General features: G+C 46.4%; 1 protein-coding gene and 1 long non-coding RNA gene across 3 annotated transcripts; one reads left to right on the forward strand and one right to left on the reverse strand.

The window, feature by feature from the left end:
• The first annotated feature begins 16,516 nt into the window (after nt 1-16,516).
• On the forward strand, nt 16,517-19,682 carry Map10 (microtubule associated protein 10). The gene has a single exon (XM_078023060.1). It carries the CDS (start codon nt 16,568-16,570, stop codon nt 19,097-19,099), a length of 2,532 nt encoding a protein of 843 aa, XP_077879186.1. The 5' UTR covers nt 16,517-16,567; the 3' UTR covers nt 19,100-19,682.
• Nucleotides 19,683-24,062: 4,380 nt separating this feature from the next.
• Nucleotides 24,063-34,171, reverse strand: LOC120887286 (uncharacterized). Of its 2 annotated transcripts, none has more exons than XR_013426615.1 (4): nt 33,487-34,171; nt 30,518-33,316; nt 24,932-25,306; nt 24,063-24,431 (listed from the first exon to the last, which is right to left on the reverse strand). It is a non-coding gene; the product is annotated as an uncharacterized LOC120887286 (long non-coding RNA). The 2 variants fall into 2 exon arrangements; XR_005730456.2 differs by lacking the exon at nt 24,063-24,431 and having other exon boundaries at nt 25,228-25,306; nt 30,518-31,762; nt 33,277-33,316; nt 33,487-34,170.
• Between the last annotated feature and the right edge of the window lie 23,253 nt (nt 34,172-57,424).

The following is a 57,424-nucleotide window of genomic DNA, read 5'->3' on the forward strand; positions in this document are numbered from 1 at the left end:
CCTGGAGCCAGTATACCAAGGCCAGTCTCTCCTCCTGTTGCAGAACCAGAGACTCCCACCCTTGCCACTTCAGAGGATGCAGCAGTCCCAAAGGGCCAAGCTGAGGGTGTTACCATGTAGCATGCTAGCTAACCAGTCACCAGTTAATAGTTCAAAGCCAGTCTTAGCAACATCGAGTCGCAAGGCAACTCAATGAGACCCTGTCTCTAAATAAAATAGAACTGGGGATGTGGCTTAGTGGTCTAGTGCCCCTGAGTTTAATCCCTGGTACCCTCCCCCTGCAAAACAACAACAACAACAACAACAACAACAAACAAACAAACAAACAAACAAACAAAAACAACGTGTTTAACCTGGTATGTTGCTGCACACCACTAATTCCAGTGACTCCAGAAGCTGAGGCAGAGGATTGCAAGTTCAAGACTAACCTCAGTAACTTAGTGAGTCCCTGTCTCAAAGTTAAGATAAAAAGGGCTGGGGATGTGTCTCCATAGTAGAGCACCCTGGTTTCAATTCCTGGTACCAAAAGAAAATGAGAAGGAGGAGGAAGAGAGGAGGATGAGGAAGAGAGAAGGAGGAGAAGGAAGAGAGGAGGAGGAGGAGGAGGAAAAAAGGAGGAGGAGGAGGAAGAGAGGAGGAGAAGAGGAGGAGGAGGAGGAGGAGGAGGAGAAAAGGAGGAGGAGGAACAGAGGAGAAGAGGAGGAGGAGGAGGAGGAGAGGAGGAGAGGAAGAAGGAAAAGAAAGGCTCACATCTGAATTTCTTTACCAGTCTCTGCTCTGATGTACCTTTAAGTAGCCCACTAGTCCTCTGACCGACATTTTCCATGGACTGTCCAGTGCTGAGGGTGGTGCCAAGATGCTCTACGGGTCTCCCCTGGTGGTGAACACATTTTCCTGATTCAGGGGAAAAGAATAAAGGGGGATCTTGTACATAAGAGGCAGCCTGAGGGGACAGTCTAGATGCTGCTATGTCTCTTGGGCTCGTAGGTCATAGGTGTTGGGAACCTCAGTGTCCCATATTGTACTTGGAAATAGCCCTGGCCTGGAGATTCTGAGACCTGTGTCCTAAGTCTTATTGGTATGTTTTCTTTTGCTTTTAAGCTCATGATCTATTACAAAAAGGGATTTTGTTCCATATACAGTTAAATAAGATCTTGAAAAATCCTATTTATAATGTTCAACCAACATTTTGAAGCAAAGAAAAATTTCTTAGTAGACTTCATTCTACTCCAATGTGTTTTTAGTGTAGAAAATCATCTTCAGATTTAGGATTCCTATTACCCAGACGTGCAAGGATTCGCTGAACCTGATACCGCAGGAGTCATGGATTACAGGGCACTGTGCCCACCTGACACTGACCTCAGGCTTATTGCTTGATGAATGCAGTGAGAGTGATGTGTGTTGCTCCTGTAAACTCCAGGAAGTGCAGGGAGATGTGTCCAGAGGCCTTCCAATGGCCTCTCCCATGACTGGGGATAGGGGCATTGGGGCTTTGAGTGTCATGAGGACGTCTGACGAGAGGCCCTGCGCTCGGGCCCTGATTTCTCACTCTTCCTTGTTAGGCCAAAGATGTATATCTGGAGGGTCTAATGGGAAATTCAGTCTCCTAAAGCTTCTGCAACCTTCCAGAAAGGCAGTTAACGGCTTGTTAGAAATGCTCATGCAGTTCCTTTGCTGTTGTCTTGCCTCTTTGTGCCATCCTTGAACAGCACAGTAAAAATCTGTGCTGCCCCTTCTGAAAGCCAACTGCCAAATAAGTAAGAAGAAAACCTGAACTGAGCAACAACCATCAGGACCTGCTCTCATCAACACTTTTTTAATTCAATTCCTGCAACGTCTTTGTGAGATAAAGACACCACATTGGTTATGTTTTGAGTTCTATTCATCTTTATTTAGATAGATAAACCTGGGTGTAGACACAGGTAGATGGGTGACAGAGACTCCGAAACCACAGTCTTCTGTGAGGTACAGCAGGAAGGCACCCAGGGATCAGGCTGCACCTAGGCGCATCCCTGAGGGCTCTGGAGTCAACAGCAGCAGTGTAGGGTGAGTTTCCCAGGGCCAGGACAGTGATAAGAAGGTCACAGGATGAGGTCCCCATGTTTCTCCTGACTCCTCTCACAAGGCTGCTCACATGGGCTGGGCTAGAGCCAGAAGTCCCATCTCCTCTTGCCCAGGCAAGCGCTTTGCCCCCAGTACCCATAAGTAGCAAGGGCACCAAGGAAGTACAAAGAAACATTCTGAAAGGTAGAAAATGATGTCATCAGCCATCCACAGTTGCTGGGCAGTGGTGTGGCCTGTTGTCTGGCAGGAATCCACCAATCCACTGTCTAAGGGTGCACCATGACTCAAAAGGGTGGAGAACTTGGAAGGAGGAAGGAGGAGAACCATGGACCAGATAGACAGCAACTGGGGACACGCATCTTATCTCAGGAAGAAGCAGTAGAGTGAAGGGAAAAGAGCTTATCAAATTTGGGAAACAGAGATAAAGAGGAGGTAGTGGCTTCCTGCTCATTGTCTAGACTGTCTTCCCAAGCCACACAATAAAGTTAGCCTACCCATGGGTGCTTTGGTGATCTCTTATAAAGAGATGTGACTACTGGATATGTATATAACTACTCAGTGTCTTTCTTAGTTAGTTTCAATCTTGGTCACATCATTCTACTTCTGATTCAAACATATCTTATTAGAACAGACATATCCAGTTAAAGTCATATTTCATTCTGACATGGGTCAGATCTGGTCTAAATAGAGGACAGTGAGTCAGATGAGGTTAGTGAGCTTGCCATGGGTGGAGATGTGTAACTAGGCAGGAGGTTTCCCCTCCAACAGGGAGATGGCATTTTCCATATTTCTCTTGATGACTTTGTGAGGTTAACATGAGCAATTGGAAGGGAAATTGGAATGAGCACACTGAGGGTTTGTTTATTATTTATGAGATGGAAATGAATCTCCTGTGTCGCCACATGTGTGCAGGCCCACGTAAGCTCTTCCCATCTTGTACAGACAAAATTCCTGTAACAGGCGCTTTACACATTCCCAAAGTACCTTAAACTTTGTGAAAGCTAAGTTTCCTCTCCTGGAGTATAAGGTATTCTCCTAACCGGAGACTTCCCCCCATCACAGTTGCATAGCTCTGCAAGGAACCTGCAGGCTCCCAATGTGGGGAACAGCCTTGTAGGCTCTGTGGTGCTGGTCTACGCTGCTGGACACTCAGTGGGAGGCTCTGCTCTGGAAGGGCTTCTGCCTGGGCTCCCTGCCCCTTCCTGGTGCCAATGTGAGCTCTGTCTCATATGCGGATGTGCCCTGCAGGTGCAGACTCTCTTCTCCACCCTCACATCAACAGGAAGGGAAAGTCTGTGCGTTTGTCCAGGCCGACTTCCAAGCCAACAGTCACCCTGTTATTGGAAACTATGAAGAGTGCCTCGTGGGGGTCATTGCAAGACTAAAATGAGAAAACACACACACAAGCTCTAGCCCAGCACATGAATGGAAGTTACTGTTACTCAAAAATTTGGCATGAATACATTTGTAGATAAACTTTTGTGCACACTTACGTTTTTGTTCAGATGTGTCTTGTCCATAGCCAAGTTGTGCCATTGGGGTAGGTTGCAGACAGGCAAGAGAAAATGCCCAGAGACAACGGAAGACCTGTGATTTATTGAGGAAAGCTCACAAGAGATCAGTGACTGTCCAAGACTTCAATAGCAGCAGGTAGACCTCTGTTCCTCATAGTGCTCTGCTAATGGTGGCCAGCTGGAGGAGTGACCCATATCCTTCCACACCCATCCCTCTGACAGAGGGGTTTCACATGTCAGGTGCAGAAGCAGGGACATCAGAAGCTTGCTTAGGGTCTTGTCTGATCAACACCCCAGGGAGCAACTGTCCTGGTACAAGTGCAGGGAAGCAGTTTTCTACATGCTGGTTCCCAGCATGCAGGGGGAACCTTGTCCTTCAAGACAGCACATGTGGCCCTTCAGGCCCAGGCCACTCTAAGGTTGTTCCCTAGGTTTTGGGAACAGGAGGAGCACTCAGTGCAGGTGTTTTTGCCCCCCTTTGCTTTAGTGACAAAAGAACAAGATGAAATCTTAAGAGTTAAATAGTCTAATCAAAAATACATTGATAAAATTGCTGCTGGGGAATGTTAGCCATGCTGTGAAAACCCTTTTTCCTAGGACACAGAAGATAGCATTAGCTCCTTTTCTTTATCAGTTTTGGATGGTTTAGACTTTATTTTAATTGGCCATTTATAGAGAAAATACGGCATCTCATTTTAACTTTTATTTCCTTAGCCATTAGTGAGATTGAAGTGGTTCATGTTGTATAAATGATGCTTCCCAGTGCTTCTTTTGAACATTAGTTTTTCTTTTTGCCCATTTTCCTATTAGATGTGAGGGAATAATTTATAAAATTTTGAGAAATCTCTACATTGTCAATTCCTAGTAATTTATGGCTTCACCGAAAGTCTTGATTCCATCTGGAGTTTATTGGGTGTTCAGTGGAGTCAATTCTATTTTTTTCTGTGGAGTCTGCAGTGCAAGGGCCTGGCCCCTCAGGGAAAATAGCAGATGCATTAACTTGAGCTATCAGGGCTTTCAATTCAAGCTTTAAAGTTTTGCAAGCACAGGAAGTCACAGAATTAAATCAGGAACCAGAACTGATCAAATACACAAAAGAGTGAATATATTCCCTCAAGCCCAGACTTCACTGGAACCACAGGGTGATCATTGTTATCACCGGAAACTACTTTTTCAATTACTCCAGCCTACAAAGGTCAGACTGAGGAAGGGAGTACAAGGTTCTAGGTCCTAAAGTGAGGAAATGCTTATTAAATAAACAATATTTCTTTTGCTCTTAATTTTGGTATTGACCGTTTCATCTAAAAATTATTCAATTTCTAAGCTACAAAGTCATGAGCTAAATTAGACTGCACTAGGGGAAACTCAATTGGGGTGAACCACAAAGTGATTTCAGTTTTGCAATACATTATAGACTTATGACCAGGGAACCCCAGGAAGTCAAAGAACTCTCCTGCTAATTGCAGAGGTAGAATATGTTTTATGAGTGAAATGTACCTAAATGTGCATTTGTGTTTATATATGTGCATGTATCATCAGGGACTTTAATGTGACACCTTCAATCTCAAGGGAAAAACAGGGTCGAGGACTTTTCTCTAAATATTTTGGATTTCACAATCTTAATAAAATATATATGTACATATGATTTTGAATCATAAACATGTCCTATTTATCAAAGTTTAATGGATTTTGCAGGTCACAGAACACTACATTTACTAAAATTTTAAAACAATTCAATAAAAATCAATATAACTAGAAATTTCTATCTCCCCTTCCTTACCCCAGTGGACTACCTCAAACACTTGCATACCCCCATTTTGAAGTACCCAAACTAGACAGCTTGGCTAACAGGCCCATGGTACATGAGGAGCAGAGGACTAGAAGGTAGTTTTCTAACTCGGGGGGGATTCGATGTTCCCTCAGTGTCCTGCTCCCTCCAGTGTCCACTCAAGTTAGAGCTGGGCCAGTCAACTGGGTTGATAGTTTCCACGCTTGTGAACTCTACACTTTGAAATACCTCACAATCACATACAATCAAACCTTAGATTTAAGGCTAACATTAAAGTCACATTTCTGCTAGCCCAGAATTCCCAAATTGGCATTAAGATTATATCTGAGGGCTGGGGTTGTGGCTCAGTGGTAGGAGTTTACCTCACAGGTGTGAGGCACTGGGTTTGATTCTCAGCACTGCAAAAAATGAATAAAGGTATTGTGTCCATCTATAACAACAAAAAGATCATATCTATGGGAAAGGGCCAGACTATTAGTTTCCTGTGAATCTTGGGTAACCCTGGCTTAGACCTGCGTGGGTTTCCTGTGTTATGCCAGATTTGTGGGACCCCAGTAGACCTCCAGGAGCCGAATCCGATGCAATCACACAAGAGTCTTTATTGCAAGTTCGAGCCTGAACTCACAACCATTCCCGACGCAGCGGTCCCAGGGAGTGAGTCCTGGTCCTTTGTTCAGTGAGATTTTATAGGTTTTTTGGGGATACTCTATGCGTCACAGCATCACACAGCAAATCATTCCATACTGAGGGAAAATCAAACAAAAACTCTTAATATTGATTAGCACATTCACTGGCGGGAACAAGTTGGGTAGGGGTGACTGGTTAGTACAATAGGGGGATTCATTTGAACTGATTGGTTTAGGCCATGAGGAGTGTACATGCTAAACTACATGGTTTCTCAACATGTTATCAATCACCATAAACTACTGGGGGGGTCATCTGGTATTCCAGGTATTTTTCCTGTCTCATACTGATTGGAGGTTGCTAGGGGGTTGATATGGGTCCTCATCTAGCTTGAGTCCGGGACACCTGGCATTGTAGACCTCTCTTGTTATTTACAGACAAACAACTCAGCACGGTGGGTATGTGCTTAGGAGTGCTCTGTGGGTTTTTCTAAGGACAAGGGTCACGCCCCCTTCCTTGGACAGGCTTTGCTCTGAGGTAGAGGCTGGTTTCTCAAAAATGGAGTCACATTAGTTTCTCACCTGGAGAATACCTCCCACCATAAGGCAGGGGCTCATCTATAAGAATCCTGAAATATAGCACAAAGATATGTGTTTAGGCAAATGACTTTGTCCTCTTGCTCTTGAAATGAGAGAGAGAAAAAGAGAGAGACCCTAAATGCAAATCTCCTTATGCTTGCAAATAACTTTACAATCCAATAAACTGAATTTCTGAAAAATATTTAGCTTGATGTGACCAGAATTCTCTGTAAGTAAATGATCTAAACCTGGAGATTCTGTACTCTTAAAGGAGCTGAGACAAAGGGAGATGCCACAGGTCTAAGTTCATGAACACCACTGTCTAGCTCTTGGTGAACAGGATCTGGCTTCAAGCCAGCTGCGTGGAGCTTGGTCTTGTGGCTTAAGCCTTTCTCACGCAGGAGGACTTGCACTTTGTGCCCTTGGTGTGTGCGTGTTGACGACCACACAGGTCCACCCACTGAGCTCTCCTCTGCAGTGTGCACATTCCAATCACCTTAAGGGGCATCTTAACCTCAAGGGCTGCTGTTTGGTCTCAGGGGGTGGCACACTTGGATCTAGACTGACATGGTGCTGCACATGGCTGCTCTACATAGTGTAGGCTGAACTAGTCAGGACTCCACGCCTGCCATATAGCCCAACCAACTAGCGGCCTTGCAGAGGTTCATGTCCTGTAAGTGTCCAATGTGGCCTACTGGGGAGAACCTTTGAAGGCCTCACCTTCCCAAACTCCAGTCACCCAACTGAGAAGCTTGCCTTTGCCAGCAGCAGGGCTTTGGGTTGCACAGGGCATCCACCAGACACGGACTCCACCCCTTCCTTCACGTGTTTGCAGGGGCCACAAGTGGAAGCGAGTGGAAGCAGCTGCTAGAGAACATGCCTCTGGGAGCCTCGGGCCTAGCCGCCTGCCCACCTCCATCTGTAGCCCTCCCACACAGCACAGTTCCAGAGAGGCAGGAAGTCACGCCTAAGGCCGCTGGATGTGCAGATGTGGCTTTCCTCACTAGCTGAAACCAAGTATGAATCTGTGGCTCTGTGACTTGAAAGTGCCGGAGAAGAGCCAGTGGAGACCCTCCTGGCGCTGTTTCATAGCTACACAGAAGCACCTTCATAAGTAAGAGCTTCTACTTTCAGTAGCCTCACTCGCCACGACACACGATGGGGGAGGCAATGTACTCACAGGGGGAAGGTTTGTCCTGGCTCACAGTGACAGGAGGGGCAGTCCATGACTGCTTGGCTCGTCACTGTCCAGCTGTGCTGAGGCAGCGTGTCATGGTGGGATGCACAGTGCAGCCACCCCTCTCACCCCAGAATGAGGAAGAAGAGGAAGACAAAGAGGAGGGCCTGGGACCCCCTTATCTTCTTCACACCAGTGACCCAAAGACCATCCATTAGAGCCTACATCCTGAAGGTCCCACCACCTCCCCAACACCAGGTCCAAGCTGCAGCACCTCAAAAGGGATGCCACTGGATCCAGCCAGGTCATATGCCACCTGCCTGGCTTGAGGGAATGGGTATTATGAAGGCCACACCTAGACTGGGTGAGGATGCCTTTGCAGGGTGGGGCCATCCATCTGGCTGCTCCTCATCCCCCAGGAGCTAGGGAAGGAGCAGGTCAGCAAGAGAAGAATCAACAGGCCTACAGGGGAAGGAGGAAGTGGAGCACACTCACCTGGGAAGAGATGCTCTCAGGCCAAGTGGCTTCCAGATGGCGTGGCAAGCAGAGCAGGATCAAAGCTTTGCAGTAGTGTGACCAGACAGAAGAGGAGGCAAGCCGACTCAGGGTCAGTGCGTCAGTGCTTCGAAGCAGCGGCGCCAGCCCACACTGCCATGGTGTTGCAGTTCCATCAGATGGCATCAGACACCATTGGAGACTAGGGCTATGTATTTGTTGTGTTGGCTCTTTTTTATTTAATTAATAAATATTTTAGTTTTTGATTCTATACCAGGTTTTTGTTTTATATATTTTAGTAACATGGTAGCATTAAATTAACTAGCCCCCACTACACTTCTTTTATGAGGGATTCATACATCACTAAATTCTGAATTGCTAGCACCGATCTTTCATCTGAGATCCACTCTTTTCTTCTTCAGGAAACCACTAGAACTCCTTCCCTCTTGCTTCCTGTGGTTTAGGGGTAGTTTCCAGATCAAGGCCTCCCAGAGTGGGTGTGGGTTCTTGGGAGGCCCGTGAGGATCCTCTGATTCCTCTCCTTAGTGAGCATGCCCACTGCAGGCAACAAAGACCACACTGACCCACTCTAGCCATGGGATATCTGTTGGCTCCAAGTGAAGGGTGGAAAATAAGGTGCAGCTCCTGGTTTAGGGTGCCACAGACCTAAACACAGTGATCAGTGTGTGGTCTAGTTACTCAAAACCAGAGAGGAGCACTTTGGCTGGATCTGCAGCTCAACCAATTACCTACCAATTACCTACCTGGATCTCAACTTTGTCTCCCTTTGCTTTGACTCCCTGATACTGACTGTGGTAGGTGGGGAGTGGGCCACCCAGGCCTTCATTCCACAAGGGTCTTGACTCCCCAGCTTGCTTAGGATCTGCCTCTCATCCAGCAGTCCTGAGGTCTGTGGCCTTTCTGAATGCCAACAGGAACCTGGGGTGGATAGATAAAAGCTAATATTCTCATTAGGCATCACAACTAAAGAGCTGCCCCCAGTAGCTCAGACAGAAGGTGCACAGACAGCCTTACCCGGCAATTTGGAAATTCTGCTAAATCGATTTTATGCAAGCACACACATTTAAAAACACAACAATAAACCTGTTTGTAATACTTCTGAATTTTAAAAACAGTAAGGCAATTTGTTGGGTGTTTAAAATCTTTTCCTTGCTCCTCCATTCACTGAATTAGCATTTGAAAGCACCCTGTCCTCAAACTGGGCCTTTCCAACTGCAGCTGCATCAGTCACTGTCCTTTTCATCACCCCACTTTCTCAGACTGTGACTCTCTCCCAGCCTTGGGGTAGTTGACTTCACACCATCTCTATGGAACAGGAGGATCTGAGTGTTGCTATGCCAGTTTTGGCTCCTGGACACCAGACCCCCAGGTCAGGACCAGCCCAAAGAGAACCTTCACCCTGGACTCCTAAGCCCCACTCTGCCACACAATTTCCTATCTTTGGGGAATTGTCTGTCCTTGGCTGCTATAATAAAATACTGACCTGCAGTTTTACTTGGGGGGGGGGGCACTATAAGGAAATTAAAATACTATCTGTTTTGGTTCTCTGGTCATTCCAGACAGGAAACCTGTTGCTTTCACCTGAAACTTCCTGCAAGAGGACAGACTCCACCCTCTAAGGACTGTAATCTATAGCCCTTGGAAAATAACATTCCAGGGGAAGAGGTTGGGGGAAGCAGCAGACATTTGTGCAATTGTAATTCTTTTTCCCTAGAGTATGGAAAAACTGGATGGAATTATATTTGGCTTTTTAAAAAGATCATGATCTTAGAAATATTGTTATTATGCTAGTACTCCCATGAAATTATGGAACCTGACCTCATTTCAACTAGAAAAATGCCAAACTAAATATACAACATTTGTTGCACAGATCAGAAATCCAATTTCTGACTATCAGAAGATGGTGAAGAAGAACCAGGAATATAGAAAAAACGACTCAGTTCTAAGTGGTGAAGTTCCTTGTGGGTGTCTGCAATTCTCTAGTTTTGCAAATAATGTTCACTTTTCATATTTAAATTTCCCAGAGTGACTTTTCAGTATACTGAATACTTGTTTTTCTGCAAGTTTCAAGGAGTGCCAATTCAAATGATTTTTGCACTGACTGTCATTTAAATATGAAAACCCAATAGCACTGCTATTTAGTGGGAAGTCTCTGGGATACTTGGGTCCCTGGATACATGGTAAATTTCTACAAAGTACTTAGGATTTCAGAGACACAGCCATGTAGAACAGACCTCATGTCACCACTCTTATTCAATCAAGCACCCGGAATTGTACTCATTAGTTGAATTAATAAAATTAAGAAAGATAAAAATTCGAAATGATCTCAACTCTTCCTGCTTAGTACAAATTCATTAAGTTAATGATTTGTAGGTAATGAGGTTTTAGAAGTCAATCAGATATCATCTGGAATCAAATATCATTACAAGTCTAAATTACAATTCAAAGATATAGCCCATGTTTTCATAAGGACACAAATGCTATTGGAAACAAAACATCCAAAAATAGGCCATCCAGTTTTCTTCAGGGAAAATCGGAAATCAAAAGAACAAAGCAAAACCATTCAGGAATAGTGTAATTTCAGAGTGAGGCTGGGGACATTTCTTCCAATGCTTCTAGAAAAAGAAATACTAGTTTCTCCTTGTGGAAGAAGCATTTTAAAATATTTTATTAAAGTATATTTTAATTGCTATTCAAGAGGAATAATAGTCATTCACATAAACACCTCAAAATTACTTATGAGTTAGCTAAAAAAATCTTAAGCAGTTGGTAGAACAAATAAGTTATGAAAGCAGTTAAAGAGATACAGAAAGAGCAGAGAGGCAAACCAGAGGCGCCCAGTGGGTGGGGACTCTGCTCCTGTTGCAGGGTGAGTACCTCCTTAGGGCCCCCTGTCCAGGCACAGTCACAGTGAGGTTTATTTCTCTTATGAATTTGGGGTGCAGTCCATGGCCTGACAGCACCACCTCACCATCTGCTGTCCTTGTCTGCTGCACCCTTCTGCAGTCCCCATGGGTTTCCCCACACCCTCTCTATCCTTGTCATTTCCTGGCATTTTGATAGGAACCCTTCTAATGGGTGGGAGGTGGGATGGTGTCCCTTCTTGGGGGTCCTGGGAAGAGAGTCCAGCACCTCTGTGTGTGTTGGTTCTCTGTTTATGGCTAGCAGCACTGCCCCAGGATGCCAGGTTATGCAAATGGGGGGCAGAGCAAAAGACATTTCATTGAGCCAGGAACTGAAGGAGTGAATGTGGAGTATATTTTTAGCTGGGCTGGATCACAGCTCCCTTCAGAGGCTGAAGCTACTGAGAATAATCATTTAAAAGAAGCAAAGCTTTCAAACTCCTGGTGTCCTGAACAGTCTAAGCTGGGGCTGCAGCAGGGGTCCTTGCCTCTTGTGGGCACTGAACAGGCTTCAGAGAATATTCTCATCCAGTGCCAACACAAAGAGGAAGCCCACAGGGAAGTTCTACATGTTATAAATTGGCACAGGGAGAAGAATGCTTAATCCTGTTGACTTTAATCTCACCACCTAGACTTCAAGTTCAGTCCACCATAACTGTGAAATGCAAGGCCAACTGAGCGCAGTAGGGCTTCTTTGAGAAGGCCCACATGCTCTAAGAGGTTCTCCTGGGTTCGAAGCACAATTCCATATAAAGAACACGGAAAACTGACAGGCACCATGGTTTTCTTTCAAGTTTTAGCTCAGGATATTTTCCAACCTTTGTGCTTTATACAAGCAAATTTTATAAGAAGTTCTATTCTTCATTTATTAGTTTGTTAAATACAAATACCATATATAGAAACAAGGCACTGTGTTAATTGCTCTAGACATGCAAGAATAAATTAACACTTTCAAGGAACTTAGAACTAAGGGCAATAAGTCATGTGCAAGAGTAACACAAGACAGAAAAACCATCTGTAAAGGAGATTAAGTACAATGGGAAAAGAAAAATCACTACCAGGAAAGAACTTCAAAAAGGACACAGCTTTTGAGTCAGAACTTAAATAGAGGAGGACTGAGTTCTGTGGAGAAGCGGAGGGAAGGCAAGCTGGGAGGAGGGATGTCAACCATAAGAGCAGCACCAGCAGGGAACCTCGGCATGTGAACAGGGAACAGCATGAGGGAGAAATGAAGGGGGGCGGGGAATGGATGGGATCTGGTCTCAAGGTTTTCTGATTGCTGGGGAGGAATGTATTTCATGCTATTGTTACTTTTAAATGTAAGTTGTGGTCATCACCCTAAAATAGTTGGTGGAGAGTTTGGGAATTAAATCAAAAGGCAATATGGGCATGTAAAAGCAGAAGGGGAGGGAGTTTCAACCTGCTGTTGAAACGTGTGCAGAACCACCTCTCTTCCTCTAGAGCTTGGCACTGAGAAATGAGGCAAGGGCAGAAGGAATTCCAGGTATGCTTGGCCTTTAGGTCTATAAATAGGTCTGTAAATGCTATTTATAGATGGCCTACTTACAGATACCCTTTGTTGTAAATGGCTACCTGGGACAGCTATCACAACGGGATTCTGGGTAGCCCAGATCTCCCAGCTCCAGCAGGGAAAAGGCGTTTCCCCTGGCAACCTTATTATACACCACACTCAGCTGCTCAGTGATACAGCCCTGATACAGTCCCTCAGTCCAACATGCTGTGCGTTCCGTCTTTCATGGCTGATCTAACATCTGTGAAAGGAATGGCAATAATATTTTATGAAAAGATTCTGACACATACACACAAGTACAGAAAAGAATACCACAAGTCCCCATCTGCCCTCACAGAGATCCAGGAATTATGAAGCCCTGGCCATGTCTGCCCTCCCTGTGTTTTCTCTTCTCTCCCAAGACATTGTAAAACCAGCTCCAGGCCTGGCCCCTTCCTTCCTCCTACCTCAGTTTGCATCTCCTAGGTGCAAGCATGTTTTCTTAAATAACCTTCAGGACGCTGGCACACTTAACCTTTAACAACACTTTCATTTCATCTATTACCAATCTAGTCAAATTGTCCCACTGTCTCAAGCAGGTCCTTTTGTTTATGTGGCTTGTTAAGAGCCGGAAGAGGGTACACACATCACATTTGGGATTAAGTCTTATTAAAGCTACATTTGGAGCAGCCTTCTTTGCCATGCCCTTTACTTGATGTTTAAGCAGGGTTACTCTTATTATAGAAGTCCTGTGTTGGCCTCTTTGCTTCTTTATTATTTGTTCCTTTGTCCACAAAACACATTTTTGAATCAGATACTGTCAGTTCCTTATAGTGTTAATACTTTCTATGACTATGAGCAAGCAAGACAAAGGATGGATGGTCATCTAGTGGGATAGACACAACCTGTGTTTTTAAGACACAAAGAACTGAATTCTATTGCACTGTTAGCATTTACTTGCCATGTAAATTTGTGCATATTATTTAGCCTCTTCCTTCCTCCTACCTCAGTTTGCATCTCCTAGATGCAAGCATGTTTTCTTAAATAACTTTCAGGACGCTGGCACACTTAACCTTTAACAACACTGTTGTTGGTTTCGTTAGCTTCAAGTTGGTTTCGTAGGCTTCATTATGATTACACCAGAGACCTCATGGGGTGCCATGAAGAGTACATGAAGAGAACATGTAAAGAACCTAATTTGGTGGCAAGCACTTAAAACAGAACTGCAAAACTGGCAGCTGTTTAGAGTGGACTCCAAACCCCAGCCTGTGGTCTGACTCTCCTGAAGATACAATCTGCTTGATAAACTTATCACATTTTTGGTTTATTTCCCATGTTTCAAAAGATAGATATCTTGCTAATTATGAAAAAAAATCAAAACAGTTGTCTCTTTGGAGGATAGATAATATGAATAGTAATTTAAAATAAATCCAACTTATACCTAATTCCATTAAGAGGAGGAACTATTTATTATTAGTCTGCACAATCTAGTCAGAATACCAACCAGTATTTATTTCCCCCGGAAGAGAAGATTTCTTACTTGAATGGTATCTTTCAGCCTCCCTATAACTTAAGGAAGGAGGTACCTCCTACAAGGCACCCACGGCTGGTCTCCCCTGCAGCAGAAAAAGGCTAAGGCAGGTAGCTTGGCAGGCAAGCTCAGACCCTTGAGGGCCACTTCTGGTAAACCTTCTCCCAGGGGCTTTCTGCAACCTTTGGAGTCCTTGGTGGCAGGTTGTTACTTCTGCTGTTCCACTGGCATCTTTCTGTGTGGGGCATGTTGACGGTGGTGCTTTGTAGCTAATAACCACCACTTCATTTCTTCCACTTCACCCTGAAGGTGTGAAAGGAGCTGTTAATTACAAAAATGTATAAATCTTTCTGATATTTGTTGGCATGATTGCAATACCATTCTGTTTGCTAGAGAGTTGTCAAATAGTAAGTTAGTCATTGACAATGCATCAGGAAGTAGCGTGGTCATGCTCAAACTACAGAACAGGGTTCCCTTGGTAAGAGTGACCTTAGATGGAGTAAACAGACATTTCTGGAAGAGGGTCCAACAATCTGCACTTTCAGCATACCCATTAGAGATTGAGAATCTATGAGACCATCTGGAAGGACACCCCTGGAGTCATTGAACTTGTGCTGGGGTTACAGTTATGAACAGTATCTAAGCTGGTATTTTAACCCACCATCTGCACCTCTTGCCAAGGACAGCCTTTGCTTTCACAACCACTCGTCTCATTGGGCTTATCAATGAACCCATGCTCACCAACCCCTTAAGATGCTACATGATTTCACTTTCCCCTTCCTTTCTGGCAGGCTGATTTATCAGAATGGAGTTGAAGACATTCTTTCCCTCCAGTCAGTAGTGGAGTCTTTTGTCTACTCTTCGCCCCCATCCTGTCTTCTTGCCCACTCTGTAGCCTTTCCTTGACCTTCTTTAGGGAATGAATTTCTAATATAAATTTCTAGCAGGTTCAAAATAAAATTGAAACTGTACTGCTGAGCCCGGGGTTCTGTTACAGAATTCAACAGCTATTTCTTACCTATATTGAAAATAGCAATGATTCTGGTTCTAACTCTGCCAGAGTTATGGGACATTAAAGTAGTTTAATGACAGCATATGGGAAAACTATTACTTCCTCCTTGCCATAAACTGAAAAACAGGAAGAAGAGACTGGAAATGAAAAAGATCCCTGTTCAAACACCAGACATGTTAACTGAGGACACAGTTTCCTCATCTTTACCAACAACAGAATATAAGGTCTCATAGAATATATGGTTCTAGTTTTCACGGTGTTTAAGGTGTGTGAGGGTCCAATGCAGACAGGAAAGAAGGGGCTATTTGCTTGGATTCCAGAAGCCTCTAATCTAGTCTTGGGCAGGGGCTGTCTTTCTGTGTAGGCTTTTATCTGAGGTCCTGAATGATAACCATAGGTGTCTGCTGCTCCTCACTGAAATCTTCACTCCAGGAATGTTACGGCTTGGAAACTTGAAGGCAGGCCCCTGGGAATCCATGGAGAAGGACTAGCAGAGCTGCTGCAGGAGCCCCAACCTCCTCCATCTGTCTCTCCGGAATTCATGGAGCGGGGGTTCCCAGCCTGTCACAAAGCCAGCACCTACCAGGGGTTTTAAACTGTGGTGAGGGCTTTGAGTTGGCTGTTTCAGGTTCTGGTTTTAAATTTGCAGACTGTTTTCACTTTTGAATTCCCTCTTAGAGTTGTCACATCCTTCTACGTGGGGAAGGAAGCACCAGTGTCAGTAGAACAGCCTCCCCACGAGGCTGCCCTGGGCACTCCTGCAGGCTGAACTCGCCGCCCTACGCCCACCGCAGGGGCGCGTCGCCACTGGGCCAGATAAACAGGCCAGGCCCGGTTCATGATGGACAGGGACTGTATTCGCCATGAACTGAATACTTCATAAACTGCGGTCCCGGGTGACTTCCTTACTAGTGTGAAGTCCGGGCTAGGGGCTGCCATGCTCTCGAACAGGGAGTCACTCCCCCAGGTGGCTGCGCGACCCGTCCTCGGACCCGGGCAGGCGGGCGTCCCGCCTCCACCGCGGTCGGCCCCACAGCGCCGGTCTCCGCCCCTGGAGACGCGGGTCACACCTCCGCAGGCCGGACTCCGGCGTTCCACGGCCTCGGGATTGCAGCTGCAGGGTGCGGGCTGCGCGGGACAGGCGTCGACTCACCCAGGCGTCCGGCCCGACCCTGAGTTTCAGGGTACCTGATGAGATGAGCCGGCCCCGCCCTCCTGCCCAGGCCCGCGCGGCGGGCGGCCCAGTCTCGCGAGACTTCCTGCCGGTCTTCCCGCCGGCCTTCCCGCTTCTCGCGAGAGCGCGCGCCCGCGGCTTCCGGCGGGGGGTGGTGGCACAGCGGGCAACGGCGATGGCCGCCGAGCGGCTTTTCTCGCTGGAGCTGCTGGTGGACTGGGTGCGACTGGAGGCCGCGCCACCGCCTGATCCCGCCGTGGCCTTCCGTCTGCTGGACTTCCCGCCGCTGCTGGTGCGCGCACCCACTACGCCTGCTCCGGCACCCGGCGGCGCGCTGGGCTTCGGGCGCGGCAAGGCCTGCGTGTTCCGCCTGCGCCCCGCCGCCCTGCGCCGCCCGCGGCTGCGCGCCGCGCTGCTGCAGCTGCCCGCCGCTCCCGGCCCGCCAGCGCCGCGGATGCTGGGCGCCTGCGACGTACCGCTGCCCGCCGCCCGCGGGCCCGGCAGCCGCGGCACGTTTGCCCTGCTGGACCCGGAAGGCGAGCGCGTCGGCGACCTGGCGCTATTCTGCCGCCTGACGGAACTGGGCGGCTGCGCTCGGGACCCCACCCCGGTCCCCGGAGCTCAGAATCCCGCCCCTGCCGACGTGGACCCCGACCTCGGCGCCCCGGACCCCGGACCGCAGGATCCCGCCCCCCAGGACTCCCACCTCGGCGCCCCGGACCCAGACCCCCAGGATCTCGCCGACCTGGACCCAGACCTCGGCGCCCCGGACCCCGCGGCCCGCCCATCTCGCACGGGCTCGGTGGAGATGGGCAGGCCTGGCCCTGTGGAGGCTTCAGGCAGCAGTGCCAGCGCCTCCAGCGAGGAAGACGCCGAGCTGGACCTGGAAACCAACACCTTTTGCCCTCCTCCTCTCTATTACACTCACTTGACCCAGGAAAGGGCAGTTCCTGCAGGCGTCAAAATCACCATTGAGCCCCAAAGGGACGTACCCGAGGAGCTAGGTGATGCCTTGCCGGAAAAAGTACTTGTAAACCCTCCAACACATCTGAGTCCTCCTGAAGGTACAGATTCTGCAACACAGGAGACTCTTCCCGTGCTTTTGAGTCCACCAGGGAGTCGGGATGTAGGAGCAATTAATCAAACTACATGTCACCCTCAAACTGAACAAAATACGATTAATACAATAAGGCAGCTTCCTCTGCTAAATGCTTTGTTAATTGAGTTGTCCTTGTTATACAACCAACCCGTGGCAAGCCCAACTCATGTACATCCCCACTTAGCCTGGTTATATAGAACCGAGGATAAGAAGGTACCAGAATCTTGCACCAAATCCACATGTCAGTCTGAATATAAGAAGGATAAGCTTTCAGTGGGGGACCACGAAAAGTCAGCGAGCCTTCAGTGTAAAAAGAACCAAGTTGAAAACCTTAAGAAAGGTAAATATTTTGAGAACAATGGCAACCACCAAAAAAGAGTTACAAGGGGGAAGCTACTTTATGGCTTAACAAATACACTCAGATTGCGTTTAAAGCAAACAAATCCTGACATGTTGGTAATACATGAAAAAAGAGAAGAGTATAGAAAAATGCAAGCACAAATGTTGGCTACAAGTACAAAATTCAGAATTCCATCCTCTAAAGTTAAAGTATTAAGCTTTGCAGAACAAAATCAGAAGCCACATCAGCTGCCTAGAGACAAGTATTTAAATTCAGATGCATCTTCTGAAAATAGTGATACCTCAAGGCAAATTAGTGAAGTCTTTGATGAAACCAGCACAACTAAAGAAACTAAACTAAAATGTGCAACTGGAAAAAAGACAGTTGATTGTGGAGAAAACAGAACCAGCACATTGGGAAGAATCTCGAGTCCTGCAGATTTTATTATTCCAGAAAGATTGACTCATACAAGTATTTTGGGAGGAAAACTGGAAACCAGAGTACAAAGTCCATGTGTTTTCCAACAACAGGCTATGGCTGGCAGAATTGTAGATAAAGAAATAGATAATTGGCAGGTCAGAAACACAGATAATAACATTCCTGCTGAAATGAGTGAAAACAGTTCCCATGAAAGCATCTCAGAGCTGAAGTATTCAGATGACTTCACCAGCCCTTGCTATTCAGAAGACTTCTCCAGCACTGAGGAGACCAGCAGGAGCTTGCAGAATCATGCTAATAGTCCACAGGCAGAAATTTCACCTAGGAGGAAGTCTATTGGACCAAGACCACCCCTAGGGAAAAGTAGCAGTGAGAAGAGTTCTATTCTTAGCCCACCTTTTTCAGCTGGATCACCAATACTCTCACAAAAAAGATGTCATCTTGCAAAGACTCGGGATGAAAGTGTGGAAAAAGCATCTAGTAACTCCACCAGTAATTTATCTTCATCCCACTGGACTAAGGAAAAAGAAAGCCAGATAGATCAAAACAGTAGGCATAACACTAAGGATAAAAAAAGATGTCAAGACTTCTCTATGAAACTTAAAGCAGAAACTGATCGCAAATGGTCAGAAAAAAGCCAGTCACCACGGACATCTCAAGTGAGTTCTTACCTGCCCTCTAATTTGTCAGAACTAGAACTCAATGTTCTGGATGGCAGTACTTCAGATCATTTTGAAGATGATGATGACATTGGTTCACTAAGAATTTCAAAGCAATATAAAGATATCTGTGAGTTAGTAATAAACAAACTTCCAGGATATACGGTGTAAAAATGTGCTTTAAAAAAATTTTTTTATGTGTATTGTTAAAAATTTTAATACCTTCACATTATTTTAGTGCATAAATTATGTGAATATTTCTTTTTAAGAAAAGTAAATGTCATTCCTTTGATGCTTAACTAATATTTACCTTAATCTGATAATATTGATCATGAGATCACCTCATAACTTAGGTAAGATTTCTTTATAAGTTATTTAAAAATAAGAATATATCTTTCTAAACTTTTGAAGTATCCTAAAATATGGAACATTCAAAGCTGACTTCATTGAAAAAAAAAAAGTTAATAAGAATAGCTGCAGATTTTTATGGGAATAAGTTATTTAACAAACAAGATATGATTCCTGCTCTTGCAGGAGTTTATAGCACATGTACATATATTTGTGTGTGGGTGTGCTTGCATATACAGTGTTCTATACCTTTGTTTACCCACAATCTGTGTGACTACTTGATTAAGGTTTGTCTTCCACTAGGCTAAAGTGCTCTGATGAGAAGGACCCTGTCTGTTTTTAGCACCCAGCACAGTCCCTGGCATGTAATTGGGATGCAATAAAAACATTTGTTAAACAAAATAAATGATTGCCTGGCATGTAAAATATCTAATTCGAGGTTAGCCTTAAATAGTAATAACAAGCAGAAACTCTGAAAAGACACTTGTGAAACCCTTATCAAGACATGTTTGACTAATATTTTTGTTTTGCTGCATGTAAACAGCCTTCAGATGTTCTCTGAAGCATCTGGAGAGGGGAGTTAAAAAAAAAAAAAGAAAAAGTGTCTTCCTGTGTGGTTTCTAGAATAGGAGTTCAGTTTATTGCTTGTCACTTCAGGTTCAGTGATTCTTTTTTATGTGTGAAACCTTGTTTTCAAGTCTAGTGATAATTTATAATCCATTGATTTTATACTTTGGCTTTATTCTGTGTTCAGATATTTGCATATATTTTCTTCTGAGTTATACTTTAATTTTTTGGTTTTGGACATGTGAAGTTCCTAATTTTCCTTTATTTAAAAATAATTAATTATATGGTATTATCTCCTGAATGATAGTAATAGTAGATGACACTTAGATAGAAGGTAAGAAGAGAAGAGGATGTTCTATGTGGGGGATCAGCACAAATAGAAGAATGATGGACATGAGCATGAAATTCATGGGAGATGGAGACTCTTACCTTGATTGGAATAATAGTTTCTGCTAAGAGTGATAATTGAGTAATCCTTTTTACTTTGCATGCTCAAGGTTCCCAGCACCAGAGTAAACTTACAAAGGCAGGAATTGGGCTTTTAGTTATTTTGAGTCTTCCTTCATCTGTAGTGATAGCCATGGCTAATCATCAGGTAGAATTATTGGTGGCTTGTTGAGATTTCTAGACTCTTTATCCCTAGTCATCCAGTCTTATAGGTAAGTTTCAGATCCTTGTTTGTTCTCATTGGATTAAAATACATGGAGAGTTTTGCAGAATGACAATATGTGAGCCAAGATTTGCAGAATCTTCTCATTTTTATTGTAAATACAAAGAAAACTGACTTGATCAAGACCAAGGTATTCTTCCTCACTTTCTCTAGGAGTCTTGTCATGCCAAGCAGAAACTGACTTCAGGATGGTTATTAGGAGGTTAGAGTGCTGACCCTTCATGCATTTTCCTGTCTTCCAAACAGTTCCTAGGTTTATTATACTTAAAAAGAAAACCAGTTAGAAAAGGTTAAAAAATTTGGATGAGAGCTTTTGTTTCAAAATGTGTACTAAGGAAAGGTTATGGTCCTTTCCTTCCAAAATTCACAGAAAATGCCAGCAATGAACTAGACAATTTGAGGAACTTTTGGAAGATCAAAGCAGATGGGACTAAGTTGATGAAAAAATGGGTTAGAAATCCACACTTCAGCATAGACATGAGGGTGGAGCTCATGGAAACAAAAGAACCAGCAGGAAGAAGTCTGGAGAAGGTCACACTCAGAGCCACCAAGCTGGCAGCAGAAGGAGGCTTTCCAGTTACTAAGCTAAGTCGGGCATGGCATTGTGCAGGTGTCAATCTAATGGGGACTCAGGAAGAAAAGGAGCCCCGAGCCAGGACATATGTGAAGACTGAGTTTTCTAAAATAGGAGAAGGCAGTGTACTCATGTAGGGTAGCAGAGTTGTCCTGCACACCTAGGTAAGGGCCTCCCATAGGCTCTTCGTTTATATGTATTTCATGTCTTTCCCTGATAGTATACAAAAACATTTTCTTTAAGTGCTTCTGGGATGTGGGTGGGACCAGGGAAGAGCTGACCTAATCCATCAAAATAAAGCAGTGAGAAGCTTGCTGAATGAGGTGGGGGCTATGGAACTTGGCTTTCTGATCAGATACTGAGTAAAACACTTGGCAGCAGGACTCCGTGAAAACTTTAGGAGAGAGAATGTGCTTGTCCCAGAACAGGACAGCGCAGGTTAGACAAGGTTCCAGCTCCTGAGTAATAATAAGAAGACAGCTAAAGGTTCATGTTGGAAAGAAAGCATGGGCTGGAGCAGGCCCACAATTAGGAGCTGGTCATGATCAGCTGGAATATTGTATGTGACTGCTTGGAATATTGTATGTGACTTTCATTTCCTTTTTGTCTTCCTCTTGGTTTTAATTTAGTTCTTTTTGAAGGATCTTGTTCAGCTCTAAGAGCAGTGGGAAATGGATTTGTTCATAGCTCATACATAACTGGAGCTGAAATCCTAAAGGAGGAGCCACAAACTCCCAGTCTACATACCCAATACCAAGAAAAAAAGATAGAAGGACTCTTAGAAGCCCTTCCTTTCTACCCAGAGATTTCTCCTTCAGCTGTCTACTGAAATCCTCAAAGGGCTTTGCACTTTCTTTTATTGAGGGAAGCTGTTCAATTATTGTCTTACACCCATCAACTGCCTCTCAGAACCCGTGATTTCAGTATCGGCTCAGGAGTGAATTGGGGCTCATTTCTGAACTCAGGATGACAAAACAATAGATTGCCATAGATGCAGAGAAGCCTGCTGTCACATCGTTCTGGAAGTTATTGCTTACGTATTCAGAATCTGTAAGATGGTCTGCAGGTCTTTGGAACAGCATCTGTTAGTCTGTTCGTCCAACCTGAGACTGTCCTGAGTGTGCACATGTGCTGCTTGTTATGAAGCAGCCCTGTTCCCAGTGGTGCCTTCAGCTCAAGAGGGCCGACTCTAGTTTCCAGGTGAACCCTCCTCTCATTCCAGTACTGCTCGTCTGCATGTCTGATTTCTTGGTGTTCTCTTCCACCCTTCCTGGCAACCTTGTGTGTTCTACTGTCCACCTCTAAGAACTAGTGTAAGAGGTTCTTACTCAAATTATGGCCTTGTTCCTTATTGAAAACAAGGGTGCTAAAAAGGTCACTGGACCTCATTTTATGTTGTCATTACTTTGGCACTAATGTCCCCTTACCTGGAAGAGCACTTTCCAGCACACGAGGCCTTTCATGACCTCACATAGTCCTTACAAGAGTGCTGCGAGCTGAGTAGCCATGTAGATGAGGAAACTGAGGCTGTTTCTCTATCATTAACTTTCTCACATTCACAGAGAAACCGAGAGGTTCTTGGCATAACTCCCAGAAGATGCATGTTCCTTCAACACTTATGTAATTTCTAGAAGCAGGGTGGACAGCAATAGTCTATAAACATACAAAATTCCAATTTTATGCTAATTTCCTGAGGTAAGAACCTTCATCATGAAATCTGTGGTCTTGGCTGATTTCTGTGTAGAAAACATTGCTATTGGCTGTTTGCTTGGCATTGCACAGGGGTCTCCAGAGCTCATTCCTCTTTTTGACTGAACTTTATGCCTCTTGGCCAGCAATTTCCATTTCTCCTCATCAACCCTGAGAACCTGCCCCACTCCAATCATACCCATTCCACCATTTATATACCTCACGTTGTGGCACCTGCAGTGTCCTTCTGTGACCCCAAATGCACCTCTGTTGTGTGTTTCAGAGTGCCTTCTTTCTAAAAGGTGTGTAGTATTCCATTGTATGGCGTCACATTCTCTCTGTCCACTCATATGGCAGCGGACGTGTAGGCTGTTTACCTGACTATTGTGGATAATGCTGCCGTGAGAAAGAAGCTTTAGTATCTCCATCAAATCCTGGTTTCAGTTCTTGTGGATAAACACCCAGAGTGGCTCTCCCTTTTATTTTTGTCTTTTACTTTTATCTTCTAAACTAATCAGTTGTTTTTACTGAACCAATTGTATGCTTTCCTGTATCATAAAGAAGCCTCCAAGCCAGGTACAGTGGTGTGTACCTGTAGTCCCAGAGACTCCAGAGACTGAGGCAGGGGCATTGCAAGTTCAGGGCCAACCTGGGCAACTTAGACCCTGACTCAAATTTTTAAAAATAATAATAATAAATAAAAAGACTAGGGATGTGGCTCAGGGATAGAGCCACATCCTGGGTTCAATCCAAAGTGCTAGGGGGCAGGGGGAACATCCATCTTCCTGCAGAGAATATATACTACAATGAACTTAAGTGTAGATTAAAAATGAGCTTAAATTGCTGGGTAGTTGGATGGTTATTAGAAACAAAAATGCAAGCTAGAAAATGCACATCACATATTTCAGCTTTCTCATTTCATAAATAAAGTACATCCAGGAAAAGGGAGGTTCTTAGTCTTTCCCCTCACTTTAAGGTTCTTGCCATTGGAAAACACCATTTCATGTGTCAAATGGTGTTCTAGTCAGCTTTTTTGCTGCTGTGACTCAAGGACCCGACCAGCACAATTGTAGAGGTGCAAGAGTTTATTTGAGGGCTCATGGTTTCAAAGTTCTTTGTCCATAGAAGTCCAGCACCATTCCTTGGAGCTTGAGGTGAGGCTGAACATCATGGTGGAAGAATGTGGCAGAGGGAAGCAGCTCACACCATGGTGACCAGCAAACAGAGAGAGAACTCCATTATCCAGATACAAATATATACCCAAAGCCATCCCCCCAATGCCCCCTCCTCCAGCCACACCCTACCACCTCAGTTACCACCCAGTTAACCCTATCAGGTGAATAGTTCACTGATTCGTTAAGACAACCCAATCACTTCTCTTCTGAACCTTCTGGCATTGTCTCACATGTCATTTTTTTTGGGACACCTCACATCCAAACTATAACAAATGGGTATATAGCAGTCCCAGATTGTGTGTTTGGCAGACATTCTGCACCATTTACATGGAAAACACAGGTTAACTTTCAGTTAGTACCTATGTAGAGATGTGGGAATTCATCCTGTTCCCTGAAAGGCATCCTGTTTGGACTAGGGTTACACAGACATGTTGATGCTGGCTCCCTCCAAACGCCTCCTACAACCTCAGTTTTCCGTGTCTGTGAAGTGGAGAAACAGTAGAACTCAACAGATTAACACGATTAAGTGAGGTAGGATTATAGGTGGGATGAGCATATCCCTGGTCCCTATCAGAATAAACCAGCTCTCCTCACTTCTCCAGATTCCTGGCTGACACATAGTGAAGCCTGTGAGACCCATCTGGACCCCTGTCCACACAGGACTGCCGAGTGACTGCTAGGAAGAGTTGCAGCCAATTTGTCATGCACAAGGCACAGGAGTGATGTGGGGTTTACTCAGAAGCTCGCCTTCTCAAGGTGGAGGGCCTGGAGACATGCAGAAGCTCTACATGTGAAGCGAGGGTCCTACTGCATGTTCTGCTTTCCAAGTGTTCTTTGGGGTCTTTAAGGTCCATGCCTGCCAGAGAGCTCTGAGTATCTGAAGACATTAGCATGTCTCATGATTTTGAACATCTAACAAGAAGGGGCTGTGGGCCCGATCTTACTTCTCTCTGAAGTCTACTTACACTTGTACAATTTACCTTTCTTTTGTTGTTCTCTATCCAGTCACAGAAAGATTTCAGATTCTCCTCCTCTTCTTCTCCTTCTCCTTCTCTTCTACCTCCTCCTCTTTCCTCTTCCTCTTCCTTTTCCTCTTCCTCTCCTTCTCCTCCTTCTTTTCTTGGCCACACTAAGTGGCTGAGGCTGGCCTTGAACTTGTGATCCTCCTGCCTCAGCCTCCCAAGCTGCTGGAATTACAGGTGTGTGCACCATGCCAGGATTTTCAGATTCTTAAGGTTGATGAATATGATTCTTCTTGTATTTACACAACCAAGAATGACTTTTGTAGTTTGTAGGATGAGTAAAAGAGTTTTTTTTTTTCCTGAAGAGTTTTCTGTGTCTCCTAATGTTTATCCCTATGGGAAAAGAGTGAGCATCACTGACCTAACATAAATCAATGAACCCTGCTTCTCCTGGGCACCTCTAAAAATGTGTGTTCTTTCCCCAGTCACCTGCAAGGAGCCTACCACAGTACTTTCCACAAAGTATGTTGTCTTAATTCATTTGTGCTACTGTAACAAAAAGCCACAAACTGGGTAATGTATAAGGAAGGGAAGTTTGTTTCTCAAAGACCTGGAGGCTGCCCCAGGTGCCTGCAGGCTCAACCTCTGGTGATGATCCACTTCCAAGTTAGCACCTTTGTGTCACGTCCTCCAAAGAGGAGGAACATGTGTCCTCATGGCAGAAGGGAACCAGGCAAGAGAGGCAAACCCCTCACAGGCCCCTCTATAAGGTCACCCGCTCTGATTCTGAGGGTGGAGCCCTCATGATAGTCACCTCCCGGGCCACACCACCTCATGGGTCTTTGTGGTAGAACTTGTTGCTCAGATTGTTTGTGGATCTGATTTTATTGATTAAACCTGCCACACAGACCATTGTTTCCTAGTCTTAATGTTTTAGAGTACTTTACAGCTGTCATTAAATGTATAATATTCAACATTTTTTCCATCCAAGTTTGAAAAGCAAAGGTGTCATCGGAGCTGTGTTCCAGTTCCCTGATGGCAGCTACGCGCAGGCGGTCCTCGCCCGACCCTCCAACCACTCCAGGTGCCACCCACTCCTCGTGCTTTCTCAGCTTTGTGCTCTTCTGGTTTTCTCCAGAACCATCTTCTTCAGGCTCCCTGGCTTTTCCTCTGTGTCCAGACCCTGCCCTCCCCGCTCTCACCGCTGTCCTGTGACTGCTCACACAACCCCTTCAGCCCATCTCCCACTAACTGGAAAACAATTTGGGACAAGTTTAATGTCCAGCATAACCCTCTTTCAAGGTGCAGACACATCTACCGGAAATACCAGTTGTACATCACAAACATCTAAAGTCAGAGTGCCACTGTGGCTCTTAACTCCTACCTGCACAACCCCCCTCTCTCAGCTTCCTGAGCTGAGGGCTCTCCCTTTGCACCCCCTAGTCACCTCCACCTGTCTCCACCTTCTCTGTGCTTGGGGACAATCTCTGTGGATGGCTCCAATAGCCAACTGTGGGTTTCAGCTTCTGTTTCGCTGGTGGAAGGCACTGGCAGGAGGTTGGAGGTTAGGAGGAGAGGGCAGTGGGCATGAGTCCCTGGCTCCCTCCTGCTGTCAGCCTTGGGTAGGTCGTGCCTACACTCCTACAGAAGAAGTTGTATCTTCGTGGGACAGTCTTTTATAGCTGTGGTCACAACTACAGTGCTTGGCTCTAGGAACCGACCACCCCTTACCCCTTGGCCCTAGGATGCTGGTCCTGCTGTCCTGCGCTGTCCCCAGCTGGTCTCCCTAACTCTGCCTGCCCCCTCACTGAGTTCCCTCCTCAGCCTATTGGAGTGCACTTTCTTGTCAAGTTCTCGACTGACGCGTCTTCCTGGGCCCAGCGCCAGCACTAGTCTGCTTGCTCAGGCAGAGGATGAGCAGCATCCTCTCTCTGTCCCCTCCACATCCTGTCCACCCTGTTGACACCACCTTCTACATCAAAATAACGCTGCTTGTCTCCTTGCCCTCCTGGCCCTTACTGGTCTCAGCTTGTTCAGCCCACTCACTGCATGGCTAAGTAATCACTTAAAAATACAAATCAGGGGGCTGGAGATGTGGCTCAAGCTGTAGCACACTCGCCTGGCATGCACGGGGCGCTGGGTTCTATCCTCAGCACCACATACAAACAAAGATGTTGTGTCCGCCGAAAACTAAAAAATAAATATTAAAAAATTCTCTCTCATTAAAAATAAATAAATAAATAAAATACAAATCAGGCCACATTCTTTCATTAGTGGCTTTTAAAGTAAAATCCAAATTCCTTTCCACAGGACCATAAGGCCCTGCATGTGGGACCTCTGCAGGGACATTCCACACCTCACTCCAGCCAGTGCTGCAGGCACCCCATGCTCCCTGCTGTTGCTTCCACACCTCAGGACATTTGCTCATGCTGTCCCTGCAACACCCCCTATGGGGCGCACTGGCTACTCTGCTTTTCCATGTTCCTTCTTGTCATCTCTTCAGAGAGGCCTTAGAACAGTCTCATCAAATGAGGTTTCTTCGTCCCATCTTCCCCCACCCCTGTCATTGCACCTGGTCAACTCCTAAAGTCTCCTACCACATATAATTATGCAGATCAATAGTTTTTATGCTTGTTTACAAAAAAAAATCCTCCCTTAAATTTTTCTTGTCTTTTTCACTAGTCTGTAAGTCTCTGATGGCAAGGATGGTCTTGCCCCCACTGTCTAACCAGTCATAACACAGTTCCTGATGTTGGCATGTATCGGCATGCAATTGCTTACATTCTATAAACATTTGTTCAATGCACAGAGGCTTAAATATTCAAGTGAGGGAGAAACAAGCACTAGTGCTTCCTTAAAAGGTTCACAAGAAATGGCAGTGAAACTGAGGAGAAGATTTTACGTAGGTACACACATGTATCTATCCCCCACCCCAGGGAATACTCAACATTCCGATGTCCTTAGCCTGTTGAGGATCCACAAAAACCACTTAGCTATAGAGGAAGTTTCAATTACACAAGGGAGATTAAAGCCACAGCACTTGGGAATAATTACCACGATGTTTTCCATTATACATGCTCAAGAAGAAGAAAAGAAAAAAGAAAGATCGATATGAAAACCCAATGGAAAAACATTTCAAACACTAATCAAATGACTATTACAATCCTAGGAAAATTATTTCAAAGTCTCAGATCTTTGGTCTGAGGCCTGAAGACTAATCCTAGAATGATGTAGTTAAAACTCAAGAATTCCAAAAGCTCTGCTAGAAGCAGGAAGGTTTCCAGTGCTCTGCTCTGGCCAGAACCATCCAATGAAGGATGGCATGTGCTTCCTGCCTGAGGTGCATCTGCACTCTGACAACCCCCTGACCACTAGCATTCTGCGTCTCCAGTTGTTCTTCAGGTATCTGGTTTATTCCTCACTGCTGTGTGGTAACTTTTAGGGCTAGGGATGTGTTTTAAGCTTCTCTTCCTGGTCTAGACAATCCTCTATAGAGGACTGTGGTAAGCATCTACGAACCTTGCTACCCAAAATCTATTGTCTTTGGAAAAACAGTTCATTCCGATTTTCCTCTCGGAAAGACTCTCAGTCCCTACTTCTCCAGCTCTGCAACTCTGGTGCTCCTAATCCTCCCACTTCTCATTTGAAACAGCACCTCCTCCTCTCCCAGCCAACGGCACTCAATGGGCACTTGCTCTCATTTGAGTAGCTGTCACGCGGCTGCCCTGGGGAAAGCCTCCTGCCGCAGGGATCTGAGCATCTATCTGCCTGGAGCAGGACCAGAACTCGGAGAACAAGGACCCTTGGCCCCCGGCCACAGTTGGGTCTGGGCCACACATCCAAAAAGGGTTAGTTCCTAGACTGGTCAATTACTTTAACAAGAAATTCACTTTTTAAATATAAAGACTATTTTGGATTGGGGGTCTCTCAATGGAATTTTTGAATACAGTAAGCACTTGATTTCCACCATTTGGGCAGTTGTGTTGAAGCCCCCTGAAAGAGCAGGAAGGCTCAATGTTAGAGTCTGTAAACAAGTCAGGATGGCACCTGGCATTTTGCCAGAGGGAGTGGTTTATGAAGTAACGCCATCGTGCCATTAAGTGTGGAGATTCCTTATTGGTTGACTGCTGTATCTAGTTTATGTTAATTAGATAAGCTTTGTGGAATGTATATATGCCCCTCCTGTCCTACAATAAATGGCTCCTACTCCTGCTGTATCAATCTACCCAAGTTCCTTGTCACCCCCGGGGTTATTTTGCTGGACAGTGGAAGCTCCCTTGATTGGAATGGGTGGGAACAGAAATCCCTGCCGGAATGAAGCTTCCTAAATGCTTCAGGGCCAAGCAATTCTGTTCAAAAGACCAAAGTTTGTTTATTAATTATTATTGCTTCCAGACCATTCTTGCTGTTTCCCTCTGACCTTCTGAAAAACAAGTTTGTACTGATTTAAAATTAGAATGCATTTATTTATTCTGAAGAAAACATTCTTTGTTTTTGTCAACAGCTGTAATTGCATCCAAATAGGCCAATTTAGTTTAATCCTATACCTAATTAAGGAATTTAAAACTATTTAAAAGATATAATACACTTCTCAGAATTTAAATGTGACTGTGGCAAGAGAATAGCAAGTTCAAGGCTAGCCTCACCATTTAACCAGGCCCTACGCAACTTAGTGAGATTCTGTCCCAAAATAAAAAATCAAAAGGGCTGATGATGTGGCTCAGTGGCTGAGCGCCCCTGGGTTCAATCCTTGGTACCAAGAAAAAAAAAAAAAAAGGTGACAATACTTTTGCTTAAAATTAAATGATTCTGCTGTGTAAATGGAAACCACTCTCTGTATGTTAATTTAACAATAAGAAGAATGTGGAAGTCTTTCCATGTTAAAATATGTAAATATCATCACTTTCAATGACTGACTGTATTCCATATGTACCCTGATGTTTTTTTTAAGAGCTCATCACTACATGAAGGACATTCAGATGGATCCCCTAATGTGAACATGTATTAAAACGTGGCTAATAATCCTGACATTTTTATCACTCTTATGAATACAGGCCAAGGAGGGGGCACGGCTTGTAGGTTGAACCATGGTGCCGCTCACCCAACAGCCTTCCGAAACCTGAGCTTCAGCTCTGCATGGAATCCAGCGCTGGTGGAGGTGGAGGAGAACCCTTGCCTATGCGCCCACCTGGTAGGTGGAAATGGCCCTGTCTCATAGCTCCCGTTTGAATTTCTTTGATAACTAATGGATGGAACTTGTTTTTATGGGCAAACGATCAGTTTTTGTTCCTGTAAGAAACTACCTAGAAAAGGGGCTTGAGATGCCAGGCACTAGTTGGGCGGCTAGGTTGCTGGTGGGCTTTCTGCAGGTGGCTGGGTGCCTCTACCTTGGGGGCTCTCCATGTGCACCGGCACTAGGCAGGGAAGCCCACACGGTTCCCAGGAGAGGCAAGTTCCCAGAGAAGGAGCAAAACGTGCGTGCAGAGCCTCCGGACCCCCAGGAGGCCTCCTGTCTGCCTGCTGTTTGACCCAGTGGGTCCTGGACCAGCTGAGACCTGTGGCTGGGGAAAGAGTCCCAGCTGGGTGTAGGACAGATGGACTCACCTTGCAAAGGGGTGTGAACAGGAGGAAAGAACCACTTGAGCTGTTTCCAAACCATCCAAGCTTTCTCTAGGTCAGTATGTCGTAGCCAGACCTTTCAGCTCTTTAAACACATTCTTAGTTTTGAAGGTATTCAGATTGTTTTCTCAGTGTGATGGGCAGTCCGTGACGGGAAGTCCATGATAGACTTATCTCTCCACCTGTCCCTTGGGTCAGTAAAAGGACTGATTTCATGTCCTGTCCTGTCTGCATCCTTTCCTGTCCACCAGTCTTCAACTCAGGCTGGTCCAAGTGCAGGTTTCCCAAGCCATCACTGCAGAGGCTCACTGCTGTTTATCCATGGACGACTTCCTACACCCGATTCAAGAGCTGGAATTGCTGTAGAGTGCCTTCCTACACCAGGTTCAAGAGCTGGGGTTGCTAAAAGAGGGACTTCCAGGTAAGCACGCTTATTGTTTAAGATGCTTACCATTTCCAGCTTCTGATAACAATATACTGCCTGATGGGGAGAGGCTTTCCTGCAGTCAAATTTTTCTGGCATGTTGTCTAGGAAGATTCCTCAAAAAATTTTTTCCTAATGTTTTTCTAGTGCTAAGGTCCTATGGCTGTAGGACTTTTGATTAATTAATTTATCTATTTATTTTCATGTTATAATCAATTTAACCCGGGACTTTAAAAGACCTTTATTTTGCAAACATGTCATGCTTAGTAAAGAGTCCTTCAGAACGAAAACAAAACCCAGGTACTGACAATACAAATATCCTATTCTGAATATGAGATTCTTACTGAAGGGACCATCAGAGGAGATATATGGTGGCTGGGGATGCAGCTCCATGGTAGACGCTTGCCTGGCATGGGTTTGATACCCAGCACCACTATAAAAAGAGCGTGGGGACAGAGATGGTCATATAACCAGGTCATTTTTTCTAAAAAAATCTATGTTAGTCCTTGGCGGTATGGGTACATAGCAAGTTTAAGCCAATGCAGTCATCTCCAGACGTGGGAGCTTGTTCCCACCAGCCATGTCTAGTAAGCACTCCTTTCTGCAACCTGCACAGAGTGGGGACTCATCCTGATCCTATGAGAGCCTCCATGGTCACCAAGTTCGGCATCCACTGAGAGATGGACAGTTAAGAAGGTGGTTGTGATGTGGACAAGTAGTTTTGTTTTTACACTCAAAGACTCCATGCCAACAAGGACTTCATTTCCTAAACCCAACAGGGTGAATTCCTCCAAGCACCAGGAGAGCTGTCAAATAAAAAGCAAGTCAGCCTCAGGTAAGGGGAGACAGTGTAGGAAAGCCTTATTGCAAGGGGAGGGACTGCAGCAACCCTGGCCATGAGGTCTGCTCACATCTCTGAGGGCAGCTCCAGACACCTCCCTCATGGGGAGTCCAGAAGGCACGCAACCTTTTAGAAAATGTTGTAAATTAATCACAGTGTGGGATGCCACCTGTGAAGTTACTTCAGTGATGAAGCTACTTGGGTGGCTTTTACTCGGTACTGAGCCACGGGGGACTTAGGTCTCCCCTGAGGATCGATCCCGGCATTCCTGTATGTAGACTGCCCGAGGCTTGAGATCTCTGCCCTCGCTGTATTAGTGGGACAGGTCTCAAAGCTCCAGAGTTGGGCCTAACCCATTGGGAACTAATAGTCCACCCCCTACCTTATTTGGCAAAGAATATTCCATGGAAACCTTTGAAGTTCCCCCATATAAATAAAGCAAATGAGGGCTCTCGATCTTTCTTTCCAGTATGGAAGCTCAATGAAGAGCCCTCCCGCCCCTATTTTCTAAAACTGCTTCCTGTGTCCTGTGGTTTCTTCGACGTTGTCTCTTTCTTAGCTTTATTTCACGGCCCACCTGTTACACGCAAAGGAAATCCAAATTTCTTTGCCTGTAGGGGACATGGGCAAGACCACAGGAAAATATGTCAGGTTAGAAGACAGTCCTTCTCTTTATTTAGCCTTGGAGGGTGAGGTAGAGTGTGAGATGTGACTTCCCTTGGGTGGCATGTGTCTGCTTTTCGACCTCAGTGCCCTCTAGAACCTGGAAGGTCCCAGCGTTTGGGAGGCTTCCTTGTGTCCCAACATTGCAACCTTTCTTCTGTGTCAGAGGAACATTGTCATAATGTTGGGAAATCCTGGCCAGGTCGCAGTGAACCATCTGGAACAAAGGGCAGCATGACCTTCTAGCTTGCCTAATAGTTTGAAAATCCATTTTGAGAAGCTCAATGCAAAAATGACCTTGCTCCAATGTCTTTTCTGTACTGTGGGGTTTAAATACATACCTTCTGAGAAGGCAATAAATTTCCTTGAATTTCATCTTCAACAGTAAAAAGTAACAGCTCAGGTCCACTGCCTCCTGCTCCTAGATGCTGCTAATATGAAAGAACCCGAATCCCATACGCCTGTTACGAGAGCTGCAGGAGCAGGTGCGTCGGCATCCTGTACAGCAGCAGTTAGCCACCGAGGATTCGCTGTGCTGCTTGGAAGCTTTGCTGGAATTCTAATCTCTTTCTTTTACTCTTAGCTTGTGAAATAGAAGGTTAGGTTTTGCTCAGCTGGTCGACTCCCTAGGTGCAGGTATTTGGCAACTATAAACTGCAAATTAGGTTAGGTATGCAGAGCAGAAAATTTCTAGTTTATAAATAAAAGCAATTTATTTTAACCCAATAAGAAAACAAACAAAAACACTAGTAAATGAAACAAATAAGAATGTATAAACTATGGGGCTGGGTTGTGGCTCAGCAGTAAAGCGCTCACCTTCCACATGCGAGATGCTAGGTTCAATCCTCAGCACCACCTAAAAATAAATAAAATAAAGTGATTTTTGTTATACAACTAAAAAAAATATTTAAAAAGAAAGAATATAAAATATCATTCCATAAGACCAAAGCTGATGAATCAGTTTAGTTCCCAGTCTAAACCTGGGAGGGAAGAGTGGAGGCAGGTATGAACTTCAAATGGGTCTACCTTTTCCAGTCCTGTGCTCTTCTGTGTGAGGCAGGGCCTCCCTCCATGGTTCTCACAGATGTCCCAGCCCCACGTGCATGTGGACCAGCAGAGCACAAGACCAGTGCTCTGCTCTGACAGGAGAGAAGTCAGCTGTGTCCTCATCAGCACCAGGTCTCTGAGTGCTCTCCAAGGGCACTTTTCCTGCAGGGGCCAGGTAGTAAGAACGTTCCCCTTTCAAGCCCCCGACTCTGTTCCTTGACTAGTCAACTCCACCACTGCAGTGAAGATGCAGCCTAGACCGTCTGAAGATGGATGAACACAGCTGGGTACCAGCACGACTTCATTTGCAAAGCAGGTGGTGGGCTGGGCTGGGCCCGCAGGCTGCACTGCAGCCGCTGACCTAGAGATGCCCGGGCTCTGCCTGGGGGCTGGGGGTACTCACTGGGAGGAGCAGAGTCCAGCTCTCTGCAGCCAGGAGCTCAGTTCCCAGGGGCTTCTGATCTCTCCTGCCACCCTTGTGCCCTCTGCGTGTGTCCTGCTCACGTTGGCTCTGGAGGAACTGGCTAGTGGGGACAAACAAGGCGAGCAAGGACAAGAGGCAGCTCTCAACAAGCCTGTCTGTGGTGACATCCTCCTCCTGTTGCTCACAGCTACCCCAAGCAGGAGGTGGGTGGGGCTTTGTCTGGTTTGGGACCCAAATGGGGAAGCCACATTTTATTCTTGGGTCAGTGATCTCAAGCGTGGAGCTGCTCCAAGAGTGTAAGATCCAGCTGCAGCTCATCAGGGACAGTCGCTCATTGACTGTGTCCTGATCTCAGGCTGTCACATTCCTGATGAAACTCCAGTACTTTTTGCACATTATCTAGAGTGTTGCCTAAAATAACTAAATTTTTTAAAATGTGGTTCATGTTTCTTTTGCTTTATTAGAGTAGAGGTTTTGGGGGTTTTGTTTTCTTTTCGTGAACTTCAGCTGTGTATCAGGGAGGCTGCGTGGTCTCTCTCCTTCTCTTGCTATCTCACCTGCACAAGCACTTCTCCTCTGCCTTTTCATCTGCTTCTCTGCAGAGGACCCTTCTGGGGCCCTGTGATGGTGCTGTGAAGCTTCAGGGTTGCAGGTGCTCTGAAGCTTCTTCTCTCATCGGCCTCAGGAGGGCATTTTTGGCGATGGTTTCTCCCCTCTCTTTTCCTTCTCTCCATCTCATGTCCGAGTGTTTGGTGGCCTCATCTGCTGCCCCTGCTCTGCTCTCCTCTACTTGATAATGTTCCAGCTGCCAATAGGGGCCACGGTGCTGTGTGTCCTGGAGCTGCAGAGATGAAAAGGCAGCTCCTGCCTTCAAGGTTCAGGGTGCAGAGTGACGAGGAGGCAGACGCAAGCAAGCCTGATGCTGGGTGCTGTTGTCTGCCTCCGTGAGCTGCAGACACTGTGTCCATCAGCCTTTCATCGTGTGGCAAATACCTGAGAAAAGCAACTTAGAGGAGGGCGATTTGCAGCTCACGTTTCGGAGGTTTTAGTTGGTCTGTCCCACTGCTCTGGGCCTGAGGTGAGGCAGAACGTCAGGGTGGAAGGACATGGTGGAAGAAAGCTTGTCAGCTCAGGCAGCTGGGAGCAGAGAGCAAGGAAGGGGCCAGGACAAGATAGAGTCCCCAAGGGGGCACACCACCAGGGACCTCCTTCCTCTAACCACATCCTACTGCCTGTGGTTTCCATCTCCTCCCTGGGGTCCATTCATCCACCAGAGTGATCATCCACTGTTGGGGTCAGAACCCATCAGTCACTTCCCAAAGTCCCACCTCTGAGCCTTGCTGCATGGGACCAGGCACTGCACAGGGTCCAGGCACTGCATGGCGTCCAGGCACCACACAGGGACCAGGCACTACATGGGACCAGCATTCAACACATGAGCCTTTGAGAGACATTGTGGATGCAAACACTGACATCAGTGTTGACCAAGTGGCCACAGCCCAGCTGGGTGGGCAGGAGTGGAGCTGTGATACATTATTGCACTCCAAGGACGGGAGGAATGGCACCTGGTCACCTTTGGAGGCTCAGCCAGGGCCCATCCCTGTGTAGCATCAAGTCCTGAAGTGCAACCCTCTGCCACCCCCAAGACAGCAGACACAGCACTCCTGCTGAGAGGCCCTGCTGCTGCAGTTGAGCCACAGTGAGGGGGAGAGGAGATAGGAAGTCTCCTGACTCTGTGCTAGAGCTCATGGGGTGCAAGATCCTGCCTTTGGATTGCTCACTGCTGGAAGGACCTACAGAGGCACAGAAAAGAAATGACCAAGTAATTTTGTCAGCACAGGCTGGCCTTTTGCAGTGCCCAAGTTCTGAGAGAACACAGAGTGAGAGGAAGTGAGGATCTGGCTAGTTTCCTTCAGAGGGGAGTTGGGGTGTGAAGGTTATGCTATTCCCAGTCTTTGCTGTCTCTGGAGAGGCAGCACGTGGGCTCTGTCAACACATCTCGGGCTGCATTTTGGGTTGTTTTCTCAGGACAAATGCCCCAACATATATGATGAAGTCAATGGATGTCAGGAGCAAACATGTTCAGAGGTTTCGTAATATTGCCAATTGTTTTCTTAAAGGATCATAATAAATGTCCACTCCTTGCCCCAGCAGAAAAGGTGTCCAACTCACAAAAACTTAACAGCATCAAAAATCATGCTCTGAAACATCTCCAGTACAACAGGTGAAAGTATCTCACGCTTCCTTTGCGCATCCTTGATTCCTAGTGATATGGAGCATTTTATTGTGTTATTAGTCATTTCTCTGTCCTCTCCTGCCAACCAGCTGCTTTGTTTTTGCTCCATGGATGGATCCTCCACAGGTGAGTTGTGTAACTGCAGTAGGACAGCAGCTGAACCAGAGTGCTGTGCTGGTTCCCGATGTTGGACTAGCAAGGACTTCAGAGTTGAGAGCTGGGGTTCTCAAGGCTCATCACAACAGCTGTCTCCTGTGGGCTCTCTGGGAGATAGCCCTGCAGCTGCAGTGTGCCTGCTCGTGACAGTAACACCCTGGGCCCCTCAGCCTGCTCACCCCGCAAGTGGCCACAGCCCTTATTGCTCATGGGAGTCTCACCTCTCAGAGTTAATTTCAAGTCCAGCAGGACTGACAAAGTGCACCTGGCACAAAGGGAAGCGAGTCTGCAGGCAAATTTGGCAAAACCCATCTTGAGATCTCAACTTAGGAAAAAATGACTTAGAATTGGTTTTCTATCCTCATACTTGTTAGAACTGAGTGCAGTTTGACAAAACTGGCTTTCTGCCAGATCTTGAAATAAGCCTATATAATAACGAAAGTTAGTTTTCTAGATATTTAGATTTTCACATCCAAGATTCACAAATCATTTTTAATTTTAATTTTGTAGAACAAAATGAGAAAAGCATGACATTTGGACCCTCAGATGCTTGTTTGACCCTTCTCTCTGCTTCTGTTGTTTAGTAAGCTATTTTTGTAGGTTTAGATTCTTCAAATATTGCAGCTATAGGTAGTACTTCTCACAGTTCTGTTTTCTTCTTACTAATGACTTTTAATGAAAACAAATGTAGGGGGCTGGGGATACAGCTCAGTTGGTAGAGTGCTTGCCTTGCATGCACAAGACCCTGAGTTCAATCCCCAGCACCAAAAAAAAAAAAAAAAAAGAAAAAGAAAGAAAGAAAACAAATGTAGGAAAAGCATTAAATCTATACAAAAAAACGCGGAGGTCCTGACACATACTGTAAGAATGAATCTCACAGAATAGCAACCATAAGCAGCATGTGCTGGGCTCCTGAGGGTGTGGCCTAAGACCACTCTTCATCTGCTTTGTACCAGGGGACCGCTCCGATATTGTGTCCGCTCTGCGTTTATTTTGTCTTGTGTATTTTCATAAGTGCTTTCGGGCTGCATGTCCCTCTTGGAAACCTTTAGCGTTCTCCCAGCACAAAGATGGATACTCTGCCTTTTGCCTTCACTGAGGCATTCTGGAGGGCTCCCAGGAGGATTTGGCCTTTGAGTCCTCAGCCAGTGGAGACCATATATAATGAGGCTTTCGTGTGGAACGTTTCACATTGTTTCTGGAAAGTCCTAAGAACACCCAGATAGTGGCCCAGGAGCTACGGGGGATGGCCCCAGGGATAGATGTGGTGGTGGGGGAGAGGTGGTGAGGAGGGACAGGCTGAGCATGGTCCTGGGCTACTCTGCCACATGCAGCCTCCTTCTCCACCTGCAAGATAAGTGCCACTTTGTCTGCTGAGGGAGGAGACAGGATGAGAGGAGCCGGTGGATGCGGAGCACCTGTCACAGTGGCACTCACAGCTGACCACATCCCAACCACCTGAGTAACAAACTCCAGAGGCCCTGCATGGTGAGATAGGGCTCTGCCCGACTGTGTTTCCATTTATGTGCCCGCTCATCCCAAGCCTGCACACACACACACACACACACACACACACACACACACACATGACCATGTTTCCACCTGTGTGCACACTCATCCCAAGCCTGCACACACACACACGACCATTTTTCACCTGTGTGCCTGCTCATCTCAAGCCTCCACACATGTGTGCACATACACACACGTGCACACACACACATACACACACACAACCGTGTTTCTATCTGTGTGCACGCTCATCCCAAGCCTGCACACACCCACACACACACACCCCAGGATATTTTTTAAAACCTTAAAACTTTTTAAATAGAAGATCCTCAAACATGTTAAAAAATTCTGCATTCAACAAGAATGGCACATACATTTTTAACAAAAAATAATACATCAGTGGAAATACTTCAAAACATTCATTTTAAGATGTTCTTTCAGGCTGGGGTTTGTGGCTCAGTGGTAGAGCACTTGCCTAGCACTTGTGAGGCACTGGTTTGATCCTCAGCACGACATAAAGATAGATAGATAGATAGATAGATAGATAGATAGATAGATAGATAGATAGATAGATAGATAAAGGCATTGTGTCCACTACAATTAAAAAAATATTTTAAGGTGTTCTTTCATGTAACAAATATCTGTTGAAAAGAAGCAATTAATTTCTCCTTTCCTCTCTCCCTCCCTCACTCTCCCTCTCTATCCTGCTCTCTCTTTTCCTACCTCCCCTTCCCTCCATTTCTCTCTTTCTCTCTCCCTCTCTCCTCTCTCTCCCTCCCTCCGTCTCTTACTTTTTCTCTCCTCAAAGGCAGAAGAAACATGTTTCTCTCCTATACATGTGCCTGGCTTGTAATTTGCAGTTTCGCAGTTTCTAAATAGTCTTGCTCACTCAATCCCTGCTTCCTGTGCTTCCATAGTAGTCTCTTAAAATAAACCTGGACCTTAACCCCCACCCTGAGGGCCCCCACCACAGGGTTGGCTGCAGGAAGAAAGCCAGGCCTCCTCTGCTCCCCCCAGTCCCCAGGAGGATGACCTTTTGGGCACCCAACATTTGAATGTTTTGCTCCTTTTTTTGGAGTATTCTAAGAAATGTCTGCTCCTCCCATGGACACACATCTACCCATCAGATTTCCTGAGGGCCTGGCTCATGGCCACAGCTACAGCTCCTGCATGGCCACTTCTTTCACCCACTGAAGGCTTGTGCTGGGCTGTAGGTGTCTGCTGCGGGTCAAGTCTGTTTCCCAGGACAGGGAGCAGCAAGTGGTCTTCCCCACCTTCCACCTAACACCCCCAAAAGGGCCAGGGACCACGTAGAAACTCAGTAAATGAGCAAGTAAAACAGAGGGTGGCCTACCAAAGACAATGTCATAACTGAGAACTTCCACTTCTCCTAAGTACTGTTGCTTCCTTGTGTGATAAAGCCAGAGGGAGGCAATTGGGCTGTGTGGTTCATTTCCATTTTTGAGTCCCAGGATCCTCATGTTGAGTGGAAGCCGCTTTCCGTTCTCAGTGATATGCACTAGATTAACTGCTAGAATTCGATAATGAACAGTCAGGTTAAGTGATGACTGAGCATGAATTTAAATGAACAATCATGAGGAAAGATGTGTTTTTTTTTTTTTTGCTTATTTGAAGTATTATTTATGGTAGTATCATTATTCTTAACTAAGAATAATGGATTAAAATTAAGAAAGGAAAATTTTGGAGAAAGATAAAAAGCCTCCGGACAGTGAGACCCACTAGACTGTGAAATAGGCTTTCAAACAAAGTGATGAAGGCGGGATCCCTGGAGACATTCTAAATAAAGGGACAGTGGGCTAGAAAAGACTTTGCAAAGAATTCCGCAGTGGTGCCAGAGCAAGAGGGGGCAGGGAGCTGGGCCATGCACCAGCTGTGGCCCAGGGAGGCTGGAAGGGAGGAGGCAGCAGATCCCAGAACCCTGCAGAGGACTTGCTTAGGGGAGCAGCAGACAGCGACTTTGGGGACGAGGGACTTGGTGTCAGAATTACCATGGCACACACAGAGACATTTGCAGTGGGTAGAAAAGGCTGGCTAGAGCCAGTTAGGCCATAGAGAAGCCTGGTGGAGACCCTGGATCTGGATGAGGAAGAGCCTGGGAGGCGGGAAAAGTTTGGTCCCAAGTAGAAGGAAAGCTGCTGCTCCTGAGCTGGGGGAGTGTGCGCTCAGCTCATGGGCTCTTCTCGGCACCCGTGGGGCTGGGCGGCAGAGGAATGGGATCTGCGTCTGTAAGCCCAGCATCTGCACAGAATAGACATCTGCTGATCCTTTTGTAGGTGAAGGGAAGAATAGCTGTGTGGAAGCTACACCAGGAGAGCACAGGTGGAAAGATGGGTTGCACGGCAGGATGCAAGATCAATCAGCTAGGCTGGAGCTGGCTGAGCAAGGCAGAGTCCCTGGGAGCATGACAGAGGTGCAGCTTCTGAACACTTGGTCCAAGGAAGAAATGCCCACAGTGTGGTGGCTCAGTGCACACAGTGCTATGGCACACCCTCGTTCATGTGTGTCACCAGACAGTAATGTCCATCTTAAGTAGGATGTGATTTGGAATTATTTTTTTGTGTGTTCTGCTTTTTTTTTTTTTTTTTTAATGCTAGCTGGGATATACTCACTTGGTTATAAGACCAAGATGCTCACAGGTCATAGGCTGCAGTTTGAAAAGTGTTAATCTGCAGATTAAAAACCAGTTACTATATGTCATCAAATGAAGCACAGGAGGCAGGATAGGTTCTTGAAGAAACGTTAAATCATTTCCTCTCTTAAGGTGGGAAATTGCCAGCAACAGACCAGCTGTTCAGACCCTAAAGCAGCAGTCAGACTCGTGACCTCAGACAAACTGAAGATCGTCCTCTGGAGCAAAACCTAGGGCCGCCCTCGTACTCCCTGCCCTCCACCCCAGCTCCAGCACTCACAGCAGGTGTTCCAGAGACAGCCTAGGACTCAGTTAAGCATCCAGCGGTTCCTTCTGATCAGACTTTCACACCAGCATGTTGCAGAGCTAAAAAGAAAGCTGTCACAACTACTGTGATCTTGACAGAGAACACCTTGCACCTTCCAGTTGAGGGCGGGTGGCACTGAAGTTCAGGCTGCTCTCTGACCCCATGGAGCCTGGCCTCGTCCACATCCTCCAGGACGCAGACCGCCTGCCTCGCATGCCTTCTGGTCCGAATCTCAGACAGAACTGTTCGTGGACTGCTCTGGTTTCCATTGCCCTTCCTGTTGCTGTGGCAGCTCCAGCCTGCCTTCCTCAGCAGGTACAGGAGCCGTTCCAGTGTACACTGGGCACAGCAACAAGAGTCGGTCTTGTCCTCCCCTCCTCTTGTTCTTCACTGGTGCTGTTGATACTCACAGGCGTCCCTGACCCTGTTCCTTCCTGGTAATCTGCAAAGCCCACCTGCTCACACTCATCCCCTCTGAGGCAACACTCAGGGAGCCCTGCCGACAGGGGCCAGTCCCCCTGGGTCTAATCAAGTGTTTCTGAACGGCCTTGGGCTGTCTCGCAGACATTCGGAGGGTCGTGCCGGGGGCTGCAGTGGAAGGGTCCTCCAGGAGACCCAGTGATTCATAAAGGCAAAACAAAGCCATCTTTGTGAGTCTTGGAAGCAGCGCTGGTTTGCTTTACAGGCTCAGTGGTGAGACAGATGTCCTTGGCTGCCCTTCTCTGTTAAGCAGAGAGGAAGTGCCGGGTCCCCGTGTGTCGGGGGAAAGAGGGACAGAGCTGTAGGTGTACACATCTGTGTTTTAATACAGAGTCTGACACTTCTTGCTTCGTGCCTTTGGGTGCCTGTGACACTGTAGGTTCAACGAGGCTCCGTCTCTCCATCTGTGAAGTCAGTGTAGCGCTGTGGTGTGATAAAGGTCCGAGGAGATGGCACACATGAGGTGCCAACACAGCGCCCCTCACACTTGGATATTCATCGCAACCACCTCGATGCTAAAGATGCCCAGGCCCACGTGCCTCGGGCAGATGAGGGCCTCCCTCCTCTGATCAGAGTCCCCACGTGGTTCTGATGGACAGCACTGCTTGAGAAGCACTGGCCCAGCACCTATGGCCACACAGCACGCAGCCACCTGTGTCCCACTTCATGCTTGGAGCAGTTGCAAAGTCATTCTGAGAAACTTAAAGAACATTAGTTGTGACTCAAGCTTGAGTGTCAAAGGCCAGAGAGCTGGGCAGGAAAGCACTGGGCTGGGGCTGAGTCTGCCTCACTGCTGCCTGTCAGTAGCCCTAGAGGCCAGGCCTCCTGGCCTGATGCGGCAATCCTCGCTGGTGACTGTCATTTCTTCCATGTTGATAAAGACTATGGTTCAGAAATATGTAGCTTTATACATGTTTAAATTAATAGGGCGAGATTCATCTTAAGCTAAAAATTTACTTGCTTTTTTCATATTTTATACTTTTTACTAGATCATACGTAAGATTTTCAGAACACAATCTCTACTTTCTGTTATTTATAAATATAATCAATCTTACATTATTGTATCTTTCATACAGCCTTGTTTACAGCTTTATTTTATATAATCCTCAGTTCAAAAGGACCCAAGGTAGCTCACAGAAATGTGGATGGATGCCTACATCCTGCCTCCAGCCTCCAGCTAAGGATACAGAGAGAGGGGCCAGAGTTGCTCTCACTACAATAATGAGAACTTAGATAACCTAAATCAACCCCTCCGACCCTGTCCCCCACCCCCTAGTGCCTTGCCCAGGGCCCTCCTCCCCACAGTGTCCTTCCCCAGACCCCTTTTTCCTAGTTCTCCTATGGAACAAAAGACCAAGCTCCTAGGGAAAGGACAACAAAACTCCTGTCCCCAGTACAGAGGTCATCTCAGCTTGGATAGATAAAGGACAACAGATCTGTACATCTGAGGGCAAGGGAGGTCTCCACTGTAAGTTCAGATGGTTAAAAATCTCCTGCCAATGTAGTGGTGCAGGTAACAATCATATGAGATACGACAAAGCCCAAGATGGAGTTGGCTGCCACGGAAAGAAGTTCATGCCACTTAAATTTCCAGCTCTGAAACCCAGTGACAAGGGGTCTAACCAGGACCAGCCGAACCAAGACAACAGACATCCACCACTGTGGCCAGTCAAGCAAACGTCAAGCAATAACAGCTGTCCACACTGGGGAAGGAGCAAGAGCCTGGGCAAAGCTCTCAGCGGGCAGGGCACACAGGGAAGCCGGGAGAAGAGAGTGGAAGAGAACATGGAGAAAAGTCTGCTAGAAACCCAAGCTCCATCCTGAACATAAAACAATACTAGAATGTAATATCTGTGGTGTGTTGACAGCATTCATAGCAACGAAACCCAAGTTCAGCTAATCAACGGACTCAACTATCAATCTCAACTGTAAGGGGCCAGTAAATAAAAAGGTGAACGATTCCAGCTGTGACCTCTATTGATCTCAGCATCCGTGTGGAGATGATGTTTGGTTTCCAATGAAAAGTTACAAGATACACAAAAAGCAAAGAAAAATAACCTGCTCTTAAGAGGCAAATCAATCAATAGAACCAGACCTAAAAATGAACATGACATTGAAACTTTTCAGACAGAATTTGAAAGGACAGTGATTGATGTGATAAATTAAAAAGGTAGCTGGGTGTGACAGCACACACCTGTAATCCCAGGAACTCAAGAGCTGAGGCAGGGGGATTGCAAGTTCAAATGCAGCCTCAACAAAAGCAAAGTACTTAGCAACTGTAGGACCCTATCTCTAAATAAAATACAAAATAGCGCTGGGGATGTGGCTCAGTAGTCAAGTGCCCCTGAGTTCAATCCCTTGTACCCCCCACCCCCCAAAAAGGTAGACCACATGCATAATTTTAGCAGAGCAAAATAGAGATTATAAGGAGCATGGAATGAACATTTTAGAAGCAAGAATAGTCACAGAGATGAAGAATGCCTTCAATGGGCTCATTAATAAACTTGACACAGTCAAGGAACTAATCAGAATAATTAAAAGTAGGACAATAAAGATAATGCCAGCTGAAAGAAAATAAGAACTAAAAATAGAAAAGGCCAGGTGTGGTGGTACACACCTGTAATCCCAGCTACTTGAGAGACAAATGCAAGAGGATCACAAGTTTGAGGCCAGCCTGGGCAACTTAACAAGATAGCAAAAGTTTTCCTCAATCAATAAAATATAACATGATATAACATAGTAATACACATCCAAGAGCTGTTGAGCAATATTGAACAGCCTAGTTTTCATGTTACTGGAATCACAGAAAGAGAAGAGATAGAGATGAGAGAACATATATTTAAAGAGATAATGGATGGAAAATTTCCATATCAAATGAGATAAAATACAAATCCAAAACACTTATAGAAAATCAAGCAGTATAAATACAACACACACACACACACACAACACACACATCACGAGCCATCCAGGGGTTGCATGTAGGTTACTCACATGGAAGCCTAGTGGATAGAAACATCTGGTGTCTGGGAATGACCAGTGGACATTTTCTCTGGTCAGTTGCCCAGGGAGAGTGTGAATTTCTATCCAGCTCTGCCGTGGTCCACACAGCACCTGAGATGGGTGTGATCTGAGAAGATACCAATTAACCTGCCAACCACTAGACTGCACCCTTGAAAGCTTATCCCTGCCTTTGATGTACCCCTTTTAATAAACCATCAGAGCCATCTTTTCTTTATCAGTGTCCATGTGGACTAATCTATCAGGGCTTTGCTTTTGTAAATATATTTCTGAACATTTGTGTTTTGTTATTCACTAATTATTTGAGACTTTATGATTTAGGGTGGCTTACATTCTCCTAGGGAAGGAAGAAGAACCTCCCAATGAGATACTGGCCATCTCCCCAGTTACACACACACACCCCCTATGTGTGTCATATTCAAATTACTGAAAAAAAAATTACTCCAAATAAACTGAAAATCTTGAAGACAGCCAAATAAAATAAAACACTTTACATATACAGAGGGGGGAAAAAACAAGAATTATAGTCAATGTCTTGTAAGAAACTACGCAAGAGAGAAAGCAATGGAATAGCATTTTTAAAGTACTTAAAAAAATATGTCAATGCAGAAATAGTGCCTAGTAAAAAAGGTAACTTTAAAGGAAAAATAAAGAAAAAAGATGTTTTCAAGAAAAAACAAAACAAAACAAATACAGAAAGAATTTATTCATGGCACACTTGCTCTGCAAAAAATATTGAAAGATATTTCTTAGCCAGGTGCAGTGGTGCACACCTGTAGTCCCAGTGATTTGGGAGGCTGACGCAGGAGGACTGCAAGTTCAAGCTAGCCTCAGCAACAGGTATAGAGACTACAGAGTTGTAGCTTTTGTCTGCATTGCTTTAATGACCAGTAAGGTTGAGAACATTTTCATGTGCTTGTTGACCATTGGAATATCTTCTCTGGAGAAGTGCCCCTGCAAATCTTTTGCCCATTTAAAATTGGAACTTTCTAAAAATCGTTTTTAAATCATAAGTGTTCTTTACTCATGCTGAATAGAAATCCCTTATCAAATATGTAATTTGCAAATGTTTTTCTTCATTCTTTGGGTGGCCTTTTACTTTTTTGGTGGTATTCTCTGAAACACAAAGGTTTTTAATTTTAAAAAAAATACCATTTATCTTTTTTTTCCTTTTATGGCTTCTGTATTTGCATTTTTTCTTTTATGACTTCTGCCTATGACAGTATGTAAGCAACTGTGATCCAAACTAACATCATGAAGATTTAATCCTATGTTTTGTTTGAAAGGTTTTATAGGAAAAAATAAAAAGATTTTATAGTTATAGCTCTTATATACAGGTGTGTGTGGGTGTGGTGTAAATAAGTGGTCTGTCTTCATTCTTGTGCATGTGGATGTCCAGTTGTTTCAGCAGTGTTTGTTGAAGAGACTGTCCTTTCTTTGCACCCTTGCCTCAATAAGTTTTTTTTCTGGATGCTGGGTTCCATCCAGTGCATCTAGTTGTCTACCCAGGTGTCATTAGTGTGCTCTCTTGGGCATTCAGCCCTGTGGAGTTGACATTAGGAAGTCTGAGTTCTCCAGCTTTGTTGTGTTTCAAGAGAAATTTAGCTACTGTTCCTCCTCTATTTCCATATGAAATTTAGGTTCATGTTGTTAATTTCTATAAGGAATTCAGCTGGTATCTTTTTAGGGTTTGCTTTGACTCTCTAGATGAATTGGAGACTGGTGCCAACTTAACAATATTGACTCTTCCGGTGCATTAACATGGTAGATCTTTGCACTTATTCCGATCTTTAATTTCTTTCAGTGATGTATTCAAATTTTCAGTGTACAAGTCTTACATTTGTTTAAAAATTTTTGTTAAATTTTCTATATTTTTGGAGTTGTTTACCTGATTTTGATTTTGGATGGGTCAATCCTGGTGTATAGAAGCACAGTTGATTCTTCCGTGTTGATCCTGTTCCTGCACTCCTGCTAACTCATCTATTAGTTCAGAAAGGCTAGGTTTAGAGGCGTCCATTGGGATCATTTATATGTCACCCCAGGACACTTGTGCATATGTACGGCCAGGCTTTTCAATCAAGCTGTCTTGTTCCCTTGCCTCCCTGCCTGGATGGAATCCCCATGCCATGCTGGTTAGGATGGCGCCCTCCTCTGCTTCATGCCCTTGGTGACCTTGGGAGGAAGGCACTGTGCCTCACAGCCACTGCAGGGTGGGCAGGCTTCCTGGGGCCCTCTGTCAGGAAGCTTTTGCTTCCAGGACCTGGAGTGTCCTCCTCAGTAAAGGCGCCATAGGCCATCAGTCCTCTCCGTGCTCTCAGTGGGTAGTCACGGGCTGCTGCTCTGCTTACGTGAAGGACTCTGAGTATTAAACCAGCCTTGCGTGTCCGGGGCTCTGGACTTGTAGGTGGCGCACAAAGGACACAGCTAAGCTAGCCCTCAGTCTGATGGGGTTAACGAATATCTCAGGAAACAGGGTGTGACAAAGTAGAGCCATCTTCAGAGCTTTATAAATAACACATGAGGAGAGGGAAGGTCAGCAGCCTCCAAAGACTATGTGGTCAGCAGACATCAAGGAGCAGAGACACCAGGCAAGGTCAGACCCACAGAGGCGGGGCAGGGATATGGCCCCTAAAAAGCCCTGTGAAGAGCCTCCCCGGAAGGTGAGGGCAGGAGCCTGGTCACTAACTTACGGTGACCTTCACTTTAACAGCACAGGACACTCACATCCAGGTGGAGGCTGAGGACTGTCACATGAAGAGGTGTGGTGGGGAGGAATACAAGTGTCAGGGACGCCTCCCTCCACTTGTGCTGGCATCAAGGACGGGGCCTGCCTCCTGTGGTGTCACTGAACCTCTCCGCCTGTTTCAGGGACCCCTGTACCTGTGTCAGGGACCCCTCCACCTGTGTCAGGGACTCCTCACCCTGTAATGACATCAAGGGCAGGCCCTGGGGTATCCTGAAGAGCAGCTGCAGGTTTGAAAGGCCACATGGAACTGGGGAGGGTTCTGCGGAAAGGGCACGTTACAACCTACAGGGTTCACGGCTCTGCAGACATTCCGCCATTTTTCTTAAACAAATGCTGGTCAGACCATTGAAAGCTTTTGATTAATTTACAGACTTCTGAGAAAAAATATTTGGCATTTTCGGTCTGGTTCTTTGCTTTGAGAGATAAGCAGCTTTTGAGCTGTTTTTACTTGGCCATTCCTACTAAGCTTACTCCCAAAGATTAGCTTTCTGTGTCCTAGTTGGAGAGACCACAGGATTTCATCCTGTCCCAGTCTCTAGTTTATAAGCACACAGCTAAAAACACAGAGGATATGGTTTTTCTCTTCTGGATTTAGGAGTTTGCGCAGTTTCTTTAACTTTGAAACTCTTGATAACAGGCTTTTTCTCACTCCTCTTGGCCACTGAGCCCAGTACGAGGATGGACACAGGACAGGCATGGGGAAAAGGAGCTGCCAGTCCTTGCCGCATGTTTGAGTACCCTTCACCCCTCCATCACCTGCCCTGCAGCTTACAAATCAACTGGAAAAGTAGATTCCTGGAGCCAAAGTGGATTGTGCCTGGGGTTAGAGTCTGTATCTGTCATATAGAAATGCCAAGCAAACTGTCAATTATACATGCAAGTTTTATGGGCTCTGTAGTCTGGAAATATGATTTCTTTTTTTATAATTGTTGACTGCATTGGTCTGTAACTAGATTAGTATTGATTTAATTCAATGTCCTAAATCTCTGAGCTGTACAATTACAATAATAATTATTTTAATAATGAGACTGTAACCCTTTAAAAGTCCAAAGATACAAAGACAGTAATGAAGGGAAACCATTCCTTTTGGGGTGATTTTATCGGGTTATAATTCTTTGATCACTTATTCACGTGCATGTTTACTGAGTAGGACTGGGTGCCCAGGCTTGTGCAGTGTGTAGGAAACAGGGAAGGAGTGGCCGCCTTCCTGCTGGGAAGCAAATGGCAACGTGAGTCCAGGGACAAGAAGGGAGTCATCAGAACTCTTATATCCACTCTGGACAAATGGGCTGCCTAGGTGTGCACTGCCCTAACGTCACTGGAAGATTCTGCATGCAGCAAGGTGTCATTGGAGGCCGACAGCCTCTTCCAACACGTTCCCGAGTCTCCTCTGCCTTTGGGTCACTTGGTGTCTGCTTCCTCCAAGAGTTCTCTGTGGTCACGTCACCCTTCATCTTTCCCAGTGTTTTGTTTTCCACGTCCCCACACAGAAGCCTAGCGGTGGTCTCCTCTCTGAATGGTGGAGCTCAGGCTGAGAACAGCATCTCCAAGGAGATGGGGTGACTTCGGAGACTCCAGGACTGGCCCCCATGCCTGGCCCTGCCTATGGACAGCCTTCCTGTCTCAGAACACTCTGGACTCTGGCTGCAAAATCCCCTGGGGAATTGTCGTTTTGAGTCTTCTAAGACATTTCATATGAAAGTGAGTTAGTCCGTTTGAGCCTCTTCTGAGAACAGGTTTGAGTGGAAAAGAGGAAAGACCTGCAAGCAGTGGGTCTTGGAGGCTGGTGGAGGAGGCGGGAGGGAGTGGAGGGGCCCAAGAACATGGGGAGCGAGTCACCGCAGGCTGCACGGAGCCTACTACACCTCAGGCCATCGCTCAGTCCTTCAAAACGCTCTCTGAGATATTCCATTGACACTTACAGTTAGCCCAGTGATGAGTGTTCAGATGCCACTGCCCAGGAATGGCCCTGGGGAGGCCACCTCCTTGACCTGCCATGCCTGCATTCAGCCTCTGGTGTGCTCCTCCTCTCCTAAGGCCTCAACTTAGGGTGGGGATGATCCTTGGCATTCTGAGTGTGGAGTACCAAATACAATGTCAGTGGGCGCAAAATTAAGAGCAAAGAATAGCACAACTGTGATTTTAGAGCCATCAAAGATGTGCTGGAATTTAATGTGGAACAGAAGTTAACCAGTTATTTCACAGACAGGGCTGTGGACTCAGGGTTGGTTGGATGGCGATTGACATGTGACATTCCCTAGGCATTCTGCCCTCTGGTCTGGGTCCCTACTCACACACATGAGCCTAGATGTTTCTGTACAAATATTCCCACTCTCCTCGGGAACCCAGCTCAGACTGTAATCATTCATGGTTCTTTGAGTTTTTGTAAGACTGTTGTAATCATTGTTTCAGTTTTAACCAACTAATTTTAATAACAGGTTTTACAGTTCTATGAAACAGTAAGGTTCTTAATGTGAAAGCGAGGTCTTAAATGAACAGCGTTCCGCTGATGGCAATGGTGTAATCTTGCGTGGGAAACCAACAGCATAAAATATGTGGACCCAACATTACCGACCATCTGTTCCGCTGGCGTCTCATGGAGGAGGAACGAAATTTCAATTAAGTTTTATTATTGGGAAGTGTAAACGACAGATCCCGTATGAAAGGCCAGGCCAGCCAACTGCCCGGGTCAAGAGTGGGATATCGCACAGTTAACGAGCTGGAAGGGTCCCCTGATTGCCTAATTTGTAAATAATGTGCGTGTTCACCAGCTCTTGGGCAGCCATGCCATTCTGAGAGTAGGTCCATATGGAAGGTAGATTGGAGTGTCCAGAGACACGGTGCAGAGTCATCTGGTTAATGTGCGATTCACCATTCTCACTGGAGAGACCAAAGTCGCATCAAGAAGGACTCGAAAGTGGAGAAATGAAAGTCAGATTTCAACAGCTGCTAATGAAGTTCAATTGGCTGGAAGCTGTGTATCCATAGCTCAGAGACCCAGCCAAGCGTCCGAGGAGTGGAGGCCAGAAACCAGGGCTGCTGTGCCCGTGGCACCGGCCAAGAGCATGTCCCACATGCTAACTTGGCTCCTGCAAGGGTCCACACTGGTGGTGGGAGAACACATGGGCTTACAGGTCAGTACTGAAACTTGCCTCCTGACCCACTGGGCAGGTCCTCGTTTTCTGATCTGTCACTGTTATTAGTATCTTTATCGCAGACCTAAATTCTAACTGCTCAGATAGTAAGTGGATAGTTTCCAAAAGAAGCTGAATTCTCACTCCAACAAAACAAACTAAAAATAATCTGAAGCTATTTCTCTTTACTACAATTCTGGATGGGGAATCACAATTTAGCAGAGCTCACCTGCATCCTGGAAGGTGCTGTCTGCAGCTGTGGGCCCTCGGGGGCCACTCGAACTCGCTGGAACTTTTGCTGAGCAACATGTGCCATGCAGTGGCCAGAATCCAGCCATGGGCAGGATTCGTCAGAGGCATCTGCAGCTGGGCCACATGTCTCCTGGGGCCCTGGTGTCCCCATCAAGGTTCCTGAGTGGGTCAGACTCCTGAAGGGGACTCTGCATTGGGTTGTCCTTGCAGAGTGGCTCCTCTCTCTCTCTCTCTCTCTCTCTCTCTCTCTCTCTCTCTCCTTTTCTTCTTTCTTCTTTTCGTATTACCTTTTTAAAAAGAGTGAGTAGAAGTCAAGACTGAGAAAAGTAAGCGTCCATGGGGAAGAAACAGCAACGAGACGACACTGGTGGTCCTTCGTTCATTCAGAAGCACCGTGCATCCACCATGGGCCGTGGTCCGCATCCTGGCCAGCAGGGGTAGGCACATCCCACGGCTGTTTCTGGTTTGAATTCACACTCAGGGCAGGTGTATGTGGTGTGTAGGAACTTTGGCTGGGGCTAATTTGTTTGAAGCCTCATTACTTTGCTTAGTAAAATGCATGAAGATTTCTAACATTTTAGCCATGGGATGCTCATGGGTCCATATGTCTCGATGTGAATCTGTTTCTGGAGAATGCTAAAATATAGGACCCCTGGAATGTAAGAAGTTATTGAAACCTGGATTTTATTTCCCCTGTGTTTTATTTATTTCCACGCTTTTCTGAGATTGCTTCCTGTCTCTCTTTCTCTGCTCCTTCCTTTCACAATTATTTCCCCAATATTTGCCGATTGCAGGCCCTTGAGCCCACCAAGCTCCAGGTCAGGCCTCTTCCTAAGTTAGCCTCCTCTGTATTTCCCTCTAGTGACAGACAGTGGCCCCCACCCTGGAATCCTACTCCCTGTCCTCGCAAAGTCAGCAGCTCTAGGCTCACACAGGTTGGCCATAGTGGAAAGCGCCTTTCATGCTGCGGTTGGAGAATGAAGTCCACTCAGCAGTTGCCCTAGGTGTTCCCCTGTTGAAAGCTGTCACCTAGATCTGGCCCTGGAGGACAGCAAGCATGTGCATGGGCACCTGGAGGACAGCAAGCATGTGCATGGGTCACCAAGGCTGCGCTTCCCCAGAAGAGACTTTTCACTGCCACTTTGCAGTACTTTAAAATCAGCATGCATATCATAGTATTACCACTGTATACCTACTACTGCAGACATTATACACCTGCTAGATACTTATAATTTCAATAAAATGTACTTTCTAGTATATGCCTATTTGGATTTACCTATTGCATACCTATTAAACATTATTATATAGTTATTTACCATGTGCTAGTTTATCTATTTTTACCTGCAATAAATACTATTATATACCTAGACACCTCCATGTCTATACAGCTCAAAAGTACTAAACATTGAGAGTGCTTCTCTGGGGCTGGGGCATAGCTCAGTGGTAGAGCACTTGCCCAGCACCACACACACACACACATACACACACACACACACACACACACACACACACACACACTAGTTCTCTCTAGATGCTTAACCTTAGTTGGGCTTTATAGTGTAAATATTTTCTTTCAAACACAGGCTGTACTTGTGTAATGAAAAAAAACACACTCAGTGATCCTGTCTGAACTGGAGACAGACAGGTCTATAAACATACGAATGGTGTCTGTACAAGTGGAAAACCCCTGCCCTTAAGGCCTCTGGCTCCAAAGAAAGGCCTGTCTCTCCCACACAGGGGTCAGCCCAAGGCGCGGAGCCACTCCCACCAGGACAGCAGCAGGCACGAGGGAGGCAGAGCCTGGGGTGCACAGAGCTATCTTCTGCTTTGATTTCCGGAGGAATGTGTCTTTAAGGCCAAGTGCTAGGAGAACCTCCTCTGGAAAGCCTGGGAGGGCCTGGGTCTCCCCCTTCACACTCCAGCTTCATTCCTGCGCACAGATAAGGCTCCAGGTGCCTCCCAGCCCCCTTCGCAGAGCCGCACTCACACTGCCCCCGCCAGGCTGCTCCCCGCTACTCAGTCCTTCCTGTGATCGGAGCTCTCTCACCAGCCACCTCCCAGCTAACTGGGGCTCTTGTTTTGTCTATAAATAATATGGTAGAGCTGTTTCCATGAGTTCTGCCCTTTCTTGCTAAGATTTAAAACTATATTTAACATTTGTGTACAATGAAACAAAACACATTCTGTGGTCATGTATGACTAACCAGAAAAAAATGTAAAAAGAAAAACTGTATTTAAAATTAAAACAGCTTTCCAAGATTCCACTCAGGACTCCCATTCGGAACTCCATTCTTCAATGTTTCTGCCTTTGGTGGACTCACATGGTACAATACTAGTAAGATGCACGTTCCTGGTCCCCCAGGCCTAAGCATGGAGTATGGAAGTGCACCAGAGCCTGCACTGAGGTAAGCCCTGCAGCCCAGCCCACGGCTCTGTCCTCTGCCCATGCAGAACCAAGGATGCAACTCACAGCCACCCCACCATCCGGTCGGCTGAAGGGTGCATCTGCTCCAGCCAGCTCACCCCTGTTCTGTGTGCACAGGGGCCGGTGGCTAGACCAGAGATAAAATCAGAATCACAGCAAGACTAGTTTGGGGACCTACTCCAGACTAAAGCAGACCCCCAGGCCTTCCTAGCTCCTCTAAACCTGGGTTGCTACGCAGGCAACAGAGAACAGAATTGAGGTCGCTTGACCTGAATGTTGCTGCTCATCTGATGTTCAATTTTTCTGCCTCTCAATTTTCCAGCCATTGTGGCATAAAATGCAAACCTCTCCATGCGGAAACATTCGCTGATCTCAGTAGGTCCTGGAGTATCACCCACCGCAGGTACTGCAGGCCTGAGGCGGTTCCCAGGGAGGAAATTATATCACATGTTAAAAGCACAGGAAGGGAGCTTGTCAGGAATGAATTTCAAGGAATAATTGCTACAGAAAGAAGCTGATGTGTTCAACAGGGATTGAGGAAGGAGCCCCAGATGGAAAGGGAAGCCTGAGGAAGCCACTAGCAGCCATCTAAGTCGTCTTGGGAATGGGTGGCGCCACTCCCAAAGGGCTTCTGCAGGGCAGTGTGGCACAGAGGACCCCAGGCTGCCACACGCGGCTGGAGCCTCCCAGGAAGGAAGGGCTTTCCTCACCACGCTGGTCACAAGACAGGGCCATCTTTTCTAGATCAACTACCTACAGTTGGCTAAAGGTGGGAGCCTCCTGGGAACAAAGGTGACGTGCAGACACAGGCACAGGTTAATGACTTCAGGGGAAGGATCCTGCTTTCTGGATCCTAGGTTGCTAACTTACCAGCTATCTCAATGCCGCCACTGGCCACCACTCCCAGTTAACATGCATACTTGATGCCACTAGTGAAATGAGCTTTCAATGACTATTTTTACACCTTTAGGTGTCCAATCTATCACAGAGCAATTGCAAATCTGAGATTACTGTTGACGCTACTGCCTTGGGCTAGAGAGGACAGGGCCTCCTTCACAGCCACAGAATTTCAGCAAGAATTTCTGTTGACTGCTTAGATGTGAGATTTTTTTCTACGTACCCTTCCCCTTCTGTCTTAAGCCAACATTATTAAATATCCTCACAAGAAAGACTTCTTCCCCACATTGATAGCAGCACCCTTGATCTTTCTCAGCAGAGCCTGGCTCCAGCTTGCGCCGAGACACCCACTTCCGTCTTTCACCCAGAGAAGGGGCTGCTCCCCCCTGGAGGAGGCCCCTAGCTGTGGCAGGACTCCTGAGGGTACTCAGGGTGGGGGATGTGGCTGGGAGGGAATCCTCAGCCTGAAGACGCTTGGCTCCTTGCTCATCCTGCTCTTCCTTCAGTGGCTTTGGAAGGGAGGAAGGGTGAGGCACAGGTGGACTCAGGGCTGTGGGTGTGCACAGTCGCCCTGAGGAAGGAGTAGCTAAGGGCAGCAGCTTTGCCTCTTGAAGGCTGACAGAGGCCCATTCTGAAAACCATAAAATGTTTGCAGAGGACTTAAAATGTCAAGATGCCAATGTCACAATTTAGGGATTAGAGAGAGAAGAAAATTGCAGCTACCATGGAATTCAATCTACAGGGTGCAAACCGGTAGCCTGTGGGCTAAATATGATCTATGGATGTATTTTGGATTTCCCCCCATGAAGTTGGGCCACATGATGTTTTAAAAAAATATTCAATTGCAGGTTATCATTTCAAAGCAGACTTCATGTAACAGTTCCAAAATTCAGCTTATCTCAGAGAATCTGGAAACCCGGTTGCCCAGATCCATGTTCCTACATGCAACAGAGGCTGGTATGGTGCCCCAGGTGCACAGCCCAGCAGGACCAGTGTCCTTCAGGGGTGGGAAGCCCCGATCTCTGTCATCTCCCAGCGCTGAGCCCAGTGTCCAACTCTGTGGCTGCATGTGCATGGTTCGTCACACTGAAGGTAAGGCGAGGTCACCTCATGGCGGGAGGAGTAATCATGTGTGTTCACTATGCAAGCAGAGAATGTTGAAGGGACACATCTTGGAAAGCTTTTGCAAAGTAGCCTTGGTGACTTTACCACTTACATGACTTCCCTGCCTTGTTGGCATTTGAGCTTGTGAACCATATTTTTAAGTAGCTTTGGGGACATTTTGAAAAAATGGCATAGGAAACAAGTAAGTTTTGACAGTGGTAGGGACTCTGGAAGGGCCCAGAATGGAAGCTGTCCTGGGCAGACTTCTGGGCTACAGAAGGTGGGGTGCTGGAGGAGTGGGGAGGTGGCCGGCTCTCCTGGTTCTCCTGGATCTGAGGGGACATTTAAGGGTGGAAGTCAAGACCCAGAGGTCCCTGGTATGCTGGGATGCCTGGTGGCCCCGGTAAGAGGCCCAGCATGGATGGGGTGGGTTCACCAGAAGGAGCTGCTTCCCTCCCACCTTTATCCGGAGACAACTCTGGGGCTGCCCCACTCCCTGAGCCTGGGTGGGCTGGGTTCCCGGACCCTTGGTCTCACTTCACTTGGAAGACTGCATACATGAAACAGCTTCATCCTTATGCTCCACAGAAAGGATCTGGCCCCAAGTTTAGGCCTCGGGCTTCCCTGAGCAACTCCCCAACTGCTGGCCGATTGAGTTTGCTCCTGGCTCGTAACTGCACTCAGGTCTCCCTGAGATGGGGAAGGGGCTGGGCCACTGGAGAGGTGCCTGGGGAGGACAGGGAGGCCACCAGGCAAAGCTGCCTGGCCTTATGTCACTGTTCGTCTGTCCCAGTCTACCAGTCTCATGTTCCCTGAAGTTGTCCTCTGGAGGAGATGGTCAGTTACTCTTGCCAGAGGGGATCAGTAGCACGGCTTGTTCTCAGGGTCACTCTCTCTATGTAGAATAGATATCCCAGCTCCCCTGCCCATCCTGGGCCTCCCTCTCCCCAGCATTCGCCTCCCTCTGACCCCTTTCCAGCCCAGCTTGCCCCATTCTGGTCCCTGGGGTCTCCATATCCTGATGACAGAACACTTTATGCACAAGTAATTCAGACTTCACTGAGCCGCGATCCTAGGGACTCCACCTGGGCTGAGCTCAGTTTTCTTGTGGCTTACATTTTATGAAGAAAAGGTTTTCACAAAACAAATGAATACTGGCAACAAACTTGCAGGATGTAGAGGACGAGCTGCTGAGATTCGTCCAGGATGTGGAAGGAGGCCTAGCTGGGATTCCTTAGCATAGGAGAAGCGCTCAGCACACCGTGCAGAACGGGTCTCTATCTGTGACACTTAATGTCACCTCTATCTGTGGCACTTAGCATCTTTCGCTTTTGCTTTCTTTCTTTTTTTTTTAATATTTATTTTTCAGTTTTCGGTGGACACAACATCTTTATTTTTCATTTTTATGTGGTGCTGAGGATCGAACCCAGTGCCCCGTGCATGCCAGGCGAACGCGTTACCGCTTGAGCCACATCCACAGCCCATGCTTTCTTTCTTGATGTAAAGGATTGCTATTTCCCCAAATGAGAGGCTCATGTTCCCTTCCTTTTCTATGGAGCCTGGGGATTGTGGAGGGCAGGGCCTGTAACCTCGGTTGGTAGTTCCACATAGCAGCGCATTGTATCCCCACCCTCTTCACGTTCCTCTCATGCCAAAATGGAAACCATAGCTCACAGCAGTTGTCTGTAGAATTGCCACTCCCCAATGTTCCAAGCATCTTCCTACATAGACTGGAGAGCTGCATAACCCGATCCTCACTGCCCTTCCCACGCACCCTGAGCTTTCCCATATTCTCCCCTGCTAAATGCCTTCTCCATCCAGAAGGGCTCTGTCTCCAGCACACACTGGCCACAGCCAGAAGCAAGGCCTCCAGAGTGCTGCCACCTATGCTCAGCCCTACCCAGGACCCGAGCACCACAGCCAATCTTCTGGGCCATTAGCAGCCCCTTCTAGCAGAGTTGAGCTTCTGGAAACAGCCCCCTTCCCGTCAGCTCCAAGGCTCTCCAAGCTGCCTCTCCAAGCTCCAGGGCTCCAGGGGAGGATGTGGTACCTTGGGTGTCCAAGTGGGAATGGGGCTGTGACTCTCCGTAAAGTCTACAGCCTGAGATGGCTATGCCAGCTGGCCCATCTGTGCAGAATCGTGGACACAGGTCACAGTCATGGACACAGGACCCCTTTCAAGGCTATTGTCAAGCCTGGTCTGAAACCGATGACTGGGGGAATGAAGAATTTGGCCCTGATGCCTAGGTTCTGCTGGTAACCTTCATGTATACTCTACACCTGGCGAAACCTAATGCTAAATAACCCAGCCTGCTGGCCCTGGGAGGTAGTTGCTAGAAACTTGCACGAGATATCTGCTCACTGCAAGACCATTGTGCAATCTGAAATCCAAAAAATACTCTAACTAAGGTGGCTCATTGAATATGATAAATGTGAGAGGCCTGGCGATGGTCAGGATGGAGACCTTTTCATCAAGGTGTTCTCCCAGCTCCTGGACTTTAGTGCAGTCAGCCAGTACACTCATGCCATCATCTGATGGCCCAAGGCAAATGAGCTACCTAGTGTCACACCACTAC

The sequence above is a fragment of the Ictidomys tridecemlineatus genome, chromosome 10 (genome assembly GCF_052094955.1).
Source record: "Ictidomys tridecemlineatus isolate mIctTri1 chromosome 10, mIctTri1.hap1, whole genome shotgun sequence".
NCBI lineage: Eukaryota > Metazoa > Chordata > Mammalia > Rodentia > Sciuridae > Ictidomys > Ictidomys tridecemlineatus.

What these genes read in the sequence shown, in the direction of transcription:
- Map10 (XM_078023060.1), top strand. Translation starts at nt 16,568, where the DNA reads ATGGCCGCCGAGCGGCTTTTCTCGCTGGAGCTGCTGGTGGACTGGGTG.